Source organism: Argentina silus, assembly GCF_951799395.1.
Source record: "Argentina silus genome assembly, chromosome: 5".
In the NCBI taxonomy this organism is placed as follows: Eukaryota; Metazoa; Chordata; class Actinopteri; order Argentiniformes; family Argentinidae; genus Argentina; species Argentina silus.
Genome location: NC_139659.1, coordinates 2,480,841 through 2,552,355, shown reverse-complemented (window position 1 = coordinate 2,552,355; position 71,515 = coordinate 2,480,841). Strand labels below are relative to the sequence as shown.

General features: G+C 43.9%; 3 protein-coding genes across 5 annotated transcripts; 2 read left to right on the top strand and 1 right to left on the bottom strand.

The window, feature by feature from the left end:
- The first annotated feature begins 11,042 nt into the window (after positions 1-11,042).
- Positions 11,043-47,236, top strand: znf462 (zinc finger protein 462). Of its 2 annotated transcripts, none has more exons than XM_083669852.1 (13): positions 11,043-11,303; positions 26,020-26,300; positions 26,728-32,096; positions 32,502-32,636; positions 35,587-35,954; positions 37,072-37,190; positions 38,313-38,507; positions 40,338-40,587; positions 40,924-41,060; positions 41,374-41,597; positions 43,795-44,038; positions 44,221-44,350; positions 44,473-47,236. In XM_083669852.1, the coding sequence occupies exons 2-13, from the start codon at positions 26,051-26,053 to the stop codon at positions 44,687-44,689; spliced, it is 7,638 nt and encodes a 2,545-aa protein (XP_083525978.1). In that variant the 5' UTR covers positions 11,043-11,303; positions 26,020-26,050; the 3' UTR covers positions 44,690-47,236. The 2 variants fall into 2 exon arrangements, with proteins under 2 accessions (XP_083525978.1, XP_083525977.1); XM_083669851.1 differs by having other exon boundaries at positions 32,499-32,636.
- A 3,304-nt stretch (positions 47,237-50,540) lies between these two features.
- Positions 50,541-57,684, top strand: rad23b (RAD23 homolog B, nucleotide excision repair protein). Its single transcript, XM_083669518.1, has 10 exons — positions 50,541-50,747; positions 51,726-51,807; positions 52,206-52,285; positions 53,348-53,526; positions 53,950-54,005; positions 54,822-54,949; positions 55,171-55,294; positions 55,752-55,879; positions 56,347-56,532; positions 56,740-57,684. The coding sequence occupies exons 1-10, from the start codon at positions 50,682-50,684 to the stop codon at positions 56,851-56,853; spliced, it is 1,143 nt and encodes a 380-aa protein (XP_083525644.1). The 5' UTR covers positions 50,541-50,681; the 3' UTR covers positions 56,854-57,684.
- Positions 57,685-59,658: 1,974 nt separating this feature from the next.
- Positions 59,659-63,985, bottom strand: klf4 (Kruppel like factor 4). Of its 2 annotated transcripts, XM_083670433.1 has the most exons (5): positions 63,690-63,985; positions 63,447-63,558; positions 61,994-62,828; positions 61,733-61,897; positions 59,659-60,880 (listed from the first exon to the last, which is right to left on the bottom strand). In XM_083670433.1, exons 1-5 carry the CDS (start codon positions 63,692-63,694, stop codon positions 60,705-60,707), a joined length of 1,293 nt encoding a protein of 430 aa, XP_083526559.1. In that variant the 5' UTR covers positions 63,695-63,985; the 3' UTR covers positions 59,659-60,704. The 2 variants fall into 2 exon arrangements, with proteins under 2 accessions (XP_083526559.1, XP_083526558.1); XM_083670432.1 differs by having other exon boundaries at positions 61,733-62,828.
- Positions 63,986-71,515: the final 7,530 nt, after the last annotated feature.

Here is a 71,515-nt window from a genome sequence, read left to right as displayed (position 1 = left end):
GATTCTGACCCTCGACATGTCTTGCATGTCATCCCTCCTCTCTCTCTCCCGTCCTTCCTGTCAATCTTTACGTAATCGCAAGGTTCCTGGTTCGATTCCGACCCTCGACATATCCTGCATGTCATCCCTCCTCTCTCTCTCCCGTCCTTCCTGTCAACCTCTACTGTCTCTATCCCAATAAAAGCAGAAATGCCCTAAAAAAAAAACATACTTATACACAATGTTGGAGGTATTAGTGAAGCGATGTTAAAATGCAAACTGTTTCATAAACAGAATGGAATCGTCAGTGGAATGAAGATAGGACGTTGTGTTATATAAGATGGAAATGAGCCCAAGAACTCATCTGGAAAAACAATGCGTTAACTTAATTTCACATTTTACCCCATCACAGTGATGGTCAGTACTGTTATACCCTTCTAAAGTAGTAGCTTATAGTGTGATGGTACAGTATCGTTCAATGGATCTAATGGTTCGACATGGAGATCCAACGTGTTAGTCCACAAGTCTCCGGCACCGGGACTCATTGTGAGCTGAAGGTTATAATAAGGAGAGGCGGAGGAGGAGATCTCATTTTCCAAGGCAAAGCCTGCAGTGGTTTGTGAAGGAGCCAGTATCTGGGACACAGTCCTCCTAAATACATGTATCTGTAACTCAAGCCCTTTCGTTTTGGTCAGGAAGGCATTTGTATGCAGAACACCTCAGCTCAGATTTGTCCTATTTCAGTGGTCTTCATTAAACTAACAGCGGGAGGAGAGGAACGTCCTTCCAACGTGCCTGAAATGTACATCAATTACCAACCTGCTACTGTGTACTTGCACAACAGGGACCTATTCAAACGCTAGGAACCATTCCTAATTTGTTTTCAATTAAACCACTACTGATTCATGTTTGTCTTTAGCCAGCCGGCAGGTTTTGCGATGATAGAACACAAACATAGTCATATTTGTCGATGGGTGGTGGGGGGTTGTTACATGCTTGTTATTTTCTACAGTATGTCTGCTTTCTTTCCCTCTAAACTCTGTCTCATTTGAGGCGCTTTTAAAGGGCCCTGACAGCAAAATGGATTAAATGGGGTTTGCTGACGGAATACATATCAAATCTGCGGCGTGCAATTGTGGCTGCGGCATTTGCGAGGCTTATGACTTCTGCTGAAGCTTTGGATCAATCACGCCTCCCTCCCTCTCCCCCTGCCTGGGCGAGGAGGGAGAGAGCTCTTGATCACCTGCTTTGTCTGAAGTGAGTCACCTTGCAAATATATGAATAGCAAATATGGGGAATGTAATCTGGTGGCTGACTGCTACATCCTCCTATTTGCATACCTGCCAGCCCCTGTTGTTAACTACTGCATCTCAGGCCCCGCACCCAGAATGCGCAAAGGCATGCATATATTGCTCTCTCTCTCTCTCTCTCTCTCTTCTCTTCTCTCTCTTCTCTTCTCTCTCTCTCTCTCTCTCTCTCTCTCTCTCTCTTTCTCAGATGTCAGGGGCTGTTTTTTTCCACCAGGCTGCATGACAGGGGAGCAGGTGGAACGGAGAGCAAATGACACATCTCTCACTGTCCTGCCAGAGGCCCACTCAAGCCCCCTCAGCCCCTGCCTCCTCTCACCGCACAGACCCCCCTGGCACATTGATATTCAAATCTACCCAGCATTCCTGCCTCCCTCCCGCCCTCCATCCCTCCCTCTGCCGCCACAAATGCCTCTTTCTGCATCCTCACCGAGGGAGAGGGTTAATTTCTGCCCTGGTTTCTCCCCTTTCTTCAACGAGCTCAGAGAGTGGAACATGGGAGCTGATCTGACAGAGGTCTCCTCTGAAGTGGAATAAGCCCCTTTGGTAATCTGTTGTGCAGTTTGTATTGTCACCCAGATTTAAACAACAAGCTTTTGTGTTTTTTTCAATTTGTAACATTATTGCATTATTGATTTTTATCATTACGCTCTCCAAGGCAACGACTTGGTGACAGTTTGTTTACTTCAGGCCAAACTGGAACGCGCCGTGTATATAAATGCAATACCATGATGGTTTCCATGATGTGGTCTTTACTGTATTTCCATGGTCTGGTTTTCTGCTTATTACGATTAAATCACATTCAAATCTCACAATGGATTAGCATTAGCATTTTTCCTGAGGGCATTGCCTTGTCATTAGCCTGGTGCTACATTAAGACCTACAACACCTTAACGTTTAAACCACAGAAACACACAGAAGCGTTGAATCAACCACAAAACAACATTGCATAATAACACGGTAACGGTAAAAGTCAGAATGGCACCCCTTGCTTGTCAATGTGAATCACACATGGCTGTGGGTTGTGGATGGGGGTGGACACTGCTGCTGAGGTTCTTGGAGAGAGAGAGAGAGAAATAGAGCGGGGGGTGGGGTGGGGGGGGGAGAAAGGCCATGTTATTATTGACAGGGTCCCCTGTGGCAGGGCAACGGAGCAAATGTCTCACATCTGGCCATGAGCTATCATTATCTTTGACTTCCCTCTTTGATGAATCTGCCTGGGTCTTGGCGGAGGAGCTGGGTGTATTTAATGGGCTCTTTCAGCCATGGTCCGCTCGGCAGAAGCCTCTTACAAACCCATTTAAGCAGGGTCTATGGATTTCATGGCTCCCCAGGCACTTTCTCCTATTTCAATAAGGTAAAGTCCAAGGCTTTATCCATCCGTCAATAGACCAGGGGAACAGTAGATGCAGCACTTTCTTAATCCTCCGACGATAGTGTCCACTGTACGCTTGGTCGTTCTCTGATTGGAGGCCTCCTCGCTCTTCCCCTTCACCTGGGACCTCTTTGCGTCCGTGAAGGATCACATTTATCGTACACTCCAGATGGACCTGAAGATTAGACACCAGGCTTGGCTTTCTGGGGGGGGAGGGGGGAGGGGTGAGGGGTGGCTGCACAACAACGCGACGTAATACAGTTAGTGAGAGAGACCAGAGGCTTCTACTCCTACTGTCTAACTTCTGTATTCCTCCATCTTGTAACTTCCCAAACCTGAGGGAGGGACAGCCCGGAAAGTAGACCAACCACAAACAACAACAAACCACATCAAAGAACCGGGAGACCTGGAACGCACACAGCCTGTGAAGGAGCCTGTATATTATTATATTATTCTTATATATTATATTAATATTATCATTATATATTATTCAACATTAGATGAATGACCTCCAAATACTACATACAGTATGCTGTATGCTCGTTTGGTTTTTCATTAGAATAAATAATTTAATATTGATGTTAGATATTGTTGTTTATGTAAATGACAGTGCATAACAAGTTTTTGATATTGTCCTTTGTTAGATAATCAAAGTCAAAATCACGAGCCACCAAAACTATTCCTCCTGTCTAGGTCCACACCTTCGAGACGACAGGCGAGGCGTTGGTCTTGACACCAGACAAAATATGAGAAATGTGTTTCGTTCACGGAATCTTTATATTCATCAAGTCCATCTTGTCTCCCATTTCTCACCATCGACCGGGAAATATTGACTCAGTCACTGTTGATAATTATCTCCGCAGTGTAACCACGAAATATGTGTGCCAGATACATATAAACACCGCGAAACCAGAAATGTCCATTAACAACACATGTTCCTCTCTATCAAAATCGTTAGCGCAAACACATTGAGCAGAGTAAACAAGTTGGGTACAGTAACGCAGTCTGTTATGTGTCATCTCAGAACACTGAGCTTGGTGAATAATGTCCCATTATGGTGGAAGCACATAGATCTTCAAAAACATGACGCCACTGAGCAGCAAAGCCCAAATAAACACATCCTTTGAGCCAGCTCATCCAGCATACAAAACTTCCTTGTCAGTTGCCCAAGGAATATACATTTTATGAGAATCACTTGAATGACTTACTGTCTAGCACTTTGTACAGTAATTACACCAACACGGAGGGAAGGGCAACCACAGGGACATTGGTTAAGCGGGGAAACAAAAGGCTGATTCTCTGGGTTCAAAAAGCATTTTTCCATCAATTTTCTGTTAATGCATTTGGTGTCCTTGTTCTCTCTCTCTGCTCGCAGCATATGAATGAATGGAAGGCTTATTAGGTGCGAGTCCATCAATGTGTGATTCAGTAATTCAGATGCAAATTAAATGTAGCCATTTTTCCCTTTGATGAATGGTGGAGAAATTCACAATCTAACTGTACACCAGGGATCTACACGGGGCAGCAGCAGCTAATGAATTATCAGGAGCCATCTTTCCATTGAGGTCAGGAAATTGCAATTTAAAGAAATGTAATTTCTTATAAACAGAACACCGCAAGACACCACAGCAGCTCATAATTGCTCCACATATCATACAGCTATTGATTGACTCACTTTGGAGATTAGAGTTGAAGTGATACTTCGGGGTGCTGTGCTACAGCGGTCCTCCGTGGCTCAGTGGGTAGAGCATGGTGCTAACAATGCTAAAGGTTGTGGGTTTGATTCCCGCTGGGACCATATATACTGAAATGTATGCACTCACTGCAGTGTAAGTCGCTTTGGATAAAAGCGTCAGCTAAATGGCATATGTTATTACTACATAAATAACAGCCTGTCTCAATGCAGACATAGCAATGCCCTATGATTGATAACACCCCCCCCACTCAGCCACTGGTGAGAAAACAATTATCTTTACAGTACCGTTGTGAAATATGTGTGGCATCTAACATGCGCCACAAAACCAGGCCGTTTCCATTAGAAACACATGTTAGCGCAACAACAACTTAGTGTCCATTTGTATTTTGTGTGACACACGCGGGTGTGACATCCTTTACCTCAGATGAAACTGAACCATCCGACTGTATCACTTAGCGTTTGGCTGCGCCGCGCTTAGCTACGTAATAACTGTGTTGTTACTCATTAATACCACGTTGTTTGGTGCTTAGCTCTGTAATAACTGTGTTGTTACTCATTAACACCACGTTGTTTGGTGCTTAGCTCTGTAATAACTGTGTTGTTACTCATTAATACCACGTTGTTTGGTGCTTAGCTCTGTAATAACTGTGTTGTTACTCATTAATACCACGTTGTTTGGTGCTTAGCTCTGTAATAACTGTGTTGTTACTCATTAATACCACGTTGTGACCAAAGCAACGTCAGGGTTGCTGCACAGGCATAGCAGGTACTGTACCGTGTAGCTGAGCACCATGAGGGTTGAGTCGTGCTCCCCGCCAGCAGCACAAGGCAGTCATGAGGGAGAAGAGAGATAAACAAGAGTGGCAGGCCCATCCTTCAGCCCAGGAGAGACATGGCGGGGGATGACAACACTTCCTGATTAAAATATCATAGCCAAATGAGGTGTGTGAAGGCTATGCAAATGTGGAACTCGGGCAGGTTCCAAGAAAGAGGGTGGAGGAGGAGGAGGCTTGTTCTTAAGCGTGAGGCACTGTATCTGGTGCTCATGATTAGGGCCACTGGGCCAGGGTTTTACTGACTACTTGATGACTAGGAATGAGTTCTTTTATTTTTTTCTCAGGTGGCTGCAGCAAAGCATGCATACCGTACTGTGATTTGTACATCCGCATGTAAACTCAATGTTGGACACTTGTGGTGAGATTGGTGGGATGTGATTGTTTGTGGGATGTGTGATGCCCATTGCCCGGTGTACTTGCAACATTCTGGTTGATGTGACCCTCACAGATATTCTTTAAATTCACTTGAAGCATTACTGATCTTCCTACTATTAATGTTGGCCATTTATTTTATTTTATTTTATTTTCCTGCTTGCCTTTCAACTGTGCACTGAAAATGGGTGATTTGGAAAAATGTATTGATTATGTTTGTAATGACTATTTTATTTGAAGTCTTTATCAGGTATTAAAGCCTGCATTTTTGTGGAGCTAGATTACAATCCTTCTGGCTAAAATTGCACTTGCCTTTCCTGGCGGTTCTTGTTTTTGTCAAAACATACTGTATAAAAAGCTCCCTCTCAAAAAGTAATGTCTTTTTTTCATTCTAAAGATTTTAAAATTGTATTTAAATTGCACAGCAGACATCGCCATTGTTCGGGCCACTGTTCCCTTTGTTGTGTGCCCCTGAACTTGTTTTTTGCGTTTATTTTTGATTGGGCCAACAATTTCACTTGAAATCGCTTGAAGGCAAAACCTCCAATCACAACCAGAAGCTTTGAGCACCCGGAATGGCCAGAGTGATCATAAGAAACTACACATCTTTTATTTCCATTCATCTAAAAAGTCCTGTTTCAGATGATATTCACTATATTACCGATGATATATTCATGGTATTATTTATTTACTCAGAAATTACGTTCTAAGAATTGGATGCTTTTTGGTACTTTCTTCTGATTATTTAAGATAATTGGTAACTACATTACCATGTGATTTATTAGTAAGAACTAGGTAAATAGAGGACTATAAAATAAAGTGTCAGTTTTTGTTGACTTTCTATTGTATGAAAATCAGCAAGGCACAACTAATCATTCTGTGGTGTCACCTCTCCAAGTTTGAGAAGAAACACACAGGACTTAAATAAGGGAGTTGATGATGTTGGTTTTTATGGCAGTGGTGATGATAATGATTCTTGTACTATTATTGTCTTAAAGTGTCAAAACAACCTGTACCTCAACTCTTCCATTTGTCAAGCAGCCCTCCAAACTCTTTCAGGTGAGACTGAGATGCTCCTAAACACTGTCAGAATTTGCACATGTTCGGAACATTCTGGGGTCTGCCTTGACAGCCCAAATGTTTTACTTGTTACAACAGTTCATTGATTTCTACATTCATAGCTCATCCCTGACTTTGCCCGGAATCTGAGCTACATCACACTTTGACATGTGGATGTACCAGGACCTGCCACACTGGCAGGCTGCATACACACACACACACACACACACACACACACACACACACACACACACACACACACACACACACACACACACACACACACACACACACACACACACCTCATGAAAGAACTTCATGGAATGGTGAGCAATGCAAGTTTAAGCCATTTGAATCGTTCAACATACAGTTAGGTCTGGAAATATTTGGACAGTGACACAATTTTCATAATTTTGGCTCTGTATGCCACCACAATGGATTTGAAATGAAACAATCGAGATGCAATTGAAGTGCAGACTTTCAGCTTTAATTCAAAGGGTTGAAAAGAAATATTGTATGAAACGTTTAGGAATTACAACTATTTTTATACACAGTCCCCTATTTTCAGGGGCTCAAATGTAATTGGACAAATTAACATCATCATAAATAAAATGTTCATTTTTAATACTTTGTCGAGAATCCTTTGCAGGCAATGATTGCCTGAAGTCTGGAATCCATGGACATCACCAAATGCTGGGTTTCCTCCTTTGTGATGCTTTGCCAGGCCTTTACTGCAACTGCCTTCAGTTGCTGTTTGTTTGTGGGTCTTTCTGCCTTTAGTTTTGTCTTCAACAAGTAAAATGCATGCTCGATCAGGTTGAGATCAGGTGACTCAGCCATTGCAGAATATTGCACTTAAAAAACTCCTGGGTTGCTTTCACAGTATGTATTGGGTCATTGTCCATGTGTACTGTGAAGTGTCATCCAATCAACTTTGCTGAATTTGGCTGAATCTGAGCAGACAGTATATCCCTAAACACTTCAGAATTCATCCGGCTGCTTCTATCTTCTGTCACATCATCAATAAACACTAGTGATCCAGTGCCATTGGAAGCCATGCATGCCCATGCCATCACACTGCCTCCACCGTGTTTTATAGATGATGTGGTATGCTTCAGACCATGAGCAGTTCTAAGCCTTCTCCATACTTTTTTCTTCCCATCATGCTGGTACAGGTTGATCTTAGTTTCATTTGTCCAAAAAATGCTATTTCAGAACTGGGCTGGCTTTTTTAGATGTTTTTTGGCAAAGTCTAATCTGGCCTTTCTATTCTTGAGGCTTATGAATGGTTTGCACCTTGTGGTGAACTCTCTGTATTTGCTCTCGTGAAGTCTTCTCTTTATGGTAGACTTGGATAATGATATGCCTGCCTCCTGGAGAGTGTTCTTCACTTGGCTAGATGTTTTAAAGGGGTTTTTCTTTACCATGTGAAGGATCCTGTGATCATCCACCACTGTTGTCTTCCGTGGACATTCAGGCCTTTTTGTGTTGCCGAGCTCACCAGTGTGTTCTTTTTCTCTCAGAATGTATCAAACTGTTAATTTGGCCACTCCTAATGTTGCCGCTATCTCTCTGATGGATTTTTTTGTTTTTGCAGCGTAAGGATGGCCTGTTCCACTTGCATTGAGAGCTCCTTTGACCGTGCGCTCACAGCAACAGCTTCCAAATGCAAACGCCACACTTGGAATTAACTCAGACCTTTTACCTGCTTAAATGATAAAGAAATAACAAAGGAATAGCCCACACCTGTCCATGAAACTGCTTTTGAGTCATCTGTCCAATTACTTTCGGTCCCTTGAAAAGGGGGCTACATATTAAAGAGCTGTAATTCCTAAACCCTTCCTCCAATTTGGATGTGAATACCCTCAAATTAAAGCTGAGAGTCTGCACTTCAAGCCCATATTCACTATATAACTGTAATTTGAATATGTTTTGGTAAACAGCTAAAATAACAAAAATTATGTCACAGTCCAACTATATATGGACCTAACTGTATGTCAAGACACTGTAGTCATACTGTAGTCCAGAGTTTCTCAACTCGAGTCCTAAGGACCCCGAAAAGGTTGAATATCTATGTTCCAGCCAAGTACTATCACAAACACGCATGATTCAACTAAATGAAGGGCTGGATGATAAGGTGTGCTGATTCAAGAGGTTGAACACTGAGACAAAATGATTATATTGGCCATTGTGATCCTCAGAGTTCCCGGGTCATCTTCTAAATCTGTACCGTCCCCGTCCCCGTCTCCGTCCCACCCTCCCCTCCCCTCCCCTCCCCTCCCACGGTTGGACCATCTGAATCCCTGACGTCTATTTGTCTGTTTATAGCCGCGCTCGAGGAAGGCCTGGCATGGAGCGACATGGAAACGCTGGGGTTGTCCCGGTGCAGTCTGTCCTGGCCCTCCCATATTAATCAGATTTGCCTCAGAAGCCATATGCCGTAGCAGCATGACAAACCCAAGCTCCCCGGCACCCCAGAGACTCATTCTCAACCCGCGTGTTTCACAAGGATCTTCCAGGCACATTCCTCCACTCGCAGGCCAAACTCACAGGAGTCGCACGCACTGTCACCGTAAACACTGTCACCGTAAACACTGTCACCGTAAACACTGTCACCGTAAACACTGTCACCGTAAACACTGTCACCGTCAACACTGTCACCGTCAACACTCGTTGTTGTGCGTTCTCTGTGTTAAAGCTGGACATACTGATTAAAGAAAGTCCACTCAGGAACATCAAAATAGGAAATGTGGAAGTGTTTTGAGGTCTGTATGCCAGGGAGAGGTTTGTATGCCAGGTTATAATGCTCACTCGCTAACCACCACAGGTCAGAGCGATCGGGTTGGCCGGTATGGAGGTAAAGGGAAGTACATGGAGTGACGGACGTCACTACACAAGCAGGGCTGGGTCACTCTATATGTGATGTGTAGGCATATCCGGGATCCCATCTGCCACCTGATGTGGTTTTTCTCCACAGATATGAGATAACAATATTTCATACACTCGAACGCCTGATTCAGCTGCCAAAGTGTAATTTATTATCCAATCTTACGGTATCACTGGGAAATATTCCAGTCAGGAATTTGCAACATGACATGAATAGAATTTTTTACTCCGAATCCTTCCTTCAGTTCAATTCCACAAAAATACATCTGGCGTGATTCATAAGTCCGCATGGTGAGAAATGACTTCAAAACATGTCAGACATGATTAATTAATGTAGTATCCGTATGCATCACAGTATGACACATTACACATGTTCTATTAATCATAGAATAATTACAGTATAACAACCCTTCAAAAGTACTGATGGAGTTTAATGTCAGATTTCATGACTATAAAAAATAATCAATTTGGGGGCTTTTAACAGTTTCTCCTGGATAACCGGCCTCTTCACATCAGTACATTATTTGCTTGTTTACCAGGTAAAGAAAAGAGTTGTTGGTTTAGTTTGAGCTGTATTTATTCACATATTTGTTCAAATATAACTGGTGACACTGTATAAGCATTTTTTCATGAATAAGCATTAATAAACTATTAATAAACTATTTATAATTATATGTGCTATTTGTGAATGAGTATTCTAGCATTAAATACACAAATATGTATAATAAGAATGAAGCAATAAGCGTCATAAATATGTGTTCGGTTGTCTGGGGCTGTATGATATTGCAACATAGAAATGAATGAGGACAAGTATGATGTGTCGTAACTGTCCATTATGTTCCCTTGATCTGGCATGGTAGTTCCTCTCTCTCTCTCTCTCTCTCTCTCTCTCTCTCTCTCTCTCTCTGCCCCAATACATCAAAACAGGATGTCCTATTCATATTGTCCTGGTCTCCCCTGTGTCACCATCCTGATGGGGCAGTGACTGGAGCAGACTGAGTAGCCTAGAAAATGGACTTCATTAGTCATACTCAATCTGCAGTGATTCCCCCCCCCCCTTTAATCTGTTTATAAAACATTAATACCACAATAAGAGCCACAGTGGGAATTCCAGATGCAGTTTTGCAGAGATCCATCATCCCAACCATCAGAAATAAATAAAAATAATAATAACAAAAAATAACCAACTAGGAATAAATTTATCTATGTTTGTATGTTTGTATGTATGTATGTATGTATGTATGTATGTATGTATGTATGTATGTATGTATGTATATATGTATCTATCTGTCTGCCTGTCTGTTTGCTTGTCTGTCTGTCTGTCTGTCTGTCAGGTTGGATGTATGTACGCAGCTTCAGTACAACCAGGCTGAGTTGGAAGTGAACTGAGGATAACCCTAATGACGTGGACGTATGGATATAATCCTACATCCATGCACTAGATTCCTCTGACTGTTAACGACGTCCTCCATTCAGGCTGGGTTAATTCGCCTCGATGAAGGATGAGTTGCTTTCAGGATACACACGTAGACCATCCTGCTGCTCTGCCGTCTCATCGCAAACTCTTGTGCACCCTCTGGTGCTTGCTGGTCTCCAAAACTTCTTTGTGTTGCCTGCTTTGCAGATTGTCTTCCTTGTCTCTGTGGTTGCTCATTATTCAGAGACAGACGGATCTCAGGTCATCTGCAGCTGCAGCAAAGGAGAAGCAGGAAAGATGGCGATCATCCATTAGACCGGGCACACGCATGAAATACTGGACAACTTTTGCGAAGATCGCTTCACAAGACATACCTGTGAGTTTTTACCAAATTTCCAGTTTGTCAAGATCACGGCTGGGTTCATGAGCCATGAGAACGTCGTTATGGTAGATGGAATAATTTGGAGAGCGCCTCGTGAATGACCTGGAAAGAGCTTATCCCCTTTTCTTAGTTTAGGACCAGCCGTGGTGACTTGAGAGCCAGGGCGAGAATATACGGGTGAATGCTTGGGCTGGCACCATGTATTCAAAGTCAACTAGGTCTTCTGCCCGATATTATTCTACCAACCTTCAATTTGTGTGTCTATCGTTTCGCTATTTGTTGTCAAACTGGCACAAGGAAATTGACATGGTGAGAGGTTGTGGCTGCGTGTTTCAGCACCAGGGTGAGTGTTATTATGGCATGTCTGGTCAGGGATTTAGCGTCAGTCCCCCTGGCTGTGTTGTGCGTTTGCTTCAAGGAGAAGCCATTGCACGGATTGCTCTCCTCTCCCAGCCAGCGCTGAGAGCTCTAGCCTCCATTAGCGACAGTCTGGCTGGCATTGCCGCTGGTCCAGGTCCAGACACTGAGTAAAAAGCCATGTCCAGTGTGTGCTCCCGATGGCTTCCCTCAATTAAAATCTAATCTGGTGGGATTTAATGTGGTTCTCCACAGGATTGGACCTACCTAGCTTTATGGATGAGATACCTTTCATTTCAGTTTGACTTTTTTTGATTTTCTTCACTCACCCTGGCTGTTGCGAGCTGTTTTGGATGCGTATGCTGTCAGTGCTCTGAAGTCAGGTATGTCATTGTGGGCTTCACCATAAAATGGAGGAAGGCAGATGAGTCTCTCAGGAGAGCCTAGAGTCAGACAGGAGCCCTCACGGAAGAACAAAGGTTGACTTTCTTCTTCTGCTTATCAGCCAGTTTTGGTTCTATTTCAAAGTCTGCATGGATGGAGCACTCAAGTGTGGTCAGTTAATTTCCAGTTGCTTTTTGAAAAGCAGTCAAGGTGAAGTGTTTTTATTATCTCCCAATTATCCCTTAATTTCTATTTAATTTCCATTCCACCTATTGTTTCTATTATGTTATTGAGTTTAGTTTTGTAGGGAATTGAGGGTGTTCGGGCTCCGAGTAGCAGGAGCATGCTGTGTCTTATGGAGCACGCAGTGATGGTGAGAAGGACACATGGAGGAGATGGGAATTGTAATGCTGAATAATGCAGCGGTTGAGGCTGCAGGTTGTTAATGTTCTACAAAGTTTGTCCCCACACACTGAGAGGAGTGCGCTCCTTCAAGAAGTTTACACTTGGAAGCTCCTCGGATTATTTGGACTTTGTTATGATTTGTTATGACCCATTGTAGTTACGATAGCAGGTGTCAAAAGTGATCTATATGGGGGTCAAAAGTTATTTAGAGGGGTTATGAAATGCATGCTATCTAATGATGGCTCTAAAATTCTGCTGAACTTGTTTGATGATTTTTAGTCTGTTGGCCTTGTTCAAGTTAGTAGACAATTTCAAAAGCAGTTTGTTCCACAACCCATCCCAACATGCAGCAATCATTACACGTTTATATTTATATATATATCTGTTATTTTTCTCTAATTCAGTTCTGTTTCGAGATTCAGTTGGAATGTTCTTGAAAAAGGTGCATAATGCTTTTAGGAGTTAGTGAATGTAGTCTGTTATGTAAATGTACAGTCGGCTATGTCAACCTGTGTTACTGTGATGTTATTGACAGAGGAGCATCTGTCAGTTGAAAGAAAGGTGTGTTCGTGTATGCTTGTGTGTGTGCTTCTGCAGTTCCTCTGGCCACAGTGAAATCTTGCTGACAAGGAGACTGAGCTAGACACACTCTGCGACAACTGTGGGCTAGGAGCAATCAAAATGGTGGCTCTACTCTCATGTCAAGGCAAACAGGTTCCCAAAGATGAGCTGCCCTGGGATGGCTGGACAGAAATATGCTGTGGTTGACAAATGATCTGTTTCTCAGATGGCTTCACCGGTTCTGCTGGTGAATGATGTTTTCCTCAGATATCTTATCATTTTTAGACTTCATAGTTCCTGGTCTTTTAAGGATAGGTCCTATGTAATGCAAATAGCCTACTCAATGAAGGATCCTATGAACATAATTCACCACTGTCCATTCCTTTGTGCTAATCAGCCCAACATTTCTATCATTTTTTTGTTGTTTTTCTCCTCTGCCAGGTTCTTCCAGGGTTTTCACTATATTGAAAACTATAACTCAACCAAATGTATTTATTGCCTTCATAACATCCCTTGGGCTTTAATGAATAGTCAAACTAATCAAACATCTCTGTGAAACTCATGACTAATTTTGTTGTTGCTTTTCAAGAGAAGAATTATTTTGCATTACAAATTACTTTTAGAATCCTTGAAGACCCCAGCCAGTAAATGTGTTGACAGCGGAGGGTCAAAGGGCATCTCATTATTAAAGTGGTTACGGTTTCGTTTTTTTCTTAATCAATTAGTATCAATGCCACTATGTTTGTTTCCGTATCAAACTTACCGTAACCTTGAATACACACGTGGTTATATTAAAATGTTTGTCCACTAGTGTAGGATTGAGCTAGCCTAGCTGAAACTAGCACAGCGAGCGATGCACACAATGGTCTAGGAACCCACCTTTCCTCACTCTAATTAACTCCCATGCAAGCGGTCCATATCTGAGCTGGTACATTAGTGATTGGTTCCCGAGACACTGACGTCAGGTATGGAGTAATACGGACTTCGAGTCGCGCTTTAGCTAGGCTAGGATTAAGCCATAGAAAGTGCTACAAAGTCTCTTTAAACTAAACAAGTTGACTTCTACCACTGCACAAATATTGATACAACTGAATGAGAATGTAAAACTTCTAGTAAGAAAACAGCTTGCATAACAGGGTTTTTGTAAGGTATTTGCAGGATTAAGTAAAAAAAAAAAGAAAAGAAAGAAAAGCATCAATTCTGAAAGGGGTGGTGTGGGGGGGGGGGGGGGGGGGGGGTAAACAACAGAATGGATCTCTCTGTTCAAGATATGTAGGAAATGTTACTGGAGCTCTCACAAGTGGTGATGCACTCTCCTTTACCTGAGGCAGTGGCAGAAGCTGGAGAGACACACAAAAGCCAATTGGAATGCTCCAGTGAGTGCTTTCTTGACATGATGCATTGGCTCATGAGATGTATCCTTCTGCTGCACCCTTTCAGATAGGCCTGTGGCCTATTTCCTAAGTCCCCATTCTCTTATACTGTATGTCTGTATTGGACAGTTAGACGACCTTGTTACCTCCTCTCTGGTTAACTTAGATTCAGTGCCTAATCAAACCTAACCCACATGTCTTATAACAGTATTGTAACACTATAACACAGGTTGTGTGTCAATTCCTGAGATTTCAATTTCAATATTACAGCCATGCATGCAAAAATGGAGAGATTTGCTTTCTGAAGGACAACTGAAATGTAACTTTATTACTTCAGCTTTAGATGAAAGCACATGGGCATAGCAGTGGAGTTTGATGAGGGTGAGGAAGAGGCAGTCTTGGAAGTGTCAGGGTTGTAGTTGTTCACAACAGTCACAATGGCTCTGTGTGGCAGCTGGCTCGTATTCATAATGCATTCTAGTCTATTTAGAAGTGAATGTGTGTTGTTTTTATCCTTTTGAGAACAAATACGAAGCTCAATGTTCTGGGTCATTGAGAGAATGCTTTCAACATGCCTCCCCTGTGGATGTCGAGTATATCCCAAATGGAAGAGGGTCCGTGTACATGCTGCCAAGTTGTCTAATTACCGTATTTAATCACACCGATCAAGTCAGCAGCTTTGCCATCGGTTAGCCTTAGCTGGGCAGCCCCGTCCAACCTCCGTACTCTTCTGAAACGAGATGCAATAAACTTAACTCTGTCAGCCACTGGGCCGCGGTGGAAAAATTCAGAATTCTTTAGAGACGCCTGTTCCTCAGGCAGTCTGGTGGCGCTGGACAAGGCCCTCTTTGAGAAGGAACAGGAGTGGTCTTGTGGAGGGATCCACAGCCTCAGCCTTCGAGCAATGAAGCTGTCCAAGGACGATTAAATATTTAAGGACTTGGAAAGGAGGTCTCACTGGTAAGTTAATATTAATGGGTCTCTCATCTTTCCATCACAACTTGTGTTGTCTGAAGAGGGTGGTTTGGCTCACCTGACGAGAGGACCTTACTTCTCCTCAGAGTAGGAGAGGCTCACAGGCCGCAGAAAGATTACGTTTAGAAAGTTAAAATCCATAGTTATACTTTTGTTTCACTTTCTGCCACAGTCAGCCACATCGTCCCCTTTTTCTCTTAGGTCACTTTAAGTCCTCCTGACCAGCTGGTAACCTCAGCCACCCACTGTAACTGAAGTAACTGCAATGTCAGGGTTGCAAGGAAGACAGTAATGCAGAATTCGTTGGCAGATCTCCAGAGAACGTCATTTTGACAAATCTGGTCTGTGCCTTCTTAAGAGCATTATCAGTCATACTTTCTTTTTTTTTTTTTTTTGAATATGGTTTGATATCAGAATATATTTTGGAGGGTGTGTTTATAAAGAGAACAGGAGACAGACTTTTCACACTTTTGACCCAGGTCTGAAAATAGAGTCGAGCCTTCAAAATACTTACAGCTTTAGTGTCCAGCTTAAAGTGTACAGACACATGTGATAGCTCAAAGAGGCCGGAGATGAGTGGTTTTGTTTATCACACTAGTGGAATAGAGACTGTTCCGAATTTCACTCTAACAATACAAAAAATACTCAATGACATAACTAAAAGAGGATCACTAAATGACCGTGTGAGAACATGTTAGTATAATGGTGTTGCTCGAGTAATTACACTGTCACAGGTAGAGACTAGTTGGTATAGGCCTAGAGCAACTTCATGTCAAGTGTTACCCAGTAATCTGGCTACAACTTTAACTTTAATATAATTTCACACCTTGTTGCAGCCTTAATATTGTTACACACCTAATTGGGTTTATCTCACCTGTGACCAAATGATAATCATCATGCTTTCTGAGTTATATCTGATCCCTAAAGGAAAATAATCAATCTAATTTGCATGGGACCCATTGGCAGGTTTGCTTTGTAACTTTAGGAAATGAGTGCCAAACAGAGATAGACCGCATGGTTGCGTGGAATGCATGGTTTCCTGTGGTAATTGTCTCTGTGGAAAAACACTTCCTGGTTTCTCTCCAAGACTATCCTTGGACATCCTTCAGTTCTCTGTTTTCTTTCTCTTACTTATTAATCCTTGACCCTAGCACCTCCCCTTTGGTAAAAACTAAGTAAAACTAATGCATTTTGAAAGTACAACCACAACTTGACTTTGCCTCAAACAGACTCTGAGGACTTTGTGCTTATGATGTTGTGACTCCCTTGTCCACTGGTCACTACACCCGTAACCTCATTCCCAGGCTGTTGCGCACAGCAAAACAAGGCCTGGAATAACAAGACTCAAACCTGGCCTTAGTCAGAGTGAATTGACTGAGTAAAGTATTTGTTATTATTTGATTTCAGTGTGCCTCACAGCTACAAGGCGAAGCTCCAAATCAGAAACGTGTGGTGTGCAAGCACTGGGGGGTAGTGCTGTGGGAGATGATTGATGCGAGGTGAAGCCAAAGGCCATGTGTCGTCTGTTTTCGACAATCTTTCTATGGGCTTAATGAAGGCCAAGTCTGATGCCACCAGACCTTTCACACAAGTGTCTGGTGATGAGACTACTACATCCATAGCAGCGTAACGTGAAAACAGCCTTGTATTTAATTGATTTATGAAAGGCTTCTGGTTTATGAAAGATTTCTGAATGATTGTGACTATTGTTGTGAAAACCTGTCACTAGAGTATTGTTTGGTGCCCAATACAGGGATATGCCTTAACGTTTTTCATTATGCCATTAAAGCAACATGACATCACACAAAAATAGGTTGCTTCCAGCAGACAACGGAATTTGCCAAGATTTCTGTTATTGGCTCTTCCCAATTATAGTCTCCCTTGAAGCATGCCCACAACAACTAAACCACATTTATACCTTCATTTAGGGCTTAGTTGCTTGGGGCATGATTCAGGGTAAAGAATCTGGAGAAAACCAAATACCTCCACCTATTTTTTTTTTGGTGTGAATACAATTATATAAATAATCATGCCCAAGGCTTGCAATTAGTTTTCGCACAAAATCATTTCTGGATGGCATATTTAATTAACCTTGTTTCTATGAGTCTTCCCACAATTTGTCAGTTTTAAAAAAATAATCTGAAATAGAACCAAATTATATAAATTTAAAGGGACATTTCACAGATGTTTAATTTAATATCGCACCATACCAGCGTCTATCTTTTGTAGTAAAAAATATAAGAAAAAGGGTCCTAAGAAATTACCCCCTATGATGTCATTGGGGGTAATTTCCGTAGGATTAGGAACTACAGAATTTAGAAAATTGCCGTTTTAAAATATGTAGACACTGGCATGGTGCTGAAGGTAATGAATGTGAGGTGTCTCTTTAAAGAAGACAGATGTGTATGAAGCTCAGAACAGGCCTGTAGAAGCCTTGGTTTAATATACAGAACGAGTACAGTGTATCAGAGAGAGACTGACTTCCATATTTGGTGGCATGATCTTCAGATACCTTGAGATTGTCTGCAGTGAAGAAGGCCTTTTGGTGTCCATCCACAGAACACATCTCAGTTCTGCTTTTCCTGGCAGCTATGACTGAAGAAAACAAGAAGCGAAACTGGCCCAGGTCTTTGCTATTAGTTAAACAGTCCCATCTGTGTAACAAGATAGCAGGGCTAAGGCAGCAGACGGGTTGCCCAGACCTTGAGGATCACAAAATGGTGGATGTCCATGCCACTGATACATGTCTCTCCCGCTCTGCAGTGGGGCTCTGTGAAATGGAGTCCTCTGTGTAGCGTTGGCCCAGCCTCTGCTGTGATGCAGAAGATAATTCTGTCAGGCCAGAGGGAGCAGCCAAGTGAGGTGACTCTGCTAAAACAGGTTGAGCAATAGTCTGATGAGACAGTGAACCCTAGCCATGCATGTCAGGATCCCAACTCTTATCCCAGCCTTTAAACGGACAAGGTTTAGGGATTCACCAGCCATGTTTGGCTGCTGTTGTTGATAGCATTTTCGGTTTGAAGGTCAAATGAATATAAAAGGGTTCCAAGGATTCATCCCAAAAAGTTAGTTTTTTTTATTGTGTGTTTGCTTTAAAAGATGTCAATGCTTGGAGAATGTTAACCCAGATTGTGCGTAAGTAGTCTTCATGAGTAGCATTCTTTGAAGGTGTTACCACGACAATGTACAGATGACGTGAAAGCCTTCTGCACAGCACTCTTCTTGATCTGTTCGTCCATTATCTCCTGTTTGTGTAAGAGGCCGTTGCTCTTGAGTGCTCTGTGTTGCAACCACCCTTTTAGAAGGAACAATCACAGCTTTCTATAAGACACAAAGGCTACCCTCGGAGCAAGGTTGCCTGTGCCATGACGCACTTTTTGATTCAGCCTCAAAAACATGGAGTTCTCTTTGATGGAAAGAGGAAATGGTCTGGTCGGCAGGCTCATGAAGAAGAAAACGAGGGGCTGGTATGAAGTATTAAAGGCTAGCTGGGTGATGTCAGGTAACCATCTGTCAGAGGCTGACAGAGGCACAGTCTGACCTTGTAGTATGGATTCTTAGACATCAAAAAGCAAATTATCATTTCACCCTAGGATTAGCATAATATTGCAGCTACCTACCCTAATGGTATTTTTGAAGTGAGGTCTTGCTTGAAGCTTTCAGTCAGCATAATACTTTGAGGTCCAAAGATCAAAATCCTCTCCCTATTTATTGTCCTGTTTAACTGAAACGATATACTGTGGCAAGAAATGCATGAAGAGCAGCAATTGTTTGTTAATGTCTTTCTGTACAATGTAAACATAAACATTGTAGGTTAATTGATTTGCTTAATATAACTGCTAACCCAGCCATTAAAAAGGAGTTAGAGGAGATTCAAATAAATCTTTCTGAGGAGAGCGGTTCCTTTGGAGTTTACATCTTCATAAACACAGGCGAGGCATTTCCCAGAATCCCTGTGGTTCAAATAGTCCTGCTGTGGCGAGGCCCTTCCTGTTCACCCCCTTGGTTTGTGACATTAACGAAGGTCACACAGTGAAAAGAAGGGCTTTTTAGAAGGGCTTCGGTAGGGTGCTCTTTGAGAAGCTCCGCGTTAGTTGGTTAATGGTTGACCTCGTTCTGGTGCCATATGCTTCCTGGAACAGATTTGATCTCAAAATAAAAACCCTTTTTTTTTTGTGCTGGGGAAGATTACAAGCATTGAATTTCAATATGTTTCAAGGTCTGGATAGTACGAAAATGTGATACCCTTATTTTAAACCGTTTGGAGGATTATTACATGGTTGTTGATCCACTGTCCGTACCGTGGTCTTAACATGGGCACAGATAAGACACAAAGGCATTATTTCACTAAGTTGTTTAGTTGGGTCCCCACGCTCAGAAGAAACCCCATACTGCTGGGTTGATGTCACCAGGACTAGCAGCTGCAGCCCTGGCCCGGGAGATGGAGATGGCTCTGGCTGATATCAGCCCCTCACATGGCTGTCACATACCAGTTGATATCTGATGAAAACTGTGACACGGTGCTTCTCCTGAACAGACTCCATTGATTTTTCCCCCTGTTTTGAATAATAGCCTTCCTCATTAATCTGCCAGGTGGAATCAATGTCTCATCCCTGTGTATTCAGACTTCCTCAAATGAGTAGCGACCACATGATTTAATCATTTACGGAAGTTTTTTCCCCTTATGACAATGAGTGAGTAGAGTAGATGTAGTAGAAAAGGTAATTGTTTCCTATCTCCATTTTCTTGGGTAAACAGTGTATCAGGGCCTTCATATCAGCTTGCTTCAGTTGAGTGTTAATAGAGAGATGTAACAGAATAACAGTTGATATGTATTACATTTTTAGCTTGTTACATTATCATACATTTTAGGACAGATACAGCAGGCTGTGGAAAGATATGATCTATATTGAATTTGGAAAATATGTCTCTTATTTATACTTTTTCATTTCTTTATCCTCCTCCATGACTAATGTAAGACTCATGAAATCGGCTGAAATGAGCATCTCTGGTCATGTATCATAATGTTCTACTGTGGCAGAATCATAGCAAACAGCATGACTTGGGGGCGGGGGGGGGGGGGGGGGGGGGAGCGGGGCAGCCCAAATAAGCCACTTGAAATGTAGCATAGCATGCACTTGATGAATACACAATGAAAGGTTGTTTATGCAGATGTCCTGCTGTGTGATTTGAGATGTCAATATGCCTTCCAAAAAACGAGTGTAACACATAATAGGAGCCTCGAGCCACACTCCCACCGAAAAGAAAGGTCAGAGGGGTCAGACATGCTTTCCTCTTTTCTCACTGGTGTCATCATCTACTATGAGGCGGACATAAAGTTGACACAACCCCAACTCTTGGCCAACTTGAGTAGGCCCAATGCATCCAAGTCCGTTTGAACAAGAGACAGTTATTTTGGTTGGCTTGCATAACCTTTGTGTGCACAGTGGGGGCACCATTCCCAATTTGAACCAAAATAACTCCCAAAGCATGCATCGGGAAATTCTTTGGAGTTCCTTTTTAGGTAATGCCTGGTGACATATTCACATGGACACACGAAGAGGTGATGAGTGATTTAGGGTGTCTCCTCACAGGATACAAGCTGTAGGCTTTGCATGTATACAGTATGTGTAGGCTGTGCTTTCTTATTTAAATGCAGTCTGGCCTTGGAGTTGCGGCAAGAGCAGCCATGGGGCTGTTCAACATAAATAATACAGGCGGATGGTGCTTCTAATTATATCAAGAATGTAAGTGGTCAAGTGTGAAAAATGGCATCCCATGCCACGACACAGTGAAACCGATTCACTGGTGCCTTGGGGCCTTTTTATATCAAGGCACTATGCATAATCTATGCCCTTCTCTCTTACCTCAGTGTGACAGCGATGACTCTCTTCACACCATATAGCCCACATACTGTATAAGCTGACACTAGTGTGGTTCAGTTTGATGGCTGTTCACGTCCATACTGTAGGACAGTGGTTCCCAAACGTTTAACAGTCATGTACCCCCTGTCGGTTATTTTGTAGCCTAATTGATATTCTATGAACATTATCCCATACATATTAGACATTGTGATAATGTTGTTCTGTTGGATAGGGTGCATGCATTTATTTTTGGTACTGGGACTGCAGTCGGCTATTCAACAGGACTGTTTGGGAAGGTAAATCACAGATTTATTTCGCGTACCCCCTAGATCGATCCACATACCCCCGGGGGTACCCGTACCCCACTTTGACAACAGTGGCTGTAGGACATAATAAGCTAAAACTGCTGAAAGCTTCAGTATGACTGGTTGGATTGTATCCCAACCAACCCAGAGTTTTTCACAGCAGAATTGGGGTTGATTTCCATACAAATTATTAATGCAAGTTGTTTACATCATGTCATTTCTCGTCTTGCAGCGGGAGTGGAAAGGTCCACATGGACGGATATGCTCCCCTGACAGTGTTGATGCGGCCTACGTTAACATGCTCTCACAGTTCTTCAGGTTGCGTTCCATTTTAATGCCCCGTTTAAGACTTGGTACGTGTCCTGGAGCCATAGAATTGTGACTCAGTGTTGTTTGCTGACCCCCAGGGCTGGTGCCTCCTGACACAGTGTACAGTAACTAAATGTTAAGTCGCAGGGTCATCAGTTTGTGTCACTGGCTGCTGTGTTCTGGCTGAAAAACTCTTGCTATGGACCTATTTAGAAGGTTAGATGTGGTTGGGTAGATTTAAAGCAAAATGCCTAAGAATTTCTGATATTTTGTGAGGTTAAAAAAAAAGTTTAGTGTAAATAACTCTACTGCACTTCAATGATGCCGGTCTGGTTCAGACTAGCAGTCATGTTTATTTCGCTGGTTTTTTTCATTGGTTTCACTTTCAATATATGAAGCACAACTTCTGAGCCATTAACTCTGAGGCTCAAGCTCTCTGGTGTTGACATTGAAGAACTGACAGGACGCTGTGGGAGCTACCATCTTGATCTTCGCTTCCTTTATCTTCTGTTTGTGTAAGAGGCCAACAGTTTCAGTGGTTGGTGACGCAACCTTCCCCACTGAGACAGTGAATTTGGCTGTCTCCCATATCACCTCCACTGCCACTAGAAGTAGTCCCTGTTGGCTAAATTCAAAAATTTTGGGGATTTCTGCCTCTTTTATGTTGGTTTTCTAGATCCTTTGAAATTAGATTTTTTTTTTTTATTGATCTCTCTCTGGTGGTGTCATCTCTCTCATGGACAAAAATCAATTCCATGGCTCAGTCTGCCATCACTACAATCGTTATAAAAAAGGTTAGTGTTCTCAATCAATCAGTCATTAAAAATTGAGGCTCTACAAGTTTACAAGATGTGTGTCTGTTATCAGATGAATCTGTGACCCCGGCCACAAAATGTAATCTGTGGCCTCCCTCTCTCCCACTGCATGAGATGGTGGACCAACGGTTAAGGACAAAAACCTCTGTACTCCTAATCAGCTTAATGCTGGCTTATTCAAAGGCCCTCTTTCAGACAGAGCAGCTGCTGCCGGCGAGTTTGAGTAGAGGGTGTGACTGCTGGCAGCGCTTGTCGATGCAGAGAGACCGGTTGGTGATTAACAAATGTCAGTAGACTTTGGAATCTGGGGAGCCGAGTCAGATGGCTTTGTCCTCTGTGCTCAGAGGAAGGTCTCCCAGGTGGCTGGGTCATGCTGCCATGCTTTTTCTCCACCGCCCCCCTCAACCCCCCCTTGCCTGCTCCTCAGCCCAGGGCTGCAGATGTTTTCTGAGCAGTGAAAAAAGGGAAGTTCAAACATGCTTTGCATTTTAGACCCCTTGTGGAGCTGGGTTGGCAGTTCCCAAATGTATTTAATTTTTCACAGATTTTTAAGAAGCTATTGTCACTCTGACCCTCTCAATTGGTTCCAGTATTTTGTAAATCCCATGATGTAAAATATATTGTCCCTTCGAAATGAAAGGGGCTAGCTAAGTCAGCCAGACTAGTGCAAGGTGATTTTTGCTGAGCTGTGCAGGAAGAAGACCTGGGTACAGTACATCTGGCAGATAGATTTCTGTCAGCAGCTCTCCAGTGACTGGCCTGCCTGTGAGTAGGATCAGATCTGTGGGTCCATGTTGTGCTCCGGCTGAACACCTAAGCACTCATAGCTAGCTCCTAAAATGGCTGCCCTTGAAGCTCAGAGGATCTGCACAGCTCAGTGCCTGTCAGAGCCCCGGCGAGCAGATGAAAGCAGTACACATTTCACCCATTAACGTGGTGTGGCACAGACTGAACTGACACCAAGGGAGACGGTAGGTTGAGTTGTTTTTTTCTCTGTTTTTCCTCAAGGATTCTCTTGATATCCATGTCAAGGAACCTGGCATCAGAATGCAACTCTGTCCAGAGATCAGATGAGCTGCCAAAAGATCAGGGTGTGGCCTTTCATGGAGCTGTAACCTAACCCTGATCAACAATGAGGGGGCAGGCTTCTCAGGGACACACTGGAGGCGTTTGTTCATATGGAGGTCGTCTGGACCTCAACTGCAGTGTCAGGCGAGAGGTAGTTCGCCATAGGTGAGAGGGCCTGTGTGTGTCCTGTGCTTTGCAACAGACTGTGCCCTGTCACTTTGGCATGGTGAAAATGGTAAAATTACAGTACAACATTGCCACAGGTGCAAGACCATTAGATAAACAGGATATGGTGATGATGGAGTGTATTATTTTGTCAGGAATGTTGGTGGATGCCTAAGTTAGATAGTCATGGAGCTAGGTGCAACTGTCTTTTCAATACTTTAAACTAAAAGGTTGTTTTCATACCTGTGTAGAAATGATAACAACATTGTATTAACATTTGTATTAAATGTATTAATGTAATTGCATAGTAATTAATTACAATTACAACACAAGTGGAAAAGTGACTTTCTTATCACACCCATGTGACAAAAACGGCGTAACTAAATTTTGGAAGCAAATGTAATATAATATAATAAATGTGTAAACATTTTATAAAACAATTACAGCTAGCTCACCATTCAATATTTTACTACAGCTCATTTTTGGGTTAGGGCTGTTTTTCCATCACCATAGGTGCTGGTCAAATTCTAGACGTCTTACAAAAATGACCCTCAGAATGTTATGATGTATTTTTCTGCAAAGATCAAAGGATTATAAAAAAAAACCTGCATATATTAAAGTGTTAATGTGCCAGTGGTGTGAAACAGTAATCCTCTTTGAATACATGCAAAACATTCATGTCCTTGCCTAACAGAACATACAGTTGACCTGTGGCAAATGCATTGAATATCTGGAAAATATCTTCTGCTCTCCTCAGAATTAGTATTTAATTTAGCCCCTTGAAAATACCCATCAAGCCATGACCAGTTTGTATCTCTCTGTGTCATTGCTCAAAGAAGTGTAGACAAGAGGGAAAACCCACTTTATGAAAAAGCTGTCATATTGCCACATAAACAGTAATTTTGTAGTCATATGTTACTCTGCTAGTTACCTTAATGCTTGGAAATATGTGTTATCTTAACTGTCACTTTGAATATAAACTGAGATCAGAAATGACTGGGCTCGCTTCAGAAAGTCCAACTATTGTTCCTGCTCATATTAATTATGCTCTTTCTTCCAATCTTCTCAGTAACTCCTACGACTACAACGTTTAAAGTATTCACACCAATCCTACTTTATAACATCCAGAGTGGTTTAACTGGGTGTTCTATTAAACTATGCTTTTTAAACTTCAGCTTTTTGTAACTCAAAAACTCCTATATTTTAACATGGTGGAATGTTGATTATGATCTATCTATCTATCTATCTATCTATCTATCTATCTATCTATCTATCTATCTGACCTTTCATATATCTGCCGATATGCTACCCTCTGACCATCTTTTATGCATTGGTCCACCCTACTATCTCACTGTCTTTCAACTACCCAGCAAACCTATCGATCTATCTATCATCCACACCATCTGGAACTTACTTTCAAGACTGGCTTTTCCTCTATTATATTTCTGCTTTGATTTGTTGAACACATATATTTACAAAAACATTTGAGGAATGTGAAGCCTACTAGATTGGGTGTTACCACACAGTGAAATACGGTATTCCTCATGGGACTAGCTTGTCCACCAGTCTAGGATTTATGTTTGTGTCACAACAATGCAGAACAGTCTGGGCTCTTTGTGGCATTGGTCCACATACAAAAACTAGCTATTTGAAGCAGAGATGTGAAACGAGATTGATGTTGATGCCGGTTAGTTTAACTAACTATCATTTGGTTAGAATGTCATAGTCATGGTGAAAGTTAATTTCAGCTCTGAGGTGATGGTCACTTCATCAGTTGTGTTTTCACGGCAACATAAAACCACAGCGTAGCACACACAAAGCCCTCATCTCTCTGTGGATTCATTCAATCTTATTTGAAAGGGCTTGATGCAATCTGATGGAATTGTCTGATGTAAATACTGGGATGCAGTGCTGCTCTCCAGCTGTGGCTTATCCCAAGGTAATAAAAATGGAACAAATCAAACCGTAATCCCTCCTCGCCATTGTTCTTGGAACCATGCAGCAAAAAAGGATCTTCTTAGCATTCTGAGTACAGTCCGCAATGAAGAATTCCTTCTTTAAACATGACGACGTGTGTGTTTGATTGTAGGATCTGTGGCCTCACCCATCCTTTGTCTCCTCCTCTTTAGGTCTCCCTGATTTTCCAGGGAGTCCTCAGCAATGGAGGTGCTGCAGTGTGATGGTTGTGACTTCCGTGCTGAGTCATACGATGACCTAAAGACGCACATCCAGGATGTCCATACAGCCTTCCTGCAACCCACGGATGTGGGAGATGGGAGTCCCTGTCAGTCCAGGTCAGAGTCTCTGAACTCTCCCAACCAGACCGAGGAGGAGGAGGAGGAGGAGGAGGAGGAGGGGGGGGAAGAGGAGCAGACAGCTCTGAACAATGAATCTCCACAAACTGAAACCGGTAAGGGCACTGCATCGCGTTATTTGTGTTGTTTATGGGCAAAGTTGACGGGGTTTTTTTTTAATGTATTGTGAGACTCTTAAAATGACATGATCAAAAGGATGTGTCAGTGTCATATATATGTCTGTGTACAGAGCTTTGAGCATCAAAAGTGATACAGAAAGAAATATACTATTATTGCTCTCTTGTACTGTAAACTTAACACCTCACTTGTGTTAAAACCAAAAAACGTTCAGCTACATTTCTATGTTATTACGAAGCAGACCATTTAACGACAAGTTCATTTTGACACTGGAGTAATTACAGTATTAGTACACATTATTTTATTCTGCCGTGTCTACTCAATTAGTCATTCATTCATTGTATTATCCATAATTGTAGTTATTCAGGGAAATGCTGACAGGTCATTTTGTTTTTTTTATTTCAGGCCTCCACTCCTTTGAAACGGACTCTGGGCATTTTTCCAGTTCTAACCAAATGCTGAACAACCAGTCAGCAAACCAGCCTAACAAAACAGCAAACCCATTTTTCCAGTGCAAGTTCTGTGTCCGTTACTTCAGATCAAAATCTCTCTTGAGTGACCACACCAAAAAGGTGCATGGCATCATAGGGGGTGCTTCATTAAGTAGTGGGAATTCACCAGGCTCCCAGACTCCCAAGCAAGCCAACTATACCATCCTAATGCATGATAACCTTGGGAAAGTGTACTCCTGCCAATATTGCACATACAAGTCTCCACGGAAAGCCAGGATCCTGAAACACCAAAAGATGTATCATAAAGGAAACCTGGATCCCCCAGAATCTCCTTCTGAGGCCGTTGATGAGTCTTGCTCTGCTGCATTATCACCTGAGGAACCCAGTGGGGAACCAGAGGATGTGGTGGAACGTAATGTTTTAGAATCCATGGTCAAACCTCTCACTAAATCCAGGGGAAACTTTACTTGTGAGTGGTGTGACTACCAGACTCTTCGTAGGGAGCGCTGGTGTGATCACATGATGAAAAAACACCGCAACATGGTGAAGATTATTTCAACCATCCAACAGCCAGAAGGCGAGGGAAGTGCTGGCTCCTCTAAATCTGATTCACCCTCCTCTCCCAGAAGCCCTCCCAACCCCAATATGGCTTCCAATGACTTAAGTGGCAATGAGGGCTCCTCAGTCAACTCCTCTGATTTCAAGGGAACTTCAGGGAATACCAAGACCACAGTTGGGATATCACCCTATCAGTATTCACAGATTCAATCAGTAGCACCTAACAGCACAGGATCATCCATATTGTCTGAAAGGTCCACCTTTCAGACAATGTCTGATATTTCCAACTCTGCCATTGACATGGACTCAAGCATGCTCAATGACGACTTCAGGAGCAGCTCGGATGACGAACTCGCCGACATTGATGATCCCAATTATACCGACCCCTTGTCAGCTGAGGATTCTGTTAAGCTGCTTCTGTCTGAAGAGGATAACAAAATGCTGGAGACTAAAGGGATACCATTCAGAAGATACATGAACCGGTTCCAGTGCCCCTTTTGTTCTTTCCTTACGATGCATCGGCGAAGCATATCCCGTCACATTGAGAATATACACCTGTCTGGTAAGACAACTGTGTATAAGTGTGATGAATGCCCCTTCATCTGCACCAGCCCTCTCAAGTTAGGCACACACAAGCAAAGCCACTCATCCTCAGACTGGGACACCATGGACTTGACCAATGAAAGCCCCGACCCACAGAACGAGTCGCCAGAACCAATGAACGGAGGAAACGTCGGTTCTAAAGTAAATGGGAAAAAGTTAAGTCCGGTCAACGATCTAAACCAGCAGAATCCCCACCGCTGCACACTCTGCAGCTTCTCCACTACCACGCTGAAAGGGCTGCGAGTTCACCAGCAACACAAGCACTCCTACTGTGATGACATGCAGGCTGCGAGCCTGGAAGGCTCCTCAAACGAGCAGCAGGACTCTGAATTGGAAACATACAGTTCTCCAAACCTTGTTAAAAAAACCCAGACTTCAATTCTTGGACTTTCGTCCAAAAAGCACTTAACAGGAAAAACAGCGAGGAAGTCCATCAATGACTTACCTTTGGATTTATCGCCAGTCAAGAAAAGGACTAGGATTGATGAAATCGCCAACAACCTCCAGAGCAAGATTAATCAGCAGCAGGAGGATCTAGTAATTAACCTGGAGGAGGTGGATGATGAAGAGGAGGGAGAAAATAACATTGATGTAGACAAAGAGGACAATGACCATGAGAGTAAAAACCACGTCTATACTTACAACACACAGCATCTTTATGTGACAGAATCAGTCAACACTCAAGAGGGAGGCAGAGCGGGGAAAAGAAAAAGTAATCCCAAATCAAAACTAAGCTCAAGAAACATTCCCCTCGCTCTGACTCTATCTGATGACGAGGAAAATGACCCTGTTGACTCGAAAGATCTTCAAGACCACAGCAGCCAAGACAGCAGAGACACGTTCCAGGAGAACGTTGAATATTCAGAGGACACTCGGACACGCTTCTACTGCAAACACTGTGATTACCACAACAAGTCGGCACGCAGTGTTAGCACTCACTACCAGCGGATGCACCCCTACATCAAGTTTAGCTTTAGATACATCCTCGACCCAGAGGATCAGAGTGCTGTCTTCCGTTGCCTGGAGTGCTTTATCGAGTATACAAATTACAATGACCTTCATCAGCACTACATGGATCACCATCCAGAAGCAAGCAACGTGCTGAATTTCAACCAGCCAGATTTGGTGTACATGTGCCGTTTTTGCTCATACACAAGTCCAAATGTCAGAAGCTTGATGCCCCATTACCAAAGAATGCATCCAACTGTGAAAATTAATAATGCTATGATATTCTCTAGCTATGTGGTTGAACAGCAGAACAAGAGTGCAGAGTCTCAAACACTGAGAGAAATCTTGAATTCCGGTCCCAAGAGTTTCACCACTTCCACCTCCACTCCCAGGTCCTCATCCAGTCCGGCTCTGAAAAGTGTCTCAAAGGCACAAGAGTCAAGCTCTGAGACAGAGGTTCTTAAAGAAACGATTGGAGGCAACGTTGTGGTCTATGACTGTGACGTATGCTCCTTTGCCAGCCCCAACATGCACTCCGTTCTGGTCCACTATCAGAAAAAGCACCCAGAGCAAAAAGCCTCATATTTTCGCATCCAGAAAACCATGAGGGTTATCTCAGTGGATGGGCCACAGCCGTCTGGCAACTCCTCCTACAACATCAACGTATCCACCACTCCAAAGTCGCCAAACGCCGTGCCATTCGCTTCAGATGAAGAGATCTACTACTGTAAACATTGTGTGTACAGTAACCGGTCTGTCGTGGGTGTTCTGGTACATTATCAAAAGAGACATCCAGAAATAAAAGTAACAGCTAAATATATTAAGCACGCCCCACCAACCCCTGGGTTAATGAAGTTAATGGATGAGTTACAGATTGCACCTCCGAAGCAGTTTCTAAAACTGTTCAACAACAACGGGCTTGATGGGTCCAGCAATTCCCACCCCAGAGGCAGTGCAGAGAAGGGGGAGGCTGAGATGCTGTTCTTCTGTCAGCACTGTGACTATGGCAACCGCACTGTAAAAGGAGTGCTTATTCACTACCAGAAAAAGCATCGGGATACTAAGGCCAACGCTGACCTGGTACGTCGGCACACTGCGATAGTACGCAGTCAACGAGAGAGAGCTCAGATGGTCCAGACTGGCAGCATCCCTGCCATGGCCCCTGCCCCGGTCGACTCAGAGAATTCTGCAACCCTTCGGTCTTTAAAGTGCAGGCACTGTTCTTATACATCTCCATATGTGTATGCTTTGAAGAAGCACCTGAAGAAGGATCATCCTACTGTGAAGGCCACAGCCATGACCATTTTACACTGGGCTTATCAAGATGGCATCCTGGAGGCTGGTTATCACTGTGAGTGGTGCATCTACTCACATGTCGAACCAAATGGGCTGCTCCTTCATTACCAAAGACGCCACCCAGAGCACAATGTCGACTACACATACATGGCCAGTAAGCTTTGGGCTGGGCCTGATACGACTGCTGCCCAGCAAGTGGGGAACTTGGACACCAAGCACTACCGGTGCAGAGATTGTGCCTTTGAGGCTTGTTCCATCTGGGATATTACCAACCACTACCAAGCTGTCCACCCCTGGGCTGTCAAAGGGGATGAGTCTGTGCTACTGGACATCATCAAAGGCAATCGTTCTCAAGACAAACTGCACCCCGCAATGGCTAAAGGACACACATCCTTACATTTTCATCAGACTGTTCATGACGAGGGAACACTGGACACCAACCCACCCCAAGAGCACCACCCCCGTCTCTCCCTGTCAAGTACTTCCATCTCAAACAACCCGTACCAGTGCACCGTATGTCTCTCTGAATACAATAGCCTCCATGGCCTCCTGACGCACTACGGCAAGAAGCATCCCGGCATGAAAGTCAAGGCTGCGGACTTTGCCCAGGAAGCTGACATCAATCCTAGTTCAGTTTATAAATGCCGCCATTGTCCGTATGTTAACTCTCGCATTCACGGAGTTCTCACTCACTACCAGAAGAGGCATCCATTGGTGAAAGTCACGGCTGAGGACTTTGCAGATGACATAGAGCAGGTCAAAGAGACTAATGAAGGGGATGACAAGTGCAAAACCCAAAGACAGGGTTACGGCGCGTACAGATGCAAAATGTGTCCCTATACTCACGGAACATTGGAAAAACTGAAAATTCACTATGAAAAATACCACAATCAGCCAGCCTCAGACATGTTTACACCTTCCCTCACACACTTTTCAGTAAGTAAAGATGAGCCAGTTGCTGAATGCAGTGCCACAATTGTATCAGAGGTTCAGGAGATAAGTGAATTTGATCGTGCCCTCTCCCAGTTCCCCATCAACAAAGGAGAGACGCACGCTGTGTTTAGGTGTCAACTGTGCAAGTACTTCTGCTCCACCAGAAAAGGTATAGCTCGACACTACCGCATCAAGCACAACAATGTTAGAGCTCAGCCAGAAGGCAAGAACAATGTATTCAAGTGTGCTCTGTGTGCATACACAAATCCCATTCGCAAAGGCCTGGCTGCACATTACCAAAAGCGCCACGACATTGATGCCTATTATACACATTGCTTGGCAGCATCAAAGACCATGACTGAAAAGCCTGACAAAGTGCTTGTGCCGGTGTCATCAGAGGCTGACGGGCCAGAGCTGAGTGAAGAGCTGAAGCTGGCCGTGGAGAGAAGGAGGTGCTCACTCTGCGCCTTCCAGGCCTTCAGCAGGAAGAGTATTGTCTCACACTACATCAAACGTCATCCAGGAGTCTTCCCCAAGAAGCAACACTCCAGCAAGCTTGGACGCTACTTCACGGTGGTCTACGCCAAAGAACCTGACACGGCCGTTGTCGAAGAGGAAAAGGAAGTGGTGGAGTCGCAACCGGAACCTGAGCCCGAGGGAGAAGTGGAGTGGCTGCCATTCAAGTGTCTAAAATGCTTCAGGCTGTCTTTCAGCACGGCTGAGTTGCTCTCCTTGCACTACAATGACCACCATAACAAGGACCTGAAACGGGACTTTGTCATCCACCCGAGCCCCGCGGAGGAAAGGATGGAGCTCTACCAGTGTGCCCATTGTGAGCTGAAGTTTTTGGCCCTCCTTGACCTCAGCAAGCACCTGATGAACCATAATGAAGAGTTCCAGAAACGGGCGATGCGTCAGGAGAGGAGGCGGCAGCTCTTGAGCAAGCAGAAAGCAGCTGAGCCACCAGAGATGAAGCCTGAGAAGGTGAGTAGAGTGCAAGGACAAAGTGTGGTCACACCTTACATGACGTTGCCCCTGTACCTGTGTATTTACTAGAATTGTCATTATTATCTTATTATAATGATCACAGTAAAGAACTGTTCCTCATTCCACTATTGTAATAACACAACCAGTTCAACTTTATGCACAGTATCACCTTATAACTATGTAACAACAATTTACAGTTATAATAACAACAGTTATTACAGTGTTACAAGGTATAGAGGCAACATGATATAAAGCGATACCAAACGTTTCATGGTGAATTTAACTTAAATTTGACATGTTTTCCTCATTGTGCATAATAAGGGACTAAATCAGCTAAATGTCATAGTGATGGAACAAGCGAAAGGAAGCTTTCTTTATAACTAGAATTAATTCTGTTAGCAGGAGACCCCTGCAGACAAAGCACCAATTGGCTTCAGGTGCAACTTTTGTGTGGAGGTCCACCCCACCCTCAGAGCCATCTGCAACCACCTGAGGAAACATGTCCAGTATGGGGAGGTCAAGGAGGGCCATGTGAAGGTAAATTATCGAATCTTACAAATTCAGTCAGTTTAGTGGTCCATATGAATTCTTACTTTTTTTAGTTTATTATAATACTAATAATATAATATTAGTAATATAATAACATTCTATGTTTTTTTTCTTTCTTTTTTTTTGTCCATCATGCATCTTGATAAACAGTGGCCTGCGAAGGTATTTGGACAGTGAAGCATTTTTTTCTTCTTTTGGCTCTATACTACAAAAGAGGATTAGTATGAGTATTTAATACAGTGTTAAAGTAGAGATTTTCAGCTGTTACTTGAGAGTATTTGTGTAAAAAATGTTTCACCATTTAGAAACAACAACACTTTTTATACATAGTCCCAATATTTCAGGGCACCAAAAGTATTTAGACAGATTAATATTTTGTCCAAATTTAGCACTCATGTTAAGTATTTGGTCACAAATCCTTTGCATGCAATAACTGCCTGAAGTCTGCGACCCATTGACCCCACCAGATGCTGGGTATCTTCTCTGGTGGTGCTCTGCCAGGCCTGTACTGCAGCCATCTTCAGTTGTTTGTTTTGAGGACGTTTTGCCTTAAGTCTCATCTTCAGCAAATGAAATGCATGTTCCACTGGATTTAAGTCTGGAGATTGACTTGGCCAGTCAAGAGCTTTCCACTTTTTGGCCCTGAAAAACTCCCTAGTTGCAATGGCAGTATGTTTGGGGTCATTGTCTTGCTATGATGAAGCGCCGTCCAGTAAGTTATTTGAGCAGACAAGATGTTTCTGTACACTTCAGAGTTCATTCTGCTGCTGCTGTCAGCAGTCACGTCATCAATGACGTTAGCCAGTTGCCTGCCATACATGCCTAAACCGTAGCACCCTGTCCATGCTGTGGATCTTGGGCCGTTCCTTTTTTCCCCCACCCTTTCCTCTTGCCATCACTCCGGTACAAGTTCATCTTCGTCTCATCTGCTAGACGACAAGACCTATTTACAGCACTCTGCAGGCTCTTTAGGTACAGTACTAACTGTAATACAGCCATCCTGTTTTTGAGGTTAACAAGTGGTTTGCACCTTGCAGTGCAGCTTCTGTAGTTCAGCTGGTGAAGTCTTCTGTGGATGATAGTCTCTGACACATCCATGCCTACCTCCTGGAGAGTGTTCCTGACCTGTTGGACAATTGTTGTTGTTTTGTTTTTTTGTTTTTAATTATGGCGAGCATTCTTCGGATACCACTGTAGAGGTCTTCCTTGGCCTTCCAGGACGTTTGTGATTTCTGCTGGTTCTTTTTAATAATGTACCAAACTGTTGATTTTGGTAAGCCTAAGGTTACCAAAATCAAGCCTCCTTCACTTTAATTGGCATCTCTTTGGTCCTCATGTTGACAGACAGCAATAGCAAATAGACTCCAAAGGCAAATGCAAAGCCTAGAATCAAGACTACACATTGACAGCTCTTTTATGCCTGCACAAATGATGTGACAGAACACACCAGAACAAACCAATATTTATACACTTACCTTCAAATAAAAGCTGACAATCTGTACGTTAACCTCCTTCTATTTGATTGATTTCAAATCCAAACATTTGGACTATAGAGCCAAAATAAGAACAGATGCTTCACTGTCCAATTACGTTTGGCACTGTATATAGAAAAGCTTTTTTATTTGTTCAGACAGACACACAGCTTGCATTTAAATGATCTCTACTCAAACTTAAATGTAACTGCTAAAGCTAGATTCCCCCAACTACCCTCTTTAAACCACTTTATTCTTCTCTCTTGACCTTTGACTCCCGCCCTTCAGAGGAGCACACACTGCTGAGGTCTATTTTACTAGGCAGGGTTCTGTTTCTAGTTTTGTTTATTGCAGTGGAGGCCCCTGGGTAGACAGTCTGTCAACTTCCCCTGGAGAAAGCAAGTGAGGTAGTCCCATTGCAGGGGGAAAAGAAACCATAACTGTGAGGGCAGTGGATAACCGTTTGGATATTAGTATTCCACTGGGGTTGCCAGGGACTTGGCAAAGGGGCACAAGCCTGAGGATTTAACGCCTCACCCAAAATGGAAGCCAAATTAAGGCCTTGTTCTTCAGGCCTCTCCAGGCGTTTCCAGACAGTAGATGGCCTGGCTGGAGTTCTGTCGGATTGAGAAGGCATCTCCATAATAGTACAAACTACTGTATATGTAGATCAGAAAATTGAGTAGCTCAGTTTAGTTTTTTTCCCCCGGTCCAAGTTAAAGTTTCAAATACGGAAGAATAAATAATGATGAAAGCTAATTATGCTATCTTGTTTTTTGTTGTTCCAGTTCCTTTAACGAGTTTACATTTCTTGCCATGTATGCTGTGGCCATCCCCTAAGAATAACACACCCACTTGGTTGAGAATAGGCTGACGATGCAAGGCTGGCAAGCTCTGTGGATGACACATCTTATTTATGGTCCTATGAAGTGCAGGGTCAGGTCCTTTTTGCAGAAATGGCGAGCTTCCTGTAGGCCATAAAAAGCCAGGTTTGCTGTCTGTGGGAGGCACAGGAACCACTTTGTGCTTCTCCAGATACAGGAAGTTGTCGGGGGTCTCTTCAAGGCTAATGTCCACCTAATCAACTGCAGTTAGAGAGCAGTATTTCCTCTGGCTAGTAATGAGGCAGCCTAATGAGCTCCAGCTTAACTGTCACTAAATTAAGAGACCCTGGCCCGTTTAGTTTTGTAGGATTCTTCATATAGCTCTAACGTACGTGCTGGCTTTACTGTATTGTCTTGTTCCGAGAGAGTGCATGAAAATAAGAAGCTATGTTCATACTGACATTTAGTTTATTCGATTTTTTTTTTTTTTTGGGGGGGGGAGAGGGGGATGGATCTATGCTATGGTTATATTGATTGAATGCGAAATCCAGAGGTCGAATAACTTGTTCAGCCATGACAGCATAACAGTCATGCCATGTTCTGGACTCTGAACCCTGTGTTCCTCTTCCTCTCCTCTTGCAGCAGGAAGTGACAGAGGTGCTGCTGTCCATCCCCGCGGAGGGCATCACTAATGGCGGCGTGGAGGAGGCGGCTGCCGCTGCCGCCGAGGCGCCCCCGGGGGAGACGGCGGGCCCGGGGGTCGCTGGGGCTCCGGTTGCCGTGGAGACGGCGGAGGCGGAGGCGGCGGTGGGGACGGCGGGGGGGATGTCTGCGGGGCAGGTGAAGGAGAGGCTGGTGGGAGGACACCCATGCGCCCAATGCGACCGCGTCTTCATGTCCATGCAGGGCCTGCGCTCCCACGAGAGGAGCCACTCTGCCATGGCCATGTTCACCCGAGAGGACAAGTACAGCTGTCAGTATTGCCAGTTCGTCTCACCCTTCAGACACAAGTAAGCATCGGGAGACTCTCTTGGTTCACTGCATTATTTTTTTTCTTCTTCTTCTTCTTCTAAGACCAAGCGCATTATTGTCGTGAGTAGTTTCCTGCGTGTGTTGATGTGTGAAAGTGTTTACTTTCACTTTCAGCGTAGCTGTCTTCTGAGTATGCTTCACGTCAGAATTTTATAGGATGCATGTTCGTTGCCTGCGAGCTCCAGTGAGACAGGCAGACATTTTGATAGTGCAATTTGTCTTATCCAAAGCTGAAAGACCTCATCTTTGTTGAGCTCCCTTGTGTAATCCGACTGTACTGCATGTGCCCTGACCCAGAAAGGAAATGCGTTCCCATGCCACCCAGGAGCCTGGGATGAAAACACAGTCATATTCCCTAGATACCTCTGTGTGGTTTGTAGACTCACTCACTAGTGATTCTAGGGAGATGGTTACACCCTACGGCCTCTGCTCAATAGTCATTGAAAATCCTGCTTGTTGTGGGTTCTCAGAGTAAAAGTTCCTGCTGGTTCCATAAAAATATTTGAAGTGTAGACTAGATCTCTCTCTCTCTCTCTCTCTCTCTCTCTCTCTCTCTCATTCCTCTATCGCTATCTCTCCATCTCTCTCTATCCATCTCTCTCTATCTATCTCTCTATCTCTCTCTCTCTCTCCACCTCTCTCTCTCTCCACCTCTCTCTCTCTCTCTCTCCACCTCTCTCTCTCTCTCTCTCTCTCCACCTCTCTCTCTCTCTCTCTCTCTCTCTCTCCACCTCTCTCTCTCTCTCTCTCTCTCTCTCTCCACCTCTCTCTCTCTCCACCTCTCTCTCTCTCCACCTCTCTCTCTCTCTCTCTCCACCTCTCTCTCTCTCTCTCTCTCTCCACCTCTCTCTCTCTCTCTCTCTCTCTCTCTCCACCTCTCTCTCTCTCTCTCTCTCTCCACCTCTCTCTCTCTCTCTCTCTCTCTCTCTCCACCTCTCTCTCTCTCTATCTCTCTCTCTCTCTCCACCTCTCTCTCTCTCCACCTCTCTCTCTCTCTCTCTCCACCTCTCTCTTTCTCTCTCTCTCTCTCTCTCTCTCTCTCTCTCTCACCCACCCTCCCTCTCACTGTCCCTCTCTTTGTTTGTTTCTCCTCAGCCTGGACAGACATGTGCAGTCTCACCATGGCCACCACAAGCCTTTCAGATGCAAGCTCTGCCCCTTTAAATCTGCATACCTGAGTCGCCTGAAGAGTCACCTGCACAAAGCACACGCAGGTAGAACACACCTCACACCTCACACCCCACAGCTCTCCATGGTTGGTTGTCTCAGCTATGCAGTTGGCTGTTATCTGAATGCATGATTTTTATACAGATGTTTGTGGATACTAAATCAACCACAACATTGTTAATTACATAGTTGTCTCCTTTGGGGATGTTTAGAATACAGCCTCTAAACTGAGTCAAATTAATATTGTGGTCTGTCTGTGTTTGGTGTTATTTTTTTCGCTTTGGATATTTTGTATTTGAAATGACTAGACTGCAGAAATTGATTACGCGGACGCAGTGAGGCATTGCTAGGGGAATAGACATGGGAGTCAATCATTCATTTCAAACGACAATGGAGTAGAACCATTTAAAAACCAATGTTGTCTCGGTTACGATTGGAGTGAACAAGAAATATGAGTCAGATCAACAATTGCCGCAGATAATCGACTCGACCAGATGCATTTAGAATTTGATTACATTTCCAGAGGTGGCCTGACATTGTCTGGTTTTCATTGTCAAAACATCATGTTTTTTCTGTTGTACATCGCATCTCAGCAGACGCTTCGCCTCGGGGTTTGATCGAAGCCTCGGTAGGTCTTGAGTTTGCTGTGGAATCCATAGCCTCTGGCATGTGGATGCTGGTTCTCTCGATAAGGTGCCAAAGTCATTCAAGGGTAGAGCAGCAGAAAATGAGTGTCAGCACCCCTCTTTGAATCAAGACTGTCTGAATGCTTTTGGCTTTACAATATAGTCTCAAGGCGATCGATTTGCACTTGAATGGTCTCTGGGGTGGTCATCATAGAAAGTGTCATAAAAGAAAATTGGCGACAGAGGTGCATGTTAAAGACTAGTACTGTGAAGGCTGGAATGCCCGACTACTCAATAAGCTGTATGGCCCCATCTCAAAGGTCTGTCTCTACCCACCAGGTTCCTCCTTCTTGCTTTATCAATGGAAGTGGGACCTTTTGCACCGTCGTCCTAGTCTTTTAGAAATTATGTTAGAATTGATGTTGCTTCCTTTTGAGCTTTGACTTGGGCAATACTATATGACGGGCTCTGTCATTATCATATTCAATGTGATATGAATAAAGATTCCTGAAGTATTGATTTTGCTGTTTATTCTTGTCACAGGCGGCGAGAACACGTATAAGTGCTTGTCCTGTCCCTTCTCCTCCATGACGATCAGCCAGCTGAAGGAACATGCTCTGACGGACCACGGAGAGTCCCTGACCCTCCCCAAGCTGCGCGCTGCCACCCAGGCTGCCCAGAAGCCCCTCAGGCTGGGCTCAGACTCTGAGCTGGCCCCCCTGACCCCTGAACTTGACGGTAAGAGCTCCCTCTGCACTGTAGACTGGGTTTTTGACAGACTTAGAGTTTTTGTTTCGTCATCCGCTGGACTAATGCAGTTTTGCTTAAACGAGAGCGGCTGACACCAAACTTTTCAATTAGAACCAATGAAGGCTTAATTGATTTAGTCTGTGGAGCGACAGGGCTAGACAGGGACGTCTGCCACGGCAATATAATAGTAGGGCAAACACTGGCAAAATGAACTCAAGCTCCTGTCAAGAGCTTCCATTGAAATTACAGAATACATTTCTAGTACAGTACATGCAATGTAGGTTGAAGCCCTGCTTTTTTTTACAGACTCCAAAAACCACTCCCACTCATGTTGTGGCAACATTGCCAAACTTACGGCAAGGCAATACACAGGTCGAGGTGAAAAAAATGTGAAACTTGAGTAAATAGGAACCATAAACACAGCAGGGTGTGTATTGCTGGCTAGTTCCCGGAGAGTGTGGTTAAACTAGTGTGTCAGGTGCCGTGCCCTCTGTGCGCCTGTTTTGCTCTAGAATGTTCTAGAATGTTCCTGGCAGCTTGTCACCAAGCTCCTGGCACAATGGAATCTTCCCTCTAGGTGGAACACAGAGCAGCATTCCGGAATGCCCCTCCACGGTTGGCTACAAAGACAAGCATTGAAGGGACCAGAGTATATCAAATATTTCCCTTTCCCTTAACATTCATAGCTGTGGTGTTTTATATAGGTGTTTTTAGTTTGGTGCAGGGTGTGTGTGTGTGTTTTTTTAGTTTCGCTGTGAAAGTTATTGTCTGTTGTTTGGCTATTGTGGTCATAAAAATTCTTATGTGAAAAGATGTGAGAGATATCTCCCCTTGGCTGGCCTCCTAAAGCCCAAGGGCTCCTTCATGGCTCCACACTGTTCAATTACACTTGGACAGTCCTGGGTCTGCTACCGCCATTTAGAGAGACAGATTACTACTTCTCCAAAGGATTTATACTGCGCACGCCACCTCATCTGCATATTCTTCTCTTTTGTAGAGGGCATATTGCCGTTATGAATCAAGTGTGGCATTGTTCGATTCATATGATTTTCTCAACCCTCTGCAAGGTACGAAACGCCTGACATGTATTTCAAAAAGTCAAAGAAGAGTCTTTTTTTTTTTTCTTCTCTTCTCTTCTCTTCTCTTCAATTTTTCTTTTTTTTTTTTTTGCCTGCCCTTCTGTGCTTGCTAGCACGATGCTGAATGAAGCATTTTTCACATGGAGACATCCTATTACCGGCACAGTTTTATTTATTGATGTGGTGAACTCTCAAAGTAGGACGAGTAGATGATTTTGCACACTGATATCATACCGTAGGAAGGGGGGGTCGTGGTGACATTTACAGCACGGTACGGCAGAGTAGCACTGTGGATTTGGGCTCCAGGCGGGAACGTGGTAAACACATTGTGAAGTAATAGAAGATGTAAAGGGTCCTAAGAGGTGAATCCACGCGTCCTGTTTGAGCTCTCAGCAGGTGTCCATAAATCGATGAAAAGGTGGTTATTGCTGAAACCTACCTCAGGGTGGTGGTTAGTTCTCTCGTGATTTGTATCCTTGTCCATACTCAGCCGGCCTCTCTCTCTCTCTCTCATCCCCCTCTCTCTCTCTCTCTCTCTCGTCCCTCTCTCTCTCTCTCTCTCTCATCCCCCTCTCTCTCTCATCCCCCTCTCTCTCCCTCTCTCTTTCTCATCCCCCTCTCTCTCTCCCTTTCTCTCTCTCTTACTCTCATCCCCCTCTCTCTCTCTCTCTCTCTCGTCCCTCTCTCTCTCTCTCATCCCCCTCTCTCTCCCTCTCTCTCTCTCTCATCCCTCTCTCAGACCCAGCATACCTGGAGCCAGCAGACGTCCGGCAGCAGCTCAGCCACTATCAGCTGGCGTCCCTGGGCCAGGTGTCGTCCAGCCCGTCCGGCCCGCATGTGGCTGAGGGCCGGCCTGACGGCGTCCTCTCATGCGAGTTCTGTGAGTTCAGCTCGGGCTACATGCAGAGTCTGCGCAGGCACTACAGAGACCGCCACGGGGGCAAGAAGCTCTTCAAGTGCAAAGACTGCTCCTTCTTCACCTGCAACAAGTAAGGACGTGGAGAGCGGTTGCTCCAGTGGCCGTATACAACGTACACTAATTGGACAAGTCACACTTGAAATGACAGTGTTTGTGTTACTATAACTCGTGCATGAGTGCAATATGAAGAAGTTCATAATAAAGTGTTGTAATTACTCTTTGTTACACTGTATTTACACTTGTAGTAGTTTTAGGCTCAGAGTTAATAAAGGTGTATCATTTAGCAAAGGAGTAGTAACAATACTAGTTACACTGTAATAACACAGTAATTACACAATCAGTAATCCTTTGGGAGTTTGTTCTTTCTGCTGTTGTTTGACCTTAATATATATCGGTGTGTCCCCAGGTCGACCTTCACCATGCATGTGGAAGCAGGGCACACCAGTGCCATGGAGGAGGGCCCCAAAGACCTGCGCTGCCCCCTCTGCCTCTACCACACCAAATACAAGAGCAATATGATCGACCACATCGTCCTGCACCGCGGTAAAACAAGACAAAATAAAGCCCCATTTATAGTCCCAATAAATGTCTGGGCAGCCGGGAGACATGCACTCATCATGAGTCAATAAAGACGCCGGGCCGTCGTTACTGTGACCTCAGGATCCGTTAGGAAATATTATTAGTTCCATCAAAGCATAACAATATGATTATGTTCACTAAACACAGTTAATGATGCTGCAATTCTGTTCGCATACAGTAATTGTTATTCCCTCTCTCTCTCTCTCTCTCTCTCTCTCCCTCCTCCCACCCTCTCTCCTCCCCTCCTCCCACCCTCTCTCCTCCCCTCCTTCCCCAGAGGAGCGCGTGGCGCCCCTGGAGGTGAGCCGCTCTAAGCTGTCTCGCCACCTGCAGGGCGTGGTTTTCCGCTGTCGCAAGTGCACCTTCACCTGCTCCAACGACCAGAGCCTGCAGCAGCACATCCTCAAGCACAACCAGCTCAAGCCCTACCAGTGCCAGCTGTGCTACTACGACAGCAGCCAGCTCCACCAGCTGGAGGCTCACCTCCGCGACGAGCACAAGGTAAGAGGAACTCCAAGTCCCAGCATGCCCCTGCTTACGGCCTACACGTGTGGTGATGTCATAGCCTTGTTTTCACTCGGGGGGGGGGGGTTAGGGGTTAGGGGGGGGCATGGGAAACCCCATGTCTTTTAAATTAGTTTAGCTGTCCTCGGTAGGGGTCTTGGCAAGCTTAAATTTGGCAGAGTTGTCTGGTTTTTGGGTTCTAGGGATCTAGAGTGGGCTACTTAGTGTTGCAACTAGTCTTTAAGGCTCAGTGGGAGCTTTAGTCCCCGGTCCCTGCAGGACTAGAAGCAAGGAGAAGTGCTCTCAGATATGTCACACATACTGTTAACACTAACCAAAAAGGCACCATGTGATATCACCAACTGTGCACGGCAAAAGATTAGAGAACAAAACATTAACAAAGAATTAAATAAAATAAGAAAAGTACGTCGTTTTATCGAGACTGTTTCAGCCGATCTACAGTACGTACCTCAGATGGCGATAGTGATCAGTTTAAAACAAGGTATGCTTGAAAGTGGACACGTAGCCGTCGTGCCAAGTAGATACCAAGATAATTCACAACCCACACACATCGTTTTTCAGAGGCTGCTGTCTATTCTGGGCACACCTCGAAAAGAATAGGTTTCATTTCCCTTATTCCCCTAATGGGGATAATGCATGAGATGCTGAGAGAGGGCAGATGGCATTTCATGAGGTTGAAGTATACATTAAACTTAAAAGGGCACAGACGTTCTCACGGCGGCGGCGGCTGCTGCCTTTAAAAGTAAGAAGGAAGTTACTCTGCACTCTACAAAGAGCACACTACAATCACATCACCCTTTTTATCTGAATAAGGTACTTGTCAATCAAGTTGCACTCCTACTGTAGTGCTTCACATTCAATCAAGGCGTGTTAGTAATTCAACGGCGGCGATAATGGAGTATTTGGCCACCATCGTCATACTAATGTACACTCACTGAACACTTTATTAGGAACACTATACTAATACTGGGTAGGGCCTCCCTTTATTAGGAACACTATACTAATACTGGGTAGGGCCTCCCTTTATTAGGAACACTATACTAATACTGGGTAGGGCCTCCCTTTGATCTTTATTAGGAACACTATACTAATACTGGGTAGGGCCTCCCTTTGATCTTTATTAGGAACACTATACTAATACTGGGTAGGGCCTCCCTTTACTCTCAAAACAGCCTCAATTCTTTGTGGCATTGATTCCACAAGATGTTGGAAACATTCCTTTGAGATTCTGGTCCATGATGACATGATTGCATCACACACTTCCTGCAGATTTTTCAGGTGCACTTTCAAGCTGTGAATCTCCTGTTCTACCACATCCCAAAGGTGTTCTATTTGATTCTGATCCGGTGACTGGGAAGGCCACTGAAGAACACTGAACTCATTGTCATATTCATGAAACCAGTTTGAGATGACTTTTGCTTTGTGACATGGTACATTATCATGCTGGAAGTAGCCATTAGAAGATGGGTAAATTGTGGCCATGAAGGGATGCACATGGTCAGCAATAATACTCAAATAGGCTGTGGCATTCAAGCGATGATTGATTGGTATTAACGGGCCCAAAGTGTGCCAAGAAAACATTCCCCCATTACACCACCTCCACCAGCTTGGACTGTTGACACAAGGCAGGTTGGGTCCATGGATTCATGCTGTTGGCACCTAATTTTGGTAAGCCTGTGCCGACTGCAGCTTCAGCTTTCTGTTCTTGGCTGACAGAACCTGACGTGGCCTTCTGCTGTTGTAGCCCATCCGCCTCAAGGTTCGACACGTTGTGCATTCTGAGATTCTTTTCTGCTCACACATAATTGTACAGAGTGGTTATCTGAGTTACCGTAGCCTTTCTGTCAGCTTGTACCAGTCTGGCCATTCTCCGTTGACCTCTCTCATCAACAAGGTGTTTCCGTCCGTAGAACTGAGATCACATTTTTCTTCCGATTCTGATGGTTGATGTGAACATTACCTGTAGCTGCTGACCTGTATATGCAAGATTTTATGCATTGTGCTGCTGCCACACGATTGGCTGATTTAGATAATTGTGTGAATGAGAAGGTGTACAGGTGTTCCTAATGAAGTGTTAGGTGAGTGTATATTATCTTGTGTGCTCATTGGGGAGAGTTTTCCTGACCTTCACTGCGTACTCACATATCCATTCTTCTTCATTTTTGGCGATAAGGTGATCCGGAACTTTGAGCTGATGGGACAGGTCAATCTGGACCAGCTGGAGGCTGCCAATGAGAGAAGAAGCAGTGTTGAGGAAGAGATGGAGAGAGAGGAGGATGGAGCCCTCCAGGAGGAAGAGGAAGGCATGGAGGAAGAACCGGAGGAGACGAAAGACGTGAAGGAGGAGGAAATGGAGGAAGGGCTTGAAGAGGACGAGGAGGACGAGGAGATGGGGGGCGAAAAGCCTGTCCCAATTGGTAAAGACAGATCAGCGTTATTATCAATAAGCAACAACAACCCGCATTGTCTGTCTTTGTGTGATGTTACCAATTACTGCGTTCTGAGTGTTTGTGTGTGGTGTGACCGGGAGCGGTGTGACGTGGCTGTACTGTGTTTCTGATTATGATGCTTGTTCTCTATGATGATCTCTGTCACCCAGATGTCCTCGTCCCCTCCGACAACGGCAGCAGCAGCAGAGTGTCTGCTGAGAAACGCTTCCCCTGTGAGTTCTGTGGCCGCTGCTTCACCAACAGCTTGGAATGGGAGCGCCACGTCCTCCGACACGGCATGTAAGTCTCCTCCTTCCCTCCTTCCTCTTCTTTCTCTTTCTTCTGCCTGTTTTCCCACAGTTAGTTCCTGTTAGTTGACAGACATTGACCTTTAACCCTCTCACCCCCCCCCCCCCTTGTAGGACTGTTAATAGCAACAGCAGGACTGACACAAGCACTGCCCCAGCAATAGAGGCCTCCGCTTCACCTCCCATCGTTTCGTCTGCTGTTGTGACGGACAGAGGATTGGACCTATCCACTAACGGCGAGGTCGAGGGAGGATGTCCCTCTGACCTATCGCAGAGTCAAATTCTGAACGAGGAAGACAAAGAAATGCTTGAGACCAAAAATGACCTATAGGAGTGCTGTGGCCTGACGCGTCACGAACCAATTAGGTTGGATTGATATTGGGTTGGGTATCGTAATAGGCTGCTAAAGGAAAGAAAAAGACGGAAACAAAATTGTCAATGAATTCTCATGTTTTGGAGCATTGTTAGATTTTAAGTGTTACATATTGGAAATTCTAGGTTGTGTTACATCCTACATTTTTAAATGGCTGAAACCTTAAAATGAGTCACTGGTCCCGTAGGACAGATCGTAATATATTGGTAACCAATAGTGAATGGTACTGTATTGCAGACATTCAGGTCAAATCTTCAGTTTCTACAATGGAATTCCTTATACACTCATATACATGTTTTTGATCAAATTGATAAAGAAAGATGTTCAGGCATGTATTGATTCAAGCACCTTTTAAACGCCTGGAAATCCAAAACAAGGCGTTGTGTTTACTGTAAGAGAAATTAAGTATAGACAACCCCCCCCCCCCCCCATAGCATCACTGTTGCTGTACCACATGTTGAGAGAGAGAGAGAGAGAGAGAGAAATAAAGAAAGAAAGAAAGAATAAGAGAGATGGCGTTCTTCTCAACCAGACACTCTCCACCCACACTGGCTTCAACACACAAAAAGATTTTGGTGATTTGACCGGAATGATCACTTACAGCTGTTTTTGCATTTTAGCCTTGTATAAATCAACTAGAAGAATTCCTTGAGGAATAGTTGCACCTTATTTATCTATATATCAAACTATGATTTATTTTAAAATATTGTTTTGAATATTGACCTTTGCCCCCAAAGTTTATAGTTAATTGCTATATAATTCCCTTAATATGACATGCCTTCAGCCTTAGGCATTCCCACAGCACTTCAACTCTTCTAGCCTACTGCTTTTATTGTTGTCCAACTTCTAACGGTCCCTGGTGACAAGATGGGAGTGGTCACAACAGTGTTCCCACAAAATGATAACCAGCAACATGAATCAATAAGGTTTGTGATAACGGGCCATATGTTTCCTTGCTTTTTTTATTTTTTTTTATGAATACCAAGTTGGACTTGTTATTTTTAACCTACACAGTCTGGTGAACAATATCATCAGTGTCATAAGTAAAATAGAGGAAAGACTGGAACAGCCTGTAGCTGCCCTCATCAGACTGTAGTTTTCTCTCTTTGCCGTGAACAACGTCACTGTGAAGTTTGACGTTGAGGAAGATAGCAGTTTGATGTCAGCAGCTAATTCAAATCATCAACAGAGTATAGTGACATCATTTGTATGAACCAAGCTGTATGCTAGAGAAGAGGATTGTAATGTGACCAACAATGTGAAAGTAGAAGACTTGGGTGTCTATCGTTTCCGATGTGAAATGCTGTGTTCTATCATTTAGTGTGGAGAGGCCTCTCAGAGCCCGCTCATCTATGTGCTTCTTTTTAGAAAAAGCTGTTTTGACAAAAAAGGCAGAGATTGTATATGTTGGAAGTTGCTGCTCAAATACCCCAAAGCCTTATTAGAAATGAATAGCAATTGTTTCAAGCTTCATCAAAATGCTTTTTCTCCAACACTGGTTGGACCAATAAGCAAAATTCTACAGTACAAAGTGATTGACAGTTATTCCTAACTCCTTTGAGCCATCAAAATGACAAAGAAACACAAAAATGGAAATGTGTTCTTGGTACCAAAATATTTAGCTGGCTATGTTTGTCTACGATTCCTGAGCAATGAATCATTGTTGCGAAGGTGGGTAGAACCCAGGGTGCATTCTGGGATTTCTGCATGTCTGCAGCTGTGTATAGAAAAACAAACTACTTGTCAAGTGTTTGAAACTGTGGTGTTTCAGAAAGGATTCTTTACCTTTTTTCCTTTAGGTGTTGGTCGGTCTCATAGTAAACAAAAAAGAAATCAAAAGATAACCTTTGGAGTTTTTCAGCTCCCAATCAAATGTTATAAGCTGTTGTACAACGTCTGGTTAAGAAATATCTCTTCTTTTTTTGTACCTTAAAAACAGGGGTGATTTGGTGCTGAATCTTTTGCCCCTTCTTTCCTTTAAAAAAGGACTAGTCTAGCGTTTGAAAAACATTTAGAGAAATGTTGAGGAAATATAAGCTTCTGCGTGGCAGCTGGTAGCGGGCCGCCCGACTCAGAACCAGGGGTTAAATTGGGATTTTGTAAGTGGCGGAGGTACCTCCGAAATGTGTTCTTTTTCCATGATAATTTTTAATAGAAATCCTATTAAAACCTCACTGTATACGATTTCCCACCCTAAGGTGGTGGGACTCTGTTTGTCTTCCCCGTTTCCCCCCCAATTTAACCCCTGCTCACGACACACTGGATACTTGTATATATATTTAGTTTGTTCCATTATGTTTCTCTTCTCTTCAGACTGTTCTCCATAGTTTGACTTAGATTCTCCATTTTGCCTTTCTCCTGTGAAAATCTGATTCCTGATGGTGGGTTGTGATGTTGCCTAGAATGATTGTTTACAATTTTATTCCATGTATCTCTGGATATCCTGTAAATATTGTAATTCATTGTCTTTTTTTAACTTGTTAATAAAGTTATCAGATAACGGTATATTGTATTTGTTGTCGTTTTCAAGGGATGGCTGTTGTGCCGAAATGTCTGCTTCCAAACAGATAGAGAGAATCTGTTCTATTTCTGCGTCCTCCATTGTCACAAGGTTCTGGAAATTTCCGGAAAAGGTTAATCTATCCAATCTGTGCTACCTTCCATTAAGACTGTGGCAGTGTTGAAATGCGATTGAAATTACCTTGCATGGAGCATCTTGACACTCAGACTGACACTCATTTTATTTTCCAATAGCTATATGTATTAGTATGCTTATCACGACAGATGTCATGAATTGTAAATGGGTAAGCTTTAAGGTAAGCAAGCTCCCAGGAAACTATTGCAAACTGGAATGCTTGCTTCCAAGGACAAAGTGGTGTGATGCCCTGGAATACAAAATTGTTGCAGTGCTACAGTATGCCAGCTGTGACATTTTAAATTTGCAGTAGAGAACATTCATTATTAATTTAATCCCCTGTTCTCGCGGGTGCTAATCATTTGTATGAGTTGAATTATTCTTTTTGAATGATTGCTGAGAGAGAGGAGAAATACAGAGGGTCTCGGCTGCATTTGTGGTCTTGCGGCATGTTTGAAATGGTTTGTCACAGCGGCGATCCCCTGTTAGAGCAAATGTCTTTATACATCTTCAATTGTCCGTCACTTCAGAAATGCGCCCGCCGGGCGGCGGAGGACAAAGAAAAGGTTGGCATGAGAAGCCATTGTGAATCCCTCACCTCAGTCACAGATAAAAGGATGTGACAGACAGTCGTTGAGGCAGTGAGAAACAGGGACAAAGCCCTGTGATGTTCATGGCTGGGGCTCCCCCTCTCTCTGTCCACAGGTCTGACAGAGTCGCCAGAGAGAGGACAAAGACTCAACCTTCAGTACTGAACCAGAAAGATGAGCTGGTTGAGGAGGGCAGGGGACTTTTTAAAGCTGGGTGCCTAAGGTTTCATGTACAGTAGATAACCCTAAATATTTGTTCGAACACCGTCAAGGATGTGCAACTGAGATGACCCTATCAGAGAGTCAGATGTTGCATGTTGCAGAAGAGTTCTTCATACCAAGATTATCATAAGAATCTATTTTGAGTCACAGTTTAGCCTTTCAGATGTTTTGATACAACACACCATTTCCAGTTGCCACCCCATGTCATCATCCTGTTATGCTCCATGTTGATAACATAATTTATCATACTGTTGTTTTGAATGCACTTTCCCCTTCCTCTATATGCTGTCCCCTTGGATGGTTGCCACAGAGTCCTTGGAGCATCCCATAATAGTCACAACAGCTTGTCCACAGGAAATAGCTTAGGAGTGAGGAGACATCCCAGTGGCCTCGGTCTGTGTTCCACCCTTCCACCCATGACTTCTCTCCCTCACATCTCGGCCATCGATACTGCTAGTGTATTGCTAGTGTTCAGCTGACCAAAACCATAAACCCAGAGGATTTTGTCTGCGCCAGTCATGTGTCTGCACTTGTGCCACAAACAAAATTATAGTATTCAAAAACATGCTCCTCAGCCTTGCATTTACCATAGAGTATGTGTGTCGTGTTCAAAGAGAGTAGATGTTCCCTGACAATGAGTCACACCACCTAACATAGCATCAGGTCTCTCTCTCTTTGTATCCGCGTGTCAGTATTTCCTATGCCTATTTTGGAGGCACTTTATTTCACAGGTCTAACATCATCTTTAAAAATATCTCCAAGACATCTGGGATCAGGAGTAATCTCTGAAGCTCACCACTTCAGAGGGGGCCGGCGGCAGACGCACGACCCCTGGAGACAGTGGAGCTGCCATAGCACAGCCCTGCCAGAGCAATAGAAGGAATGCCTGATGAGTGAAGGCACTGCTCTCCTATGACCGGACCAGACAGCGGGGAGGGGGGGTGGGCGGTGGAGAGAGGGAGAGAGAGAGAGAGAGAGAGAGGGAGAGAGAGAGGGAGATACTGTAGAGGGAGAGAGAGAGCAGGCCAAGGGCAGTGACCTCATTGAGCTCCAGCATATTATCACACACTTGACAGGGTCCTCTCAAAGTCAGGGATGGGCCGTGAGGTGGCAGTTACAGAGGGTACTGAATACAGAGTGTTGAACGATTGTGATCGCATGGAAAATACGGTTGAATGAGCTGGGATTAAAGGACAAAATGTGCTCCTCATTTGCTTATTAATGGGATGATTCCCCGGTGAAGAGAAGTGTTGTTGCACATTTGAATATGCGCCCTCCTCCAACCACTAAATGAATACTTACAGTGAAAGAAGAATTAGATTTTGCACACACTAACAAAGTCTGCAAATTAAAATCTGGTGTACTAACTACACAGATAATTGTAATTCCACCCCAAGTAGTGTCATGGAGGAGAATGTGTTCCAAATCAGCTTACTTTGATTATTAATATTGATACATAAATCCGATGCGTTGCCTTGAGTTGGGTAAAACACATATTAATGCAGTGCTTGTTTATAGGCTACTGTTTTATAAACCAAAGAAAGCACTGACTGTTTAAATATGAGGAGCCCAACTCTCCCAGCCTTGTGTGGTCTCTATGTTAATAATTTGAACAGGTTCAAAGCCAAATTACCCTCTTGTACTCTAGGGCACAGCTCCATTTAAATGGTAGTCACTGACACAGTGGGTCAGAAGTCTACCCTCCTTCTCCACAACTCTGACAAAGAGAGGCTCCTCAGTAGGTCTGACCCGACCTGGAGTCCTGGCCACCCACTGACACTGACGGCCTCAGACATTTCATGCCTTGGCAATAATAATGACCCATTGTCATTGCTGCACAGTCAATGCGCTTCTTTACAAACTTCTGTGGATGCTGGTGAAGGGTTAGGAGAGATTAGGATTAGGAGAGAACTTTACTATTCTGAGGTTGTGGATCCACAGATTCAAATTGGCCCTCCTCTTTGACCTCTCTGGTGCGACTCATTGCCATGAATCACTCAAAAATAGGTCTACACATAGATAATCTACATTATGGTTACATAAATATGCAAAGGTAAGTCATTCCATTCACTTCTACCCAAGTCGTTTTTTTTGCTGAACAACAGACAAATGCTGATACACATTACAATACAATACAAACAAATCACATCACATACATGTCAATGACAATTATGACAGCTTATTCACCCTCATGAATAAAAAAAATAGAGAAAAGAAAGAAAGAAAGAAAGAAAGGGAAATATACACAAATATGTACATAAAGAAATGCAACATTTCACATCTAATGTGGGCGCATCAGCAGTTGGCGCATGCTTCCTGGTGTGTTGGGTGAAGTCAGGCAGTCAGGTTTGTTTATGCGCTGAAAAGGCAGAGGCGTAATGGCGGCGGACGGGCTGTGATGAGCCAGCGAAACAGCGCAGATCGAGCCACACACCACAGCTTCGGGAGAGATACGGGGGGGGAAACAAGTTCCAAAACATAAGCTAAATTGCTCGTCGCCAAAATGCAGATCACGTTGAAAACCCTCCAACAACAGACGTTTAAAATCGACATTGATGCAGAAGAGACGGTGAGGCTGGAGTTGAAGCCATGCATTTGTTGAAGGGGGTGGAGGGCTTGAAGGCTGGCAAAGTTGGCTACCGTTAGCTAGCTAGCTAGCTGTAGCTTGCAAGCTCACATTTTTTGTTTGACATATTGCGACCGCAGCATAATTTAGTAATTTAACTTCCCAGTCAAGGATATTAACGACATTTCGATTTACGCGAAGTAGTTCGTGACTTTGCCCGGTACTTTATGAGTTTTAGGTTGCTTCACAACTTATCTGAAACTTGAGGAAACGCTAATGTTAGCTTGCCAGCTATGCTGCTAGCTAGCTCGCCTGCCCTGCTGAGTAACATTACTTAACGGTAATAGCTGGACAATCTCTCCATTAGTTATACACCCTTGAATATTAAAGTAATTGAGGGAGATTGTGTTATCGTCTTATCAGGTTTTGCATGTGGCGCAAAGGTCGCGGGAAGGCCACGAGCTGGTTAGCTGCTGCTTCAGTGATTGATGCTAGCTAGCTAGCGCTGTTCACCACTCATTGGGTCCGACTAATTCCTGGAACGAAATGAATACGTCCCTTGGAACGTTTCGTGATTAGGTTGCACGCCTTACAGGGGGTGGGGGTGTTGAAGGAATGACCTTGCGATTAATAACCCAAATAGAAAATTACTTTCGTTTGCATGTGTTAAGCAACGTTGAATGTTACTGAAATATTCCAAGAAATTCCAGCAGTTAGACTACCCCTCACCCCCACCCCCTTCTGTCTAAACATTAGCCATTCTGATAATGCATTTCAGCTGTCGTTCTCAAAACCTATGTTATAAATCATTTCATGGGGAATTAGTGTGAGTTGTCCCCATAGGTAACTGTCACGACCTTTCCCACTGGTTGCGTGTCTGATTTCAGCAGTTATTTCACCAATACATATTTACACGTCTCTGACTCTCACAGTGAACTTTGATCACTTTATGATTTTCATCTTTTACTATCTTTTTCATAGGTGAAGACTCTAAAGGAGAAAATTGAGAACGAGAAGGGAAAGGATGGTTTTCCGGTCGCTGGACAGAAGTTGATATATGCCGGTACAGTCCCAGACCCCTTTCTTCAGCTCTCCAATGTGCCTGGCATTTTGATAAGGACTTGAATGAGCCCCACGATGAAAATGCATAACACATCCCTGTGTTGTCATACTGTAATTGCAAGTCTCTGTTGACTTGCCCTGTGGCGTACTGATAAGAAAGCAACATAAGGAACTTGCACAGGTTGTCATTCCAATGTAATGATGTGATTATGTGAATAATGCAGTAAAGCTATGTTCAATCTGTGTGCACCACATTGTAGACGCTTCCTCACCGCTGTGATTTCACCTTTCACAGCTCGCCACTATGGGCTTTTGGGAATTTCATTTGTCAAACTAAAGGGTGTTGTCTCATTGTCAGCTGATCATTTACTTTCCCCTTAACGGTTGTGTGTCTTACAGGGAAAATCCTGAGCGATGACACGGCCCTCAAGGAGTATAAGATCGATGAGAAGAACTTTGTGGTTGTTATGGTGGCAAAGGTAAGAGATGCCTATCCTGGGATTCTGTGTGTAATATTGTCGGCCTTCGTGATGGCAGAGAACTTTGACTAGAAACAACACTTTTTGAATCCATAATAATTTAGATTTCACAACCGATGACCATTGATAAGGCAGATGGAATTAATTAACACACGCAGGGAGGGGGGGGGCACACACAGAGACAGAGAGAGAGAGAGAGAGAGAGACATGTCACATTAGACACCTCAATATCACAAACACAGGATGCGGACTGGATCCCGCTGTGCAGACAGAGGGGATTAGAATGTGTTGTTACCACTCCTCTCCACACGTACACAGCTGCTGCTGCAGCTCCTACCCTGATTGAATATCAAACCACTGAGCTACAATATGCTCATTGTGCACCTGATTGATTTTGTGACCAGTGATGAATGTCAACCGGTTATGATGGCCTTGAAAGGTTGACGTGTAGATTACCTCTTTCTGTGAACATGTTTGAAGAGACAACCTCTGCGCTGGGTAATATTTCAGTGATTTGTCAAAGGCCTGTTCGTACTAAGACTGAGAGAATTGATTTGGATAGAGCCTAAAATAATGTGATAGTTGTGTGAGTGTGAAGGAAGTAATCGGAGAAGCTAAAAGTGTGCCAGCACTAAATAATGCCACACATAGACGAGAATAAAATATACCTAGATGAGACTAAAAGACACCTAGACACGACTAAAAGATACCTAGACACGACTAAAAGACACCTAGACACGACTAAAAGATACCTAGACACGACTAAAAGACACCTAGACACGACTAAAAGACACCTAGACACGACTAAAAGACACCTAGACACGACTAAAAGACGCCTAGACACGACTAAAAGACACCTAGACACGACTAAAAGACACCTAGATGAGACTAAAAGTACTTCTGAAATCATGCCCTCAGCAAGAGGCACACTGTAGGAGTAACAATTTGACTCGTTTGGCTGTTGATGGGTAGATCTCTCATGTGGTAAGTGACCTGAAACAAATGTGTTTTTGCTAAAGCCACAGTGGTTACCCATGATCCCCCGATGTTCTCTGTCTGCAGCCTAAAGCGGCCCCAGCAGCTGCCCAGCCTTCCCCTGCCACCGTCTCCACCCCCAGCACTACAGCCCCAACAACCCCCTCTGCCAGCTCGTCTGACAGCCCACCAGAGGGCGCCCCCAAAGATAAGCCAGCTGAGGAGAAACCCCCGACAAGTGCAGCCCCTGCATCAACCCCCACTAGGTAACAATACCTAGCATGCGCATTAGTAAAATACTGTTATTCACCAACACCTGGCCTTGATATAGTCACATTTGACTGGTGAACCGTAAGTATTAGTCTCTCACTATAATGCTGGTGAAACATGCAGCCTGTGGGCCGACGGCCATTCGTCCGGTCTGAAAATATAATTATCGTTATTTCTACCTCAGTGTTGCTAATCACTGTCAGTCCCTCAAGCCGAGGTCGGTGGTAGGTTCGGAGAAGACGTTGTTCACGGTTCTTGCTTTGGGAAAGGTGGCCTTTTGCAGACGTGTTGTCAGTGTCTGGAGAAAGGGCAGCCGATCTCTTTATGGTTGTGTGTTTTGTACTGAACAGACCGTAGTGATGTTGGCCTACACTGCCATACCAGAACATTGCCCTCATCAGCTTTTTGCTCTTTTGCAGTTCCTCCGGTCTCTTGACAAATGTGAACATGTTTGAAGAGGCAACGTCTGCGCTGGGTAATATTTCACTGATTTGTCAAAGGCCTGTTCGTACTAAGACTGAGAGAATTGATTTGGATAGAGCCTAAAATAATGTGATAGTTGTGTGAAGGAAGTAATCGGAGAAGTAATCAGGAATCTCTGTCTCTAGCCAAGCTTCTATTATTATTCTATTGCTAAAAGTGTGCCAGCACTAAATAATGCCACACCTAGACACGACTAAAAGATACCTAGACACGACTAAAAGGCACCTAGACACGACTAAAAGGCACCTAGACACGACTAAAAGACACCTAGACACGACTAAAAGACACCTAGACACGACTAAAAGGCACCTAGACACGACTAAAAGACACCTAGACACGACTAAAAGGCACCTAGACACGACTAAAAGATACCTAGACACGACTAAAAGACACCTAGACACGACTAAAAGGCACCTAGACACGACTAAAAGATACCTAGACACGACTAAAAGACCCTTAGACGAGACTAAAATATACCTAGACACGACTAAAATATACCTAGATGAGACTAAAAGACACCTAGACACGACTAAAAGACCCCTAGACGAGACTAAAAGACACCTAGACACGACTAAAAGACACCTAGACACGACTAAAAAACACCTAGACACGACTAAAAGACACCTAGACACGACTAAAAGACACCTAGACGAGACTAAAAGACACCTAGACGAGACTAAAAGATACCTAGACGAGACTAAAAGGAGAGCTTTTATTAATACGGTGTCGTGGTTGAAGCTGACACGGTTGGAATTTTGAAAATCAAAATGGCAGTTTGTTGACGGGTGTTAATGTCCTTGGGCTCCAGTGACGGGCCAGTCGTATGAGAACATGGTGACTGAGATGATGCTGATGGGTTACGAGAGAGAGCAGGTGGTGGCCGCCCTGAGAGCCAGCTTCAACAACCCAGACAGAGCTGTGGAGTATCTCCTTACGGTAGGACCTCCGTCATCTACTCCTGCAGTCTGCCACCCTCCTCTGGGAGAGCACTGGGGAGTTGGGTGGGGGTGGGGTGGGGGTGGGGTCAGTTTCAGTAGGTCGATACGTTAAGAATGGTGGGCAGTGCTCGGGTTCCACCTGCCTCTGTTGTTGCTCCAAGTCGGTCACGTGGTTCTGTGGTAGTTGTAACGTTGTGTCACGTGCTTGTTCTTCCCCAGGGGCTCCCTGCTGAAGGGGCTGACCCAGTAGTTCCCCCTGTGGGTGGAACTCCAGGTCTCTCCTCCACAGCAGGGCTCACTTCCCCACCAAGCACAGGCTCCACACATTCCATTGCTCCGGGAGGTGAGTCTGAATACACACACATATACACACACACACACAAACATGCGCACACGTGCATGTGAGAGTGTGTCCCCAAAAATAAATGATTGCCATTGATTGTCAGTAATCAGCATGTCTTATTCTGAAGAGTTGGTTATAGATTGTGATATGGAGGTTTTACATTTACATTACATTTATGGCATTTAGCAGACGCCTTTATCCAAAGCGACTTACAACAAATACATTTGTTTAAGTAAGTGAATCATCTATCCATCAGTCATCGTAAGATAAAGTAATCTATGCTAGGACCAGGGGCCATAGGCAGTCACAATGCTAGAAGAAGGAGTTTTTTGGTGCTGCATTTGATATTCCATGCCATTATTCCACCCTCCGGTTAAGGGGGGGCGACCCCCACATGTATCGCTGTGGGATTCTGTCTTGTGATCTTGAGCATCCCCACTATCGCTGTGTGTTCCAGCCAACCCCCTGGAGTTCCTCAGCAACCAGCCGCAGTTCCTGCAGATGAGACAGATCATCCAGACAAACCCGTCTCTGCTCCCAGCTTTACTTCAGCAGATAGGGAGAGAGAACCCCCAGCTGCTGCAGGTATAAAGGCCGCCGACGGCCACTAACCTGAACCAAGGAATAATACATGACATACAAATGGCGTTTGCTCTGTGCACCCAGACACCTAAAACGCTATTTACAGTCTCCCATAACTCCCCACTCTGGTTCTCGGTGATTGATGCCGATACCATGGTACTGAAGCTGAATCACTTCGGATTAACTATGAGTTATTGCTGAATTCAATTACAACGAGCGATGAAACTTAAGAAATTCTGCAAAGCAACGGTCTTGCCAATATCCTGTCAGGATGTCTCAACCTCCCGGCTCTTCTACGCGCAGCGGAGAGATGAGATCAGAGCCTCAGGCAAGGCGGACCCCCGCTGTCTCCAGTTGGTCTTAACCACTGTTTAACTATGCTCAACGGTTAGGTCAGGTTTTATTATCTAAAACACTGATCACTGTCCCTCCCTTTCCCCCCCCCCCCCCCCCTCTGTTTCCCCCTCCAGCAAATCAGTAGCCACCAAGAGCAGTTCATCCAGATGCTGAACGAACCAGGCCAAGAAGCGGGCCAGGGGGGTGGGGGCGGCGGAGGTGGTGGAGGTAGTGGAGGAGGATTAGGGGTACCGGCCGAGGCCGGTGGAGGAATGAACTACATCCAGGTGACACCCCAGGAGAAGGAGGCCATCGAGAGGGTAAGGAATCCTAACAACCCCCCCCCCCCCCCCCCCCCCAATACAACCTAGACAGGGGTTGAAACCCAGTCAGTCCCACGTTGACCATGTTTGTAACATACCTTGTGGAACAAAAGTGATCCTATTGTCTGTGAAATCAACAACTTTGTTGTGCTCAATCTAACTTCCCCCTAACTCCCCCCCCCCCCCTCTCTCCTCCATTTCCAGCTAAAAGCTCTAGGATTCCCAGAAGGACTTGTTATACAGGCCTACTTTGCCTGTGAGAAGAATGAGAACTTGGCCGCCAACTTCCTTTTACAACAGAACTTTGACGATGATTAAATGGAGTCGTAGTCATTTTGCTGATTTATTGTTTTTTTTCCCTCTACTTTTTTTGATTGATCATATTGGATAAGCATAAACACGGGCCTTCACGTTCCCTAAATTTTACTACAGTACATCTTCATGGTAGCGTTGGATCATCATATGTGTGTGTGAGAGAGAAAAGCTGTTGTTTCTGGTCACTCTGATTGGGAGTTAAGTAAAAGCCTGCTTGGTTCATCAGATGTGTGCTACCTTTCTTCTTTTTTTTTTTTTTTTAATTCAGCTTAGACCCACATGATTGATTGTTTTCACCACAAGGAAATGAAATCTGGTTTTATTAAAGGTTGATCGCAGAATGTGTTCCCCAGTTTAGTTCGGTGTGGGGCAGGTGTGATTGGGTAGTTTACAGTATATTAATACATCATTGTTCCTGTTTTGATTCCTGTTTTCTATTTCGGTCTAAATGGACCAGTATAGGGATCCCAGTACATAGAACTGTTCTAAATGACAGTAAAGATTTTTAAACAAGCAAACATGTTATGTTACCTTTTTTTTTGTTTGTTAGATTATAATTTTTTTGTGATTTTTTGGGGGGGGATTTTCTTTTTTTTAATCAAACCTTCAATATCTCACCTTTTTCAATTAATTGCATGCGATACCACAAATGAACAAGTTTCCGACTGTGCAAAATTAAGTGCAGATGTGTTTTCATGCAGCCTGAAAACTGTTTCCTTCCGACATCTTAGGCATGTATATGGCTTCCATAACAGGTAATGGTGTTTACGGATACTATCACTTCCAATTTACTGTCATTTTTACAGAGAAAATAAAACTTTTCAACATAAAGAAGTTCTGCCCAATCTATTGTGTTTGCTTGTTTGTTTTGGAAGGGGAGATGAGGCTCTGTAGTCGCACCCCGTCATGAAACTCCTTCAAATCTTACCATATTCACCCTGCTTCGATTTTCTACCATTACATGCAACACATGATGCCTGATTATCACTATGCATTCGTACATGTGGTATTACACCATCAGGAAAGCTCTACCACACTCTAGTGTTCATTTACTTTTGGTGTTACGTTCATTTCCCGCATGTACATGACCACACCGTCTGGCCTGCTGTGCGTTCGGCCCGTGAACGGGGAGTGAGGAGCGCTGGCGCTCCGGGAGGATCAGGAGTCTCGACTGTTCAACTCGTTCAATGTCAAACAGCTTCATGTATGTAAGCGACCTCGAGGGGAAGACAGAGGTCCTCATTTGGATCGGGAGTGTGGTGGAGTGAGCACAGCTTTTTTCCACATCACGTACATGCAACACATCACATCACATCACTATCCACACTAGAACAGCGACCCCAATACCCCAATGTAGCATATATGCAGAGCGCTATATAGACCAGCAGGGGACAGCATAGACTGCAACATAAATGTCAAAGCCAGTTCGACACTGAAAGACAAGGCTTCATGAACTGTCAATGAAGAATAGTGGTGTCACTGACTTTATAGCCCTTTCAACTTGATGTTGTAGTATGGAGTTTGTGCACACGTTTCAAAATATAGATACGCTGTCTATTGCAAATTTTGCAAAAACAACAATGAATGAAAGGATCAAAAGGTTTATTGTAGACTTGCTGGTTTTACATACTTTGTGATTTATCCCTCTCAATGAGCAGAGGTCTCTGGCTCCACTCATAGTAGATCTTAATGTCCTTTGACACATTTGTGGAGCTGTCAGTGGAATTCCCAAATTTCACCACTAATGCAAGCTGTCTTTGATTAATTAAAAAAACCATCATATGAAACAGATGGAGATTGGGCTGAGGGGACATGATTTATGCAAGGCCATTTTAGAACAAGTAACAACCAAAAGACGTATTAAAACTGTAAATTGTGAGAATGTAGCATGAAGAAAAACATACGAGGAGCCGGTAGACATGCCTGTCTCCTGGCATCCTGTCTGTCTGTGTTCAGCTGAGAGGACCTGATGGTACTCGCTATAGGCACACGGTTCAAAGTTGAAATCAGATTTGGTGTCAGTGTTGAATGCCGGCCAATAGCTAGTCTTACTCTTCAATTCTTCTCTCTGACAGGTGAAAAGAACTCCATGGAAACGGGACATGGTAGAAGTGCAGTTTTTTTTCTTCTTTTTTTGCGGTAACATTGTCTAACTTTGCCCTGGGCAGAATCAGTATTATCAGGGAGAGACATTGTGTGAGCCTGCTGTGAGACTCTGATGCATTTTAAATGTGTTTATCCGTGAGAGCAGCATAATGATCTACTGTTGACCACAGAGTGAACAATGAGCAGTGTTGAATACATTGGATAAATTCAATCAAATTCAGTGTTTGAAATGTTTTCTCCTCCATTTAGCAGACTTTCCATTATATTATTTAGATAATAAGTTCAATTAAACTATTAAAAGCATAGTTTTGAAAAGCTGTTCTCTCATCTGTTTAGGCTATACTGTTTACATGGCAACACAAGTATGACAAACAATCTTAACTGTCTGATCATATGACGTGGATATTTTTATTTGGGATGTATTACCAGTGAGAAAGGTTTTGGTAGACTAGTCGAAAGGGTCATTAACATGTCTCCTCCTGACATGTTTTGAAATGAAACATAATGCAGCAACGTACAAGCATTGGTCTAGGCCTGCTCTGTGTGTCATACAATCTCTATATATCAGGAAGGTCCTCAGTAACACTCCCCAAAAAGGTTCTCCTAGAGTCTCTGTTCAGAGTCATGAAGATTAATGATAGAACTGGTTGGAATCACAAAAATTAGTCGATAGTTTTTTTTATAATATGTATTTGGCAGTGTTGTGATTTTACAGTGCTGTATGTAAATAGATACTCAAAAGACACAAATACAATTTGGAGAAAGGTGACCAAATGCATGTCATTAAAACCTCTGAAATCCGAAACAGGTAAATACTCTTATGGAACCGTAATTGACATTAAAATAGCAGTCATCAATGTATAAAGTCTCATTTCAAATACATTTTATTTTTTTATATTGTAAAATACATCCAATACAAAACATTAAGAAAGCATTTTATTTACAAATGTACAAAAACATAAGATTATATTACATATTTTGACTATAAACAAAAAAACCTTTGTTCAGAGTTACTCATTTCTTAAAAAAATATGAATGTCTCACATATAACATTATTGCACTTTGTGACCACAGTGCATTGAAGATTGCCATCACCATTGAGGAGAAAAGTATTCACCTGATTAAAGTCAAATTGTGGGAGATAGGTCTCCAAGAAACCAACAGACAACCCTATGGCACTTTCATATTTGTATATCTATTTCTTTTTATGTGTAAATCTTTGGTACCTTTTAATACACTTTTAAGTCACTGAGCACCATCCTGTAACATATAAATTAATTTGTACCTGAAATTAATGGCGTTGCAAGAGTAGTATAAATATCGATCTCTAACAGTATGCTGAACAGTGTGTAGTTGACAAACAGACAAATGGAATGTTACTGACAGAAGGCCTCTAAGATGGTGTTCTTCACGTTTGTCTGTGTTTCTTGTTTCCCTGATGCTAATACATTTCCAGTCATATGTTGGCACCTGGTTATCCAAGTCTTGTCGATAAATAGAGGATAAATTCCAGTTTTGTCCCACAAAAGAGGTTGTTCAGAGGGGTCTTGTCCAGTCACTGGCCCGTGGATGGACTTGGGTGTTAGTCTTAGGTGTTGGGTCCTTGCGAGTGCTCTTTGCCGTGAACGACACAGCTTGTCTTTGACGCTTGACAACAGCTAGAAGGCAAAATATGGTTTAAAGTCAAAAGTTTGTTTAATGTTTCTGTTAGGTCTTTGTGTTTTAGCCTTCCTCCATAGTGTCCAGTCTTATAAGTGCCTCTTCATATGCAACGCCAGGTGGTCCGACCTTGAGAAGGCCCTGTCACACTTCCCACACTGGAACGGGCGATGGCCTGTGTGTTTCCTGTAGTGTCGCGTGAGCTCGTCTGAGCGGGCAAACTTCCAGCCGCAGCCCTCCCAGTCACAGTGATACGGCTTCTCTCCTAACACACCACACACACACACGCACGCATGCACACACACACACACACACAAACACAAACACAAACACACACACACACACACACACACACACACACACACACACACACACACACACACACACACACACACACACAAACACAAACACAAACACAAAAACACACACACAAGGCAGTTAGAATTGCGCCCTAGTTAAAACAGACCAAACGTCTCCTCATCACAGAAAAAGAGGTCCATCCTGTCCTGCATTGAATAAAGAGAAAGCTAATCAGCCTGTGGTTTTATTTGAACAGGGATCACTATCAACCTGCTGTTTAAATGCCTGTTTGTGACACCTGCCAACTGGGCCTCTCTCTCACAATGTGAGCATAATGACGCAGAAGAGTCATTTACTGCTGGCAATATAATGAACAGCAGCTCTACCAGGCTGCATGGGGTAACAGAAGGTAATGGTTAGACCTGAATATACTCTACAGAGGGAAATTAACGATTATTCTTTGCTATGAATACAAACCATCCTTCAAAATCTCTTTTATTGTACTGTAGCTCCCCAGTGGAGACATTAAACAAGGACATTGCTGTCACAATATACTCTGTTTCAAAAAACTATTATTCCAACAATCTCCTTACATAATTACCATCAAATGATAACAATGAATGAATAGAAATGAATTCAGTTGAGTCCCTCCAGGTAAGAGACGCCCCCTATGCCTCCCCATCTCAGAGTTAAATCATAAACTAATGAGGATCGGAACTGAAAACGAAAAAGTCACCTCGTAAAACACCGACATCATGTAATCACGTCATCACATTTAGCTTTATGACGTCTGAACGTGACAATAACAATAACAAACCTGTGTGCGTTCTGTGATGTGCCTTGAGGTGGGAGCTTTTGGTGTAGGTTTTCCCACAGCCGGCGTAGTCACACGTGTGTGTCGCTATCCTCTTCCTGGGCCAGGAGCGCCGGCCGCGTTTGGGCTTGGGCTCCTCCGGCAAACCCTCCCCGGGGGTCATGAGGTCTGGGGGCGAAGAGGGCGGAGTCAGCATCACCTCAGGCAGCAAGCGAGGAACGTGCAAGAAAGTCTCGTCGAAAAAAATACTTAGATTCAACTGACCTTGGTACTGCAGGGCTGGAGGCTGGGGGAAGGGAGGGTAGCCTGACGTGGTGTGGTAGGCCTGGGCCAGAGGGAGCTGCGGGTGGCTCAACACCTGGCTGGTGGGGTGGTGGTCCCTGCCCAGCGCGTGCTCGGGGGACAGAGACGAGGAAGACCGACTGGCCGACATGGGATGCCCGGAGGGGAAACCGTGGGGGTCGAGGTGGGCTCTCCCCTGGCCGCTCCGGGCCTGGGAGGCCCCCCCGAGGTGGAGGTCCATGGGCCGGCTGATGGTGCACGTGCTGGGGTTCTCCTGCTTTATCCTATGGCAAACGAAAGGCAGGGAGGGGTCCGTGACAACACTGGTGGCCTTGCTTACGTTGATGCTCTGGCTGTAGTCTGACATGTCCATGGTGGTCTTCACCACAAACTTCCCCTGCAGGCTGGTGGGATGCAGGTAGGCCGGGTCCAGTTCTGGTCTCATGAGCTCGGCCACGAAGCCTCCGGAGGGGGACACGTCGCTGATGTCGGGGATGGTGTAGAGCAGGTCGCTGGCAGGGTCCTGGGGAGAGGGCAGCTGGTACGAGTAAGAGCCTGGGGAAGGGGACAGAGTTTGGGAGCTGCTTGCCATGGCCTCCTGTTGTTGTTGTTGTTGTTGTTGTTGTTGTTGTTGTTGTTGTTGTTGTTGTTGCTGCTGCTGCTGCTGTAGCATGGTGTTGGATAGGATAAAGTCGTAGTCCAGCAGGTCCAGATCCTCCGGTTCTGTCTTGGTCATACGAGAGGGGATGTCCTGGTCACAGCTGCTCCCTGCGGGCACACAGACTCTCTTAAGATGGGAGAGCTCCTCTTTCCATCTCTAGGAGGCAAAGAGACACACATGTTAATGATACCTGGTCAATTAGAGACATGGAGAAGCTGAGTAAGCTGAGGTGAGTCTGCTTACACTGTGTCCTTGGCCAAATGTAAATATATGCCTCTTTTTTTACTCATATTGGGAAAATTGTGGTTCTTTATCAAATCTACAAATGTCTCAACCCTATTTCCCAGCAGGATAACCCCTGTAATGTCTACATGTGTTGTTTATAAAATAAACGTCTCATGGGAAGGTGAACGGGCTCCTCCTTGAAAACAAGTGATATTTCTGCATTAGCCTATACATCTGGAAATAACTCTTAAATCAAAAGGCCAGATCAGTTGGCATATAAAGCAATAGAAAGGATGTCATTGCCACTGGACAAGGCATCCCATCTGTGGCCATCCATACTCAGTGACCACGCTGAAAAATCGACGCTTATCGGGGCTGGTGCACGCCCCTACAGCAGTATAGTGCGGCAATAACCAGAATAACTACGAGCGATGACAGAAGATAAGGCAAATGAATTTCCATGTAGGACATAAATAAAACCGATTAGTAACATGACCTGTTTTCTATATCCTGAAGAGATTAAAAAACGAATATTGACCATATACTCACTAAATGTGCATGTCCCATGGATTTATCCTTGACAGTCGGGCCGCTTGCAAATGTAGATATGGATGGCAAAAGGGTCCCGCTTAATGCCATGTCGAAGTCACTTGGTGGCTGCCTGCAAAAACAACAAATATTGTAAATCCTTGTCGTTTTTTTCCCCCACAGGCTAAATGTTAGAATCCAAGAACACTGTCTGTATTATGACAACCCAAACTGAAAAAAAAAAGAAAAGAAAAAAGCCCGCACCTCATCAATGAAAACGTGCTTGTCTCTTCCTGACGATTTCTTCAGTACAGTACACAGGTTGTTTGCATGGGATTTTATCCCTGTTGACACTCCGAGAGAGAGATGCGCTATACTTCAGTCCATGCCATGCTTGTGGACGCGCCGAACAGAACAGCCAACACTGACAGACCCCCCAGATGCGGTAACAACGTTGATGCAGATGGATCAGGAGTGAGGCGACACCCGGGGATTCCCTCGTCTCCCTAGCGATGCCGCTGCCATGCAGGGACCGGGCTCGGTGGCTTGTTGAACAGACTGAACTGACGGACAGCCCTGCACCGGGGTTCCCTCCTGTTTAAATCATCGCCGGTGGACACGCCTTCCTGTTGCTCAGCAACAGGCAGAACAGGAATAACAGTGCGCGCGCCGCTGGTTCGCGGAGCGGGCGGAGCTCGCGGGGCTGAGGAGGACTCGGCCGTCTTCTGTTTGTGTATCCAAACAACAATGCCTGATAGCAACCGGATCAGCCCACTTCGAAAACGTACAGGTTTAAAGTGAGTGAAAGGGAATAAGACACAGGGTATTTAAAGATGCACCGTAGCCCGTCTGCGGGCTGTGAACTACGGAAACTCAGACCTGCTGCTCTTGGTCTTTACTGCCTGTTCGTGTGCTTGGAGTCATAAGCTATTCTGTTTTTTATTGTAGTTTTCAAACAAATAATTGTATAGTTTTTTTTTTTTTTTCCCTTTTTATTTTAAAGCTCAGAATAATTAAGGCACCTTCCAATAATAATTTAAAAAGTGCATCAGTAGACTAGAACAGGTGTCAATCTGCACACATTTCTGGCTCTTCTGTATCTACTCAGCACTATGAAGCTATAAGTAAACAGACTATTATAAATATGTTACAGTAAGCCAAATAATGTGGAAGGACATATTGCTATTTTTGTGATTACATAATAGTACATTAATAAACATGTAACATAACATATCTGCAGCAGATTCTACTCCATGACTTTGTGTGGGAAACTTGTGTGTGTCACCTGTGAGTTCAGGTGATATTGACCTAGGCCTTCGTGTGTCTAACTGTGTTGAATCGTTGAGGGGGTTGAGGGGGTCTATCCCACAAAGCTGGGTATAAATGGCTTTTCACTCCAAGTGTATATCTGCTCAGTCGTTGCAATGAAAGGTTGCGTTGCAGCATATCAGTGTGTTAACAGTGTTCAGATGTTCGTCATTATAGGACTGTGCCACTGCAGTTATAGCCACTCTGTTTGATGTCCACAGTCGGACCTTCTTATACATATTTTCCTTCTCTAAAATGTATCTCACCTTGTTCATCGCAAGTGAGATACATTTGCAATCACCACTTTACTATGAGCTATTAGTTAAGGTTCCACTTATTCCAATTGTATTATAACAACTCCACCATTATGCAATTACAAAGTAATTACTGAGTTACTAACAACATGTTCATGTAAGGTCGTGTTCTAATTACAATGTCACTACACAAGCTAAACAATCAACATCACGTAAAGTGCTATTTAAAACCATTTAACTCTTGGATAATATAGGTCATAAAAAGATTAAAGATTCAATTTCTGCAATAGAGCCTATTATGACTATACATTAAAAGTTCTAGTACATATGAGCTGTGAGCTTTGAGATGTGCACTCTCACGCTGTTTTTGAAATAGGCTGTTCAATGTTTGCTCAGAGCTAGAAGCCAACATAAACGTATCCCGTAATTAGAGCTATCAGCTTAGGAGTTCTGTATGGCGAGCAAACACACCACCAGCAGACGATCCTGCTGCATCAGGATCTTGTCCGTTAGCCATGTCAACAAATGGCCCGACGTTTACCGTCATACATTAAAATACACCTTTCATTTCACCACAGTTGGCATCATTTCAAAGTGAGTATACAAGGTCATACAGCTGTTTGATTGTTTGATATATATATATATATATATATATATATATATATATATATATATATATAAATACATGAATACACACACATATACACACACACACACACACACACACACACACACACACACACACACACACACACACACATACATATTTTCAGTAGTATTATACAACCGTCATAGAGTATTTCTGAAGACACTGTACTGCCACCAGCCATAGACACTGGAAAGAAATATCCTGTTTTAAAGATTACCACCTGAGTTTTCGTAGTGAGGAGTCTGTGTCCAGTACTGTTGGCTAAGTGTCTACATGATTTCTCCTTTTCTGAAGACCTGTTTCCTGCAGTAGGCTGAAACACAAAAGGCCTATCTCAACACAGCCATATTCTTTATAACTGAGGACAATGGCTTTGTATATGGGTCTGAAAAGAACGGATTCACTTTCAAGTCTAAGGTTGTTGGCTTTATGAGAAAAGGGAGATGGGGATAGGGGGATGGAAAGAAGAGGGATACAGTTATTGTGTTCCTCCTGTAACCCTGTAAACTCATGGATGGTAGGTTATCAGTTACAATGAAGTCATCACAGTACAACCGCTTAGTACAACCCTATAACCATTTAATGGTGATAACAATCTTCATAGTGAAACAAGGTATTAATTACTTGCAGTGTGTTTATACAATCTAGCATACCATCCTCACTTAAATGTTTACAGTATAATATCAACAATGAGATCCATGGGGGGAGGGGTAGCCTAGGCTTTTGTCCATACATGTAACCATCAGACGTAGAACTAGAATGTTTGTTGTTATCATGACAAGATACCAGGTCTGAAGTCAGGACGTCAGTGACAGAATCGGACGTGGAAACTTGAGGTAATGTTATTGTAACAATGGTAATCATGTAGGCGCACTAAAGCGCTAACTCAATAGCCTACTTTCGAGTTGTCACATTTTCCATTATTGACTTAAATTACATGATTTGGGAAGGTTGTGAAACTATGTCCTCATGGTAGCTGCATAAATGGTCTGATGAGTGCTGTATTGACAGGGTGAGGTAAAGTAGGTTATCTTAAAAGCAACAGCAGTGTCTTACTGTCTTGAAAGCGTTTCCTGGGAAAGTTGCTTTCAGGTGTTAGTCTTGGCATTCACTCACAACTTCCTAATAATCCAACTGTGTTATCACAACAATGACCACGACTGTTCAAAGGGTATGAATCATACATTGTTGACTGATTGACTGAAAGATTCAGTGAAAATGGTCTTTGTAAGACTCCTCCATCCCTAGGCCTGCTGTACCTTTTCAGCCAGCGAGAAGCTGACTGCTTGTTTGTGACATATACATAGAAACACCACCCTGTATCCATTTATCACCAAGGGTAATATTTCAAAAGCACATCAGGATTAGTTATTCATTCTGATGTCAAACTATGACACCCACCAAATTATACTAGCAATAACTATTGAAAAGTTGTTTTTTTGTGAAGTGATGTTCTTCTACACACAAACCCCTCTTGCTCAACTTTCGGCGGGCTTGGCTGCTGTCTCCAGGGTACTTTTGACTGACATGGTCTCCGCTAGCGTTCCCCCGGTCCCCCTGGAAGGCAATCAAGCCAATATGGAGGACTAACGGATCATACTCCAGATATTGAGGTTTTCGCTGCTCCATTCCAGATGCTGTACAGTAATTAAAAAATAGCATTCATTCCTGCCCTTAACTCTTGAAAGCTCAGTCTGTTTTTGTTTTTTTCTCAGAATACCCCAAATCAACTTGAACTTGTTTATATTTGCTGCGTCTCTCTGTCTGCTCTGTTTTTTCATCCAATGACGTAGCCCCTTGACTGTGTCTTTTAATTGTCTAGAAGATTATGATAAGTTATGTTCTTATGTATAATTAAATGGAAAAACCCCCACATCTCACAAACTATCAAAGTGTACTTTTTTGAGGTCCTGTTCATAACAACTCTTCTGGACGTTAGTTTCATCTCAGAAGTGTGGATGGTTTTCAGAGACGGTCACAGAGAGGTCACCTCAGGTTAGAGTTGAAACAGAGTTCATCAAAATCATCTCTGACTGTTATTTCACATGTCTAATTGTTATATTTTCACAAACCAACTGTCAGCTCACAACTTCTCTCAAAGAGCATTAAAATCAACTAAAGGTATTGAAGAACGCGTCCTCCTGAGCACACAGGTTCAATGTGGAAACAAGGATGCCGCTTTGAGACACAAGAGGTGCACTGTTGCAAAATGCTCGAGGGTGGTATAAGACTTGGATCCGGCTTTTCAACAAAAACAATTCGGTGCTTGTTTTCTAGCTTCTGTTCAGAAAATAGAAACAACAACAACAACAGAGAGCTGAACGCATGCTGTGTGGTGTGCATGGGGACTTGCTGCTCTGAGGGGGTTTTGTGTTTACAGAGCCCCAGCCAAGCATCCACGGCCAGGGCCCCGGCCGCTTGCATCACACCGGCCCATCTGGTGGGCTTCTGCGCGCTCAGAGTGAGAGGGAGAGAGAGAGAGAGAGAGAGACAGAGAGAGACAGAGAGAGAGAGAGAGAGAGAGAGGGGGGGAGGGAGGAGAGCTCATGCCGGGCCGCAGGCTGTCCAGCCTCTGCCTGCTCTGGGATTCCTTAGCAGCCTTAAATATGCCAGTTATTTTTAACCCACGACGTAATAGAGCCCAAAGCCGTCCCACTCCGTTACAATGTTTCCCTTCAGTCAAGACGGGAAATGGATGGGAGCCACACTTCCTTGTCACATGGTGCAAGCAGGCAGCCCAGTCAGAGGGATACAACAGGGGAGTGGGAAGGGGGAGGGAGGAGAGGAGGAGGGGGGGGTGGAGGGCGGCGGGCTGGGCACGCTGCCTCGCACTATTCTCTCCCAAAAGTTAACCCCCTCAGCAGGGCCGTCCGGGCCCCAGACGAGGCAGGCTGTTTCAATCAGCCGCCTGGACGTCAGGAACAAAACAAACAGCGCGGCCAGCGGAGATTGGTGTTCGTGAGTCGTGGAGGAAATGAGAGTGCGGGGTACGACACATCGGCAGACGAGAGGCGGCGTGACGTCAGCAGCCCCCGCCAGGATTAGAAACCTCTAAAAAGCTCGGAGGGCTCGCCGGTTCTCTCACAGAGCTGCCTGTGTGAACATGTCAGACACTAGCACGGAGCTTCCCATGAGCTAACCTCAACAGCTGCCTAGGGCACCCTGGGTAGTGTGGGTACCCCGACGTTCACACAGAGCGGACCCACCGGGCAGTGCCAACCGAGGGGTCTCTAATTATCACATTTTATTTGTGATCTTTCTAAACACGTCAGACACTAACACAGCTGTTAGGACACATTTCTATAAACATAGTGGTTTGTTTCTTAGCTTGGTGATTTCAAACCTCAAAAGAAAAATAGTGGTTATAGTTTTTATTCAGTTACAGTGTGACAAAGCAGGCCTGGTAGGTCATGTAGCTGTATAACATTTCAGAATGTCCGTTTAAATTGCATTTTGAGTATTTTTAATCTGCTTTCCCTACATAACATGAATTTAGATGTTGAATGATGACTTATTACAGATGTAGTTATTCTTACTTTAATATTAAAGCTTTTTTTGTCAGTTTTTTTTTACATTTAGTATTCACACTTACAGTAGTAAACATTGTTGAAAGTGTGAAGAATCGGCTAGACAACATCTGGTGTAGAAGATGGAGAGGAACCTGGATCCAGTGACATAGCCTTACGCTAACAACAAGCTATACATAGATCCCACTTTGTCTTCAGTAAACATTGCGTAAAGTCTTTCAGACATGTCCGAGTGGGAGACCAACGGACCATTGACCAGGGTGACTACAAGCATTGTGAGTCATAAAGGGATTCTCTTCATTTAAGACATGTTTGTGGTTTAAGGTATAAGGGCCCCTTTCTTCACTTTGTACTTGAGAACATTGGTGAAAGTTGGAGGGACAATGTTACAGTACCATAGACACACAAACAGAATGATTCAAGATCCAATATTGTGATTTGTTGCTTGTTTTTTGTTTCGTTGAATTTGAAATATGTAATGGTAATCATATGAATATATTAGAGTGAAAATCAGAGAGTATTCAGGTGATTTACTTGTGAAGGAACAATGGGAGGTTTGGTCGAACTGTAATTGCAGAGTTCTGAGAGTCACAGTTCATTGGTGAGTGTCTGGGCTAACATCCAGATCTCTCTGAGCTGCATGATGAAATAATGTGCAAATTCAAGCAATTTTCAAGGGAAAGAAGTCGTCCTGGGCCTTAGAATACAAACATGACATGCCCTCTAAAAGAAAATAATTGAAACTCTTAATCTTCCTGTCTGAGACGAACAGCAATTGTATTCCAATATGGTTTCCCAATAGCATGTGTTCACTGTTCAAAAATGTGCTGTATTTATAATTGATTAGCATTGTTAACCCTGACCTTTCTCTGAAAGACAATCAGGGTTTTTTTGACCCTCGCTTTTATTTTTAACAGGGACGTATTTTCCACCACTGAAGGACCAGGATGAATTCTGTCTACCCTGTCACAAAATACCACGATCACATGACCCCATTCTAGACTGTTCATTCAAAATGTGTAACTTTATACAGTATGACCTTATTGTGTATTCTAAGTGAATTAGTCAAACAAACCTGTTTGCTTTCATAATCAAACTTTACAGTGTTAAACAGTGGAATCTGATAAAGAAAGGGCTTCGGTCACAGAGCATGGAGCTGTAGTACAGTACAGTTAGATGTGTTAGGAGACGTAAAACACCAACAGTCTGTCACTATGAATCAACACGCAGACAGCAATACTGCTTAAAAATCCACACCACATACAAGCAATCTAAAATGAACTCACGATTTGGCCATAAAGCCTCTGCCAAACTTATACACTAAACCTACATCATAGCTACAGTGGAGAGTACAGCTCCACGGGTCTGTGACCACATCTTTACAATGTGAGCATGGTTCCTATAGAAACAAATGAAAAGTAAAGGTTTAGTTTCCCCTCGAACACTCAGCGCAGCCCTGGGTCCCGAAAATCAGCACTCGGCACACGGTAATTACAGCAATCACCACCATTCCGAGACCTTCCAGCATCTTGGCACGGTCGCACAGTTAATAGGTCACCGTCTCAACGTTCAACGCCGCCGTTGGCCATCTCATTTTCACAACAACTGATTGAACCGTGTTTTCCTTTAATTCAACTCGAACGTGAGGCGTTGTGTGAGTGTCTGACTGCCTCGAGGACGTGAGGCGCTGTGTGAGTGTCTGACTGCCTAGAGGACATGGCTGCATGCTACGCTTGTGTCAACGTCCCTAGTCACTGTGGTAGTGTATTCAAATAGGATGATTCTGATCTCTCTCTCTCTCTCTCTCTCTCTCTCTCTCTCTCTCTCTCTCTCTCTCTAGTGACAAACTCCAGACCGAGCACTAGTGAGAGGAGGTTTCCCAGATAGACTTTGGCGTAATAATTTGCAGAAATTCATGCTATAATTGTTGTCAGATTTCGGGGTATGCGATCCTGTGAAGGTGTGGACTCCTTTTCCTCTACTGGGAGCGGTGTGGAATGTGTGACCTTTTCCTTGGCTCGTTGATTTTTGAGAGCCACTTTGGACGTCTGGAAACTTGCCTGGATCAGGTGAAATCAGACAGAGATGTAAATGTCAATAATAATCCAACGCATCAACAAATTGTGGACGATCCAGGGCCTCACAGTGAGGAGAGACTCCCTCCACCAGGAACTAAATCCGCCCTATAATGAGAAAGGAGACCTGCAAATGTCACCATTGTTTGTTTTAGCTCGGTTATGGTATGAAGTTTAATGTTTGAGCATTTGTGTCTCAATGGAAAGAATAAAACTGGCTGCATCAATAGGAAATGTGGGAGAACACCCATTGAAAATGTGCACATTATGAAAACTG

What these genes read in the sequence shown, in the direction of transcription:
- znf462 (XM_083669851.1), top strand. Translation starts at nt 26,051, where the DNA reads ATGGAGGTGCTGCAGTGTGATGGTTGTGACTTCCGTGCTGAGTCATAC. An exon ending in ATCTCCACAAACTGAAACCG is followed by an intron (nt 26,301 to 26,727) that starts GTAAGGGCACTG and finishes TTTTTATTTCAG; the next exon opens with GCCTCCACTCCTTTGAAACG. An exon ending in CACGTCCTCCGACACGGCAT is followed by an intron (nt 44,351 to 44,472) that starts GTAAGTCTCCTC and finishes CCCCCCTTGTAG; the next exon opens with GACTGTTAATAGCAACAGCA.
- rad23b (XM_083669518.1), top strand. Translation starts at nt 50,682, where the DNA reads ATGCAGATCACGTTGAAAACCCTCCAACAACAGACGTTTAAAATCGAC. An exon ending in ACAGAAGTTGATATATGCCG is followed by an intron (nt 51,808 to 52,205) that starts GTACAGTCCCAG and finishes TGTGTCTTACAG; the next exon opens with GGAAAATCCTGAGCGATGAC. An exon ending in AGAAGGAGGCCATCGAGAGG is followed by an intron (nt 56,533 to 56,739) that starts GTAAGGAATCCT and finishes CTCCATTTCCAG; the next exon opens with CTAAAAGCTCTAGGATTCCC.
- klf4 (XM_083670432.1), bottom strand. An exon ending in CCATGGGACATGCACATTTA is followed by an intron (nt 62,829 to 63,446) that starts GTGAGTATATGG and finishes TTTGCCTCCTAG; the next exon opens with AGATGGAAAGAGGAGCTCTC. An exon ending in ACATCACAGAACGCACACAG is followed by an intron (nt 60,881 to 61,732) that starts GTTTGTTATTGT and finishes GTGGTGTGTTAG; the next exon opens with GAGAGAAGCCGTATCACTGT.